Here is a 72,089-nt window from a genome sequence, read left to right as displayed (position 1 = left end):
CATCAACATATACTTTAATCTCTTTATGCATCATGTCATGAAACAAGATCACCATGGCTCTTTGGTATGTTTCCCCGGTATTCTTTAGTCTGAAAGGCATCACCTTGTAACAAACTTTTCCCTACATTATGATGAATATGGTCTTTTCCATGTCATCAGGATGCATTTTTATCTGATTATATCCAGAGAAACCGTCCATGAACGAGAACAAAAAAATTATGGTCATATCATCCACTAAAGCGTCTATGTGTGGTTGCGGGAAGTTATCTTTGGGGCTTGCTCTATTGAGGTCTCTGTAATCCACACACATGTACACCTTCCCATGTTTGTTTGGTACTGTTACTATGTTTGCCACCCATTCTGAATATTTGGCTACTTGGAGAAAATTGACATCAAACTGCTTCTTAACTTATTCTTTTATCTTCAAAAGCATTTCAGGCCTAATTCTTCTCAATTTTTACTGCACAGGTTTGCATTAGGGTATGATTGGAAGTTTTTGGACTACCATATATATGTGTCTAATCCGGGAATATCTTGGTATGACCATGCGAACACATCTTTATACTCATAAAGTAACCTTATCAAGTTTTGTTTTGCCTCAGTTGAAAGTGTTGTGCTAATCTTAACCTTCTTCTTGTCTTTCTTAGTCCACAAATTCAAACTTTGATCTTTTCTCTTCGTGTGGAACAATTTATTTTTCTTCCTTTTCCACCATTCTTAATAATTCAAAAGGCATTTCGCATTATTCCTCATTGTCACACTCATTAATTTCCCTGAGACACATGGGCTACTCGAAATCAATCCCTGGATTAGAGTTATTGTCATCTACATCGTTGACATCTAAAACATGAAAGAAAAAAGGGAGGAAATGCATATACACATATGAATTTGAGACAAATTATCCCACATAGGAAGTAGAACCATATATATATATATATATATATATATATATATATATATATATATATATATATACACACACACACACACAAAATGCGTGGAAAAGATGATTGCCAGAAATATAAAAGAAAAAAAGGATAGCCTCTTTTATTGAAAAAATAATAAAAATGGTTTATTCACCCTTATAAAAATATCACCTATTGCCCTGGGTATGAGCGAATTGGGAAAGTTTGAGCATTACTCTGAAAGAGATTTGAAAATCACAAGTAGTTCTTTGGGAGTCCAGTTGTTAAGCGCAAAACTCGGTGGTGATGGATGAATTTGAGATCTATCAACCTCTTTGGCATCATCCTTCACTATGCCATTAATGTCCAAATATTTCAAAGATTTCTCCAAATCAGGTAGTGTCCTCACTGTCTTTCCTTCAAACACATAACCCCCAGTCCCGAATGTATCATAAAGAGGATAAAAGACCATTGGTTCCCATTGAATCTCTTTTCCAGTCAATCTTGACCTTCTTCTTTCTTGACTCTTCTGGATCTCCTTTCTTCTTTGTTGGGGGCTAGGTTGATAACATAGCCCGAAATTAACCAACTTGGCAATAGGGTAAATGGGGTCGACTCTTCCTTGCAAAGATCTTTCAAACCCTCTTCCTATCATTATACCTCTTCGCAAAGTTTTTTTTGATTCCCATCTTGGAGCATCCTGAAAATCTGGGTTTGGAGATCTTACCCCTTTTAGCAAAAAATGTGGCATTGACAAATTCCAACGAGCGAAACGAACATTCCAGAGTTTCCTTATCTTGGCAATGTATAAGAGTTTTGTCGATAACAAATTTTACTTTTTGATGGAACTGTCCCAACTTGTTGATTCCAAGTTCTTCCCAAAAGGCAGTTATATGAAGGCATTATATTGTAAGTGGCAGGTCCAATGGTTAATGATATATCTATTTTGCCAAGCTTCCCTTTTTGTCCAATCAAATGCTCGAACCACATTTTTTAATAAAATATAAGAATTATTATTTTGCATGAACAATTTTTGAAATACCTTCATTGTCAGTTAAGGGGCATTTCAATGGATTCCCCATACAAAATAATATTGCCCAATTTTTTAGATAAAATACATGTATTAACTATATTAAAACAAAAATTCATTGAAAAATAAAATATATTATTTTGTTCGAACAATTCTTGGAAACACACTCCTTGTCAATTAAGGCGCGTTTCTATAAATTTCTCATGTAAAATAATATTTAAAATATTATAACTAGCGAGTAATTAACAAAATTGAAAATGATGGATCAAAATAATAAATATTGTGACTTTAGGGATTAAATCATAAAACCAACAAGAAATCAAGGAAACTATTGCAAATATTTTACAAACTAGACACTACATTCGTAAATAGACCAACTTATATCATTCAAGACTAAAATGTACATATTTAAAGTAAGACATTCAAATTAAAAAATACCTAAAAATAAGATAACAAGAAAAATGGGACTAAATAATAAAACTGGAAAGTTAATTTCTCAAAAATGAATTAAATAAATAAAGCAGCACCTACTGTAAAAATAACATATTACAAACACTGAAAATGTAATAAACCCATATATTTAGGACTGAAATACAAATATTCAAAATTACATGATTGAAATCAAAATAATAAAAAATACATAACTTACAGTGACCAAAATAAACACACGTAAATAAAAGAGACCAAAATCAAAATCTTTATAAACCTTCAAACAGGGACTAAAAATAAACCTAACAAAGACAGAGACCCTCCTTATACAATTTATCCCTACGCAAAATACAGAAACCCTAAGAGTTCAAAACGACGCCATTTTGAATCACGTATATATATCCCCTTAAGGGATTTCAAGGAACCCTAACTAATTTTAATTTTCTCTTCAGTTACATCTGTCCTCCAAATCCTCTCTCCCTTTTTTCTTTTTCTTTGGCTGAGAGCCCTAAAGGCTCTCTCCCAACGCCACAAGCCACCTATTGGCCACCTTCCATCGTGGCCACTGATCATAAACCCGACTTCGAACTAAGCCATCCTCATCCTTTTTCCTAAACCATAAAAACCAAAGCTTAAAAAAAGAAAATCCCCCCTCTAAACTGCTAAATTACCATCGACCCACCGGTGACTCAAGCTCCGATGAAACTCTCTCTACCCTCTACGGGTAATCTTCGAACCTCTAGTTTTACATTTTTGTTTTTTTATATATTTATTTCAAAACTTGCTAGAAAAACTTTAATTCTGAAATTTTCTTTTGTATTGCTTCCAAAAATACAGTGGGGGAAAGGTTCCTCCTCTATATTTCTTTTTTTGGGGGTTTTATACCCTAACATTTACAAAATAATGATAAAACCTAATCTAACTTGCTCCTCTTACAACACTATTTTTTATATTTAGCTCATTAAATGCTCCATATTTTTTGGGGTTTTTGTTATATTTGCTCTGACTTTTCCTTGTGTTATGTTGCTGAGGTCATGATGATGGAACAGTCACGATGATGGAAAAGAGCAGTCAAAACAGTGTCAATGGATTCGACGACGGCAGACGAAGCTCATGGCCAACGGCGGGGGCTAGAACCCTAGGGTTCAAAAACCCTAAAATAATAGAATAAGGTTTGGGATAAGTTTAGACCCGGTTCTGGGTTTATGTTTGGGCTGAGATTTTGGGTTTGTAGTTTGGGTTTGGGTTGTAATTTGGAGCCCGGTTGGGCCTGTTGTAAAGGCCTGCAAAAAGGAAATAAAATATAAATATAAATAATTATAATAGTAATAATAATAATATTAATAATAACCCAGACAAAAAACGGGTATCTACAGCTTGCAATGGGTAGTGATGTGTAAGGCCTTGGCTTTGCCTTTACCGCCATGCGGAATCTCATCATTAAAAAATGAAATACGATGCTTGAATGTTGTTAACAATCAATCCAACTTATTGACTGATATGTATTTTGGCGCAAATGTTTGATTCAAGACCTTCAATAGTGCCTCCTTATATTCTTCTGAACTCAGGAATAATGCCAACATTGAAATATGAGCTGACAGTTTATGTAACTGTTCCACAATGCTATACTCATTTTGTTTTAAAAATCTCAGGAACTTTACTACTTTGTCTTCTTTTATGGGCTCATTAATAGATGGCTCATCACCTTTGAATGGCTCAAGTGTTCTTTGGGGCATGTTAGATTTTTGGCAGTAGCATCTCCCACTTCTAGTAAAGTCCCCTACTTCATCAACGTCCTCTTTTATAGACCCCCACGTGGCATTCATATTTCAACAGAACTTGTTTGTTGCCTTTATAACGGAAAGGTCTTGGTCCAGTTATCATCATTTTTCCCGGTGTCTTCTCCGTCATCTTTACCTTGGGGGTAATTACCAATGGGCGGCTCGCACCATACTCCTTTTCAAATTAATCTCCAATCGCATAGACATCTACTTATGAAGTTTCCTCGCCCTCCTCATAAAATTCCCTCTCTTTCCTATCCATCATTAGGTGGATTAAGGCCTTAAACTCATAACATTCTTGCACATCATGTCCCTCTTCGTTGTGATAGCAACAATGGTTGTCACCCATTCTTTCTATAGCATTAGGATGTGGTACAAGAAACCTTGCAGTCACCATTTATTTTTGTACCCATGCCAGAGGAGATTTTACTTTAGAAAAACTAATTATGACCTTTTTTCTTTCTCCTCGGCAACTGCATAAACCTCAGTTTCTGGTTGGTTAGGTAAAGGATTATGCGTAACATTAGGTGATTCTAAATTGTTGTAATGAATCTAGTTCTCGTTTCACATCCTCTGAACAACCCTTTTAAAAGTGAGGTAATTTTCAATAGTGTGCCCCGAGACATCACCATGGTACTCACAATAAGCATTTTCATCATACTACTTGGGGTACGGTGGCTTTAAAGGTTCCACTAGATATGGCGACACCATGTGTATGTCAAAATATTACTAGAAAAGTTCTTTGTATGTCATGGGAATAGGATTGAAATATTATTTTTTCTCTTTCTCTCATTGGTTCCCTTGAATCTTGTCTAGAAGTACATGACGTACAACTGCAGTTGGTTTAGAGACCATAACACTTTTTCTGGTGTTATAAGTGTTTACATTGTTATCTCTCATTCTATTTTCTTCTTGGGGGTCTTCTATTGGTCTCACCCCATCTATGTTCCCTTGATTGATGATTGTTTCAACCATTTCTCTGGCCATAACTATGTCATAAAAATTCCCATACGTGATTGCGACCAAATGTCCAAAGAAGGGAGCCTTCAAAGTATGTACAAAGAGTTTCCTTGTTTCCTTTTCATCCAAAGAATGATGAACCTGCACAACCATATGCCTCCACCTCTGCACATATTGACTGAAACTCTCATTATGATTTTTCTCCATTCTTTGTAACATAACTCGATCGAGTCTCATTTCATTCACTTGCTTGTATTGTTCCATGAATAATTTAGCCAGATCCTTCCATGTCCTGATGTAAAATTGGTTCAACTAGTTGTACCACCAAAAGGCTGAACCTACCAGACTCTCCTAAAAGCAGTGAATCATGTGTTGGTCATTCCCAATATATCATGTCATCTTTCAACAGAACATGGTGATGTGAGCTAAAGAGAAGTTATGCCCATCAAACTTCTCAAAATATGGTATTTTAAACTTAGGGGGAGAACCAAGTCAGGGACCATACTTAGTTCCAGAGCATCGATCCTGTAAGAGTTGTCTTCTCCTTTAACTAATTTCATTTGGTCTTCAAAATGCTTAATATTTTCCTCCATCTTTTTTGTTTTGCCTTCCTCATCAAAAATATGGGATACGATAATCATCTGGATTATTCTGAGAGTTTGCTACAGAAGCTTGAGATTTTGCAACATATTAGTCCTCTTGATATCCCATAGAATCCTAAGTGTGATTACTAGCTTCGGAGTAGGTGGTACTACCACCCCTTCAGATGCTCCAGCTCCAGGAATGTTCATCAAATTCAGTCCTGTCAACCTTGCCACAATTTGATCAACCAAGAAATCTTAGTTTTTGGTAATAGTGCTCAGATTATTTTGGTGGTTCTGACTTATTTTGTCTTCAAGTTCCTTTTGTAATTTCATCATGTTTTCCCCGAGTTGAGTGATTTTAGCTTCCATCTTCTTGGTCTTTGAGTGAGTATTATAAGGATTCAATGGGGCCAATTCTTGTTTCGTTTTCAAAAAAAACATTATTTATTAGTTGATTTTATGTACATTAATGCAAAATGTAAAAATGAAAAATTTTAAAATGAAAAATGTGAAATGCATGAAAATTCTAAGACATTGATTCAAAAGTGTCTGTCATAATAAATAGCCTTCATTGGGGCAAAAGTTTTATTACAAAGAGACCAACAACAATTTAAAGGTACACTCTAGCTAGATCTTCTAAATCATAAGCAACTTCTAATAAGTTGATAAGCCTTCTTGCTTCATCAGTTACCTAATGAATACCCTGCTTGACTACCCCAGTTTCTCTCGCCAAACCATACAAGTGATGGGCTGCTTTCTGTATTTTCTCTAAGAAATCTTGAATGACTACATCCCTTGCCTTCACCCTTTGCTGAGCTTGTTTCCAACGGAAACTTCACTGGTCTCCTCCATCAAAGGGGACTATCTAAAGCTCATTTTCTTGTTTCTTGTACTTGTCCACAATTCCCTCTAGTTCAGCCATACTTTTCTTCATAGCTATATTGTCCTACTCTTGATGCTTTTCAAGGGACCTCTCCAGGTTAGTCAACTTGGTCTTCAGTCGCTTGTTCTGGTACTGACTTTCAGATAATTGTCTTTGAGAAGCCCTTAATTGATCTCTTAGTGCTTCATTGTTACCTTGCTCTTTAAAATTCTTCTTCAATATGCTCCTCAATGGTCTGAGTGTCTTCATGATCATGTATGAGGATGTTATCGTTTTTCCTTAACTTCTTCAATTCCAAATAATCTGGAGTAAGAATGTCTTTGGAATCAACAATGTCAGTTCGATATATTTTTTCCATGACAACTACGTCTTTGACTTTGTTCTTGTAGTTTTCCTCATGATATGCAAACTCGGACCCAAATATTTCATGTGTGATTGGAACGAACTATCGTGCACCATACTTTCGGAGGGCTAAAAGCGGAGTGTAGCCAATTCCTCCCCATAAACCAAGTAACATTACCACTCCCGAGCCTCCGCATCGGTAAACAATGTCACTATATGTTAGCCAAGGAGCTCTCAACACAATCTCCTTATCCTGAAGGTGCATAAATACATTCGTCCACTTTTCTCTTGGAGTGCCTTCTTGCCATTTTTGTGTGAGGAATTCCTCTAAAGGGAATATGTCGTACTGAACAAATGGTAGGAGATCCCATCAGTCTTCCAGAAATGTCTATAAATCCAGACTTGTAGTAGTTGTGTGCACCCTATAAAATGTCCTCCTCCTATCCTCCTACAGTGGCTTAGTGATCGGAAAATCTCAGCTAGAATTAATAGTATAGGATTCACCATTTTGGGTAACTGTTCAAACAATTCTACCAAGACTGCTTCAATATATCCCAAAGTTCTTGGGAAAATAACAGGCCATAAATACCTAGTACAAAAAGATCAATCTCCTTCCACTCATCGGGATGATTCTTCATCAGTTGTCTAATATGGGTCTAAGCAATTCCTTCCCCTTTTCCTTTGTGTTGAATTTGATCAGTCACTCATTTTCCATCGACCCCTGTAATATTCTCCAATCCATTTTTGAAATGCCCGGTCCATTCTTTAATTGTGGGCACCGTGTCTTATTAGTTGAAGGTAAAATATCTATATCTCGGATTCCAAAACTGAACTAGGGCTCGAAATACAGGTTCATCTACCTTGACATAGAGCAGATGTGCGATATCACCATATCACTGCTAAAACTTCTATTTCTTGTCATTTTTCTAACTGTCCCAGATGCTCTACAATTCCTGAAGGTCATTCTGCTTGAGACTGATTGAAGCGTGGCCAGCCATATATGACATATAACTATCTTACAAACTGTCTCCTTTTTCCTTCCAAGTATTTTCTAACCATAATTGTACCTCTGCATTCTTAACTTCTTACATTACAATCCGTTTCTCCATTAATGAAAATTATTCGAAATTAACGAACACTTTTACCGATCAACAACTCTTTAAATGATGCAAATGATAAAAAAAAGAAAACAAAAAAGGAAACAAGTTAGTAAGATAGAAACAATAATTAAAATAAGAATTCCTACCCCACATGCTTTTTTTCCTACCCATACATGATTTTTATCCCACATGCTTATTTTATTGAACAAAACTAACCGCATTTATTTCTAGTTCTCATGCTTTATAAAGCAAGAAATTAAATCAAACATTCTAGGTTTTGAATGTGGCTTTGGGGTGGGTTCTAATTCCTTGCGTTAACATGGTTTAGTTCTAAAAAGGGACTCGGGTTCTCCTTGCTAGTGTCCCCTTGGGCCTACAAGACCCTAAGTCCTAAACCCATCACAGGCTCCTGTGAATCGAGTTAAAATCGAGAGGATACATTCCCTTATGTCTGTAACATGAATACATAAGGTATATGAACCTCGAAGGTTACTTTCTAGGAATATACAGAGAATAAATCCTCACTTTCACCCCACTTAAATATGGTTTGGAGCTCGGGTATAGAGCTTGAGATGAGTAGTATTTCTTTTTTATGAAAATTGAAATCATTAGAAAACCATTAGTCCAACTATTTACTTTTCAAAAAATAATCAAAAGGGTAAATAAAAAGGATCTAAAAATTAAGTAAAGGCTCCGACTTACAATTTCATCTTAAAAAGACAACAAATAACTAATTATGGCTTGACTCTCTTTATGTCCCCAGCGGAGTCGCCAAGTTGTCGTAACGGTCCTTCGTGCGGTATTGGGATCATATTTGACTTAAAGTGAATTTTACCTTTTTGGAGTCGCCACCAACCTTTTTGGATTAGGTAAGGTCGGATACCTAAATTTTACCTTTAATCAGTTCTACATATTACTAGAGATTCACTTAGAAGGGTTCGAGAGTCGATTACATGTGGGGAAGGATGAACACTCCCACATTGCCCTTTCAGTACCAACACGGTTACAGGTTGTCTTAATAGTGAAAATTGAAGTTAGAGCTAAAATTTAAAGAAAATATCCAAATTATTCACCTTTGAGATTTGGTACCATGAAACATAATAAATTAGGGTTTAAAAAATAAAAAATAAAAAAATGGATTTAATCTGCAAACACGAATTAAAAGGGTCACGAATAACAATATAAAAGAAACATACATTAAAAAATAAATGGAATTAGTATTATTGCACAAAACTTAAAAGGAACATATAATAAATATAAACAATAAAAATAAATACAATAATTTGAAAAGTACATTAATAAAATAAAATTAATTTAAAATAAAAAGGAATTCTTATTATATTAAATAAAAAATCAAAGAAATAAAATGTTTAAATTGTGTCATTGGGTTATTTAACTAGGTTAAATAGGGATTTAAATTGGGTCATTTAATTAAATATAAAACTCAAAAAAAATTAAAATTAAATCACGATAAATAAATAATAAACTTTTTATTCAAAATCCACCACCAATTTTTATTTAGAAACCTCAAGGAAAGCTTGATTTATGAAGATCTAATTGAAAGTCTTTTCCTTATTTATTAGTTCTCTCATTCGATGGAATTTTAAAAAAAAATCAATATCGAAGCAATATCGTCGGTTTTCTCTGAGAAATCTCAAGGAATGTTAGATTTAGGAAAATATATTCTTAAGAAGACAACTGTCAATAGAATTTTTTTCTATAATTTGTTACTCTACACACTTCTCTAAAGTGGAAGGCTAAAACTGTCAACCCCCAACTGAACTTACTCATTTCTTTAAAATCAATGAAGAGACACAATCACATGACATCCACTTAGTTGTGAGATTTGTTAAGAATCAAGATCCCTTTTATGATCTGTAAAAAATAAGCACGTTATGCCTCCTCTTAAGAACAATGTTCATCCAAATCCTTAAAGTTATTTTGAAGACTCTATAATGATATTCGATCACCACTGAACTCATCTATGACCTTTTTAAGACAGTTGTAGCACAAATCACCTCAATTATCAACACACACACAAGTGAGAGTGCACTAATCTACCGAGAGCCTTAATTACATTGAAACATCCTCCAAAGTAATGGTGCATTCCTCACACAGAAGATGAAATGTGTATGTCTTTGGTCTTCATCTCTTGATTAGTGCAAAAATGAAGGTGCGTTGAAGTTTACAGCCTCCAATTATCTGAGATACATACCCAATTTTTCCTTGTCTTAAGTAATCTCAAATACGATGGGGTATGTGTATCTTAGTATTACGAATAAATACTTCTAAAATACAATCATTAAGCTAATTGATAAAAAATTATATATTAAAAATTGAAATATTAAATAAAAATATTACAAAATTTAAATAATAATTAAATATGTATTAAATAAAATTTATAATATATTCTTACAAAATTCGGTTGATTAGTCGAAATATAATTTGCATCCAATTGTAACATATTATCTATTTTTAACTGCACACAGTTAAAAAATAGTATCTAAAATTAATTAATAAAAATTTAAATAAATAAAATTTATTAAATGTAATAAATAAATACTTACACCTCGAATCACAACTCAAACGTTTTTTAATGTTTATAGTAGAATATAAGAAAGAATATACGTATAATAAGTTTTTATTGTTTGATTTGTAAGGAGAGGGAGGGGTTTATATAGATATTAAGGGAGGGAAAGAGGCAAGAAAAAGGGGAGAGAATGAGAAAGAAATGGGGGGAGTGGGGGCGGGAAGAAGGTTAGGCGGGTAAAATACCATGAAAGCACGTTATGCATAATGAACCTTCTAGGTGGAATGCCACATAAGCAGAAAAAAGCTTTCTACATAACACATCTTTGTTGAGTGGAATGCCACCTAGGCAAGACGTGTTCTACATAACACACCTTCTTACCATGTTAAAGAAATGAGTACTAAATCGATAAATAATGACCAATGGATGTTATTTTGGTAATTAACTATTTTTTAGTGATATATGGGTAAATTTTCCATTTTCCGATTGTGGTAAAAATCATAGAGAAGAGAAAATTTAAAGTCTAAAAAATTGGAAATGGAAATAATAATGAAAACCCTGAACAATTAGTTCTTATTGTCATGGGCTATGACCTTTAGTTCGAGACATTGGTGCTAGTGTCCGACAAAGAGGTTCAAGAATAGAGAATCGAGCATGCCAAGATCACCAGACTTGACCCATCACTTGGAGAATGTTATGCCCCCGTTCACATTGGCCATGCAGAAAAGAAAAGTGGCATCAACTCCGAAGATGGTCACAAGAGCTCGGTAAATATGGCAAAAGACAACAAATCAGGAAGATATTATGGGGGAATCTTACCATATCCGATGTGAACACCTATACAAGGAAATATCCCTCATAATTGAAGTAATTGGGTTGGGTTTCCTTGATTTAGGGATTTTGTAATTAATTGGGCAAATCCTAGTCGTTGATGTAAATCGATCTGGGCCATTGATTGAGAGGGAGCTCAACTATAAATATAGAGCCTTTCCTCCTCATTTGTATTCATCCATTCCATTCATTCTCTTTGGAGAGTAATAAAGCTCTGAGGCATTTACTCTACTTTCAGTGTTCTTTGTTCTTTATTCTCTTTGTATTGTTACCTATTTTGGTAGTCAGGAGTAGCCACACTTGTGTTTGCACTTCCACACAATAGTCTAATCTTGGTGAGTTTGCATGCTTACTAGGCTTGGGGTAAGGCTGACTTAGTCGTAGAGAAGACCAAGAAGTGTCTAAGGCTGTACGACCCTTCAGACCTTAATTCTGATATTTCGACAGTTTAGTCTTGAAGGTTCTGAGGGCGTGACAAGTTGTATCAGAGTGAGTCGTTGTGGGCAAACAATAATCGTTTCATTCGTGTTTGGTGAAAGGTGCAAAACTGGGTAAGCTTGATTTTCTTACTATTCAGTCAATTTACTTTGGTAATTGAGTTAGCAAGGATTCGCGCTCGAGCTAGTCAAGGGTAAATTGAGCTACTTCGTGGAAAAGTTAATTGAGATGGGGCACAAGAGAAAAGAAGTTTCCGCACGAAAAGGCAAAGAGTGCCATGGTAGGAGACGAGAAAAAAGTCTGATGAGCTTGAAAGCATCGTCGGTGTCCAATCATGGGGAAGCCATGACAAGTTCGCAAGAAATTCTTAGGCCGTTGAAAACACACCAGGAGGAACTATATCTCGAGGTAGAGAAGCACAAGGGTGAAGCTCAAGGCATGTTCGAGCGAGACAATACATTCACTCATGAAGACGATAAGAGTCTTGATGAAGAACAAGAAGAGAAACTGCCAATCTATGATAAATGGGCTTATTTGTTGGAAGGTTTGGCTTTCCATGTAGAGAGGCTCATTAAATTGAAGCAGATCTCAAATTCGTAGAAAAAAATGTCATGAGACTTGAAAAAGCCGAGGAAGAAACCAAGGAGACCCAGGGTGGTATAGAGTCCCGCCTTGACAAATTGAAGCCCATGGAGGACAGGAACAAGGATGAGACACACCGAGTTCTCAACGAGTTGGAGATGGTTCGAGGGAGTAATGCCCAGGAAGTAGAGGTGATGACTTTAAGAAATGAGGTGAATGAGCTCAAGAAGGAGATGCTCATATGCATGGGATCAATGAGTGAATGGGGTTCGCTCAAGACCTTCTTGGAAGAACTTAGACCAGGAGTAATGCTCGGGGGAGAGCAAGGAGATGCCCAGAGACTTTCGGAGGCCATAATTATAGCTGAAAAGTTGATCAAGCTTGTGGGACACAAGACAAGTAGTATTGTGTCATCGAGGCCCATGCCCAGGGATGATGGCAATAGTGGAGGAGACCGAGAAAAGGTGCAGCTAGGAGATGGTAGAGAAAGCTCTTCGAATGGCCAAGATGAGCCATCGACTGTTCGTAGGTAAGGAAAGCCATCGAGAAATAATGTCAAGGCTAAGTCCAGTGTAATAAGAAGGTGAGCAAGGAAAAGATGAAGTGTTACTTCTATGATGGTCCTCATTTGATTAGATGATGTCCTGAGAAGCGTCGCCTTTCAATCATCTTGAAGAGGGTGGGAGAAGGAGAATTAGTGGGAATTGGAGTGGTTGCAAGTGCTAAAGCTACCAAGCCAGGGAAAAGACTTGGTCTGATTGAGGGGTCAATACGGTCAAGAAAAAAATAATACAAGTTGCGACTGTTGATGTTGAGGCAGTCAAACCTAGAGGAAAGATCGATGCAATTTCGAGCGTCCAAGTAAATAAGTCAGGAGAAAGACTTGGTTAGACTACATGTTCCAAAGTAGTCGAATCCAAGAGCAAGCATGGTGCGAATACAAGTTCTCAAGTAGTCAACCCAGGATCGAGATGTGACGAGACTACAAGTGTCAAAGCAGTCAAGCACAGAAAGAGACCGATGCGATAGCGACACATAAAGCCGTCAAGCTGAGGGTGCAAAGTGAACAAGTTCATTCACAATATGCCAGGATGGAGGCGTGGTCCAAGTTGAGGCGTCTCTGGCATAAAGGGACACTTAAGGAGTACGTGAGCCGATTCATAAAACTCATGCTCAAAGTCTCGAGTTTGACTGAAGAAGATGGGTTCTTCACCTTCATGTTCGGATTGAAGCCATGGGCGAAGAAAGTGTTGGAGTGAAGGGAAGTCAATGAGTTGTATAAAGCCTTGACAACCGCCGAGTCTATCAGAGAATTTGGAGTCAAGAAGAGCAAGACTTCCAAAGCAAAGCCAAAAGTTGAGGGTAACAAAAAGAGAATATGTGATGAAGGTAAGTTAAAGGTTGAGGAATGTTGTTCCTCGAGTAGCAGAAAAAGTCCACTCAATGATGAACAAGATGGTGAGTCTAAGGAAAATGTGTGCAGACTTGGCATAATTTCAAGTCTCAATGATGCTAAGGTGAGGGTAAGAGTCGAGCAAACGAAGGGTCACAAACTTAAGATGCTAGAAGTATTGCAAGATTACCTAAGGGGAGCTAAGTCATCCAAGGTGATGGATAAGCCCAGGATCGAGTTGTCTAGAGAAGATGATGAACCTAGGATAGAAGATGTGTTGAGACTTGGCTCAATAAAGTTTGTTTCTGCCAAGGCGAGTGAGAGACAAGTGCAGAAAAAGTTACCCATGTCCAAGGAGTTTGACGAGCATGTTCGTGTAGATAACATGGCGTCAGAGACCATCATAAGAAAAGGGTCAAAGAAGGGGCTTACCGAGGATGTTCAAGTAAAGAATAGTCCTTTAGAGACTATTAGACAAAGTTGAAGGGGGCCAAGACATTAAGGGACAAGGCAACCATGGAGAAACTAGCTATTTACAAGGTGGGAGGTGAGCTCCAACCTTTGTGTTAGAAGGGAAGAGGCAAGAAGGGGCATCGAACTTTTCCATGAGAGAGTGTTGATGCATGGTGGCGCAAAGAAATCCAATGACAAGGGTTCGATGCAAGGAGTGCCAGACTTCATTGAGTAAGAAGGGCTAACGCATTTTTAAGTAAATGCCAACAAAATCAAAGGGGAAGGTACATCTCAACACAATTCTAGTGTTCTTTTTAGTTTGATTTGTTGTCTTTAGTGAGCATAGGTCAAGTAAGACCTAACTTTTAGCGTAGAGGAAACAAAGTTTGGAGGGGATCCAAGACTTTTCCACAGGGCCAGGAAGGTCTAATACGAGACAAATCAAGATTTGTAGGAAAGGGTTCCTACGACGGAGGGTTACTTGTGGGTGTGTTAGCCCATTTTATCACTTGGCGGCAATAGCTGAAGCAAGCACAACCTTTATGGGAGGCCGAGCCCTTATGGGGGACGTGAGCAAGTGGAGGCGTTGAAAGGCAACCAAGTTGATGTAAAGTATGGGGTGAGGGATCGTGAAGTTACATGCGGAAGAAGCCAAGGCAAGCAGTTCGTATGGGAGGATCGCAACAAGCCAAGGAGTTGAAAAGTATACAAGGTGATGTCGCCCATGATCGTCGAGTGTAAGAACGAGGGCGTCGCTAGTTTTGGTGGGGGAGAATATCACAGGCTATGAACTTTGGTCCGAGACATTGGTGTAAGTGTCTGACAAAGAGTTTCAAGAATAGAGTATCGGGCTTTCCAATATCACCAGACTTGGCCCATCACTTGGAGAATGCTATAGAACCCGTTCACATTGGTCGTGCAGAAAAGGAAAGTGGCATCAAATCCGAAGATAAACACAAGAGCTCGGTAAATATGGCAAGAGATAACAAATCAGGAAGATATTGTGGGGGAATCTTACCATATCCAGTGTGAACACCTATCCAAGGAAAGAATCCTCATAATTGATGTAATTGGGTTAGGTTTCCTTGAATTAAGGGATTTGTAATTAATTGGGCAAATCTTAGCCGTTGATGTAAATCGATCTAGGCCATTGACTGAGAGGGGGCTCACCTGTAAATAGAGAGCCTCCCCTCCTCATTTGTATTCATTCATTCCATTCATTATCTTTGGAGAGTAATAAAGCTCTGAGGCATTTACTCTACTTTCAGTGTTATTTGTTCTTTATTCTCTTTGTGTTGTTGCCTATCTTGGTGGCCAGGAGTACCCACACTTATGTTTGCACTTCCACACAATAATACAACCTTGGTGGCTTGGAGTAACCACGTTGGTGTTAAAGCTTTCGTAATCCTAGAAGCTTTGAGGGCTTGGTTCCAACCTTTGTGAGTTTGCATGCTCTTAGGCTTGGGTAAGGTTTAATTAGTCGCAGAGAAGACCAAGAAGTGTCAAGAAGCGTCTAAGGTCAGACGACCCGTCAGACCTTAACTCTGATATTCCGACAGTTTGGGCTTGAAGGTTCTGAGGCGTGACATTATACACTCCCCTTATGTAGTGTCATGTAGGGGATAACTTTTAGTACCTCTAAAACAATATTGTTTTTTACACACTCACGTAGATTGATCGGACCCATTAATATATACATGCCCTAACTTGAGAAATAGGAAAATTGTCTTTTTAGCCACGTATCTTTTTAGGTTTCCAAATTAGGTAATAAAATTTGAATTCGATCTTAGATTTAAGCATGGACATTTCAGACATATTTTAATTAGGCCCCTCAATCAAAACAATTTAATAAAAATTGGCTTGTAGATTCTTAATTTGTGTTGATTAGGTTCTGTTTTTATTATTTTGATAAATCCTTGATTCCCAAACTTTATACCCTTCCAATTAGATCCTTAAGTTAGAATTGGTTAAAAATTGTTGGCCTTAATTTATCAAATAACTTCAAATTGGTCTTCAATTCAAGATGTTTAATAAAATTATGGCCTTGGGTTTGTATTTGACTTTGATTTACTCCTAATTTAACTCTAATAAGAAATTTAACACAAATTTCTTATTATTTTCAATTTATTTCACAAACAAGTTTATCGAGTTATCTATTCATATCTATTATTTTATTCTTTTGGTATATTACTTTGGGATTATTACTAAACCTTTTCTTTGTAGACCTTTTTTAATATGACAACATGAACATTTTTTTTGGGGATGGTGTTCTTTAACATTTCCCTTACATAATTTGACTTTGATTCGGGTTTTATTTACTGTATACCTAGCTCAAACAATACATTATGATTTTCTCTTATCAAACATACACATTTTTATTAGGAAAATACCTTTTAAACTTAAAAACAATTTTGACAACTTGATCACTTTGTTAGATATAATATTTTGATAAATGGTCAATAAACTTAGAGTAAATTTTCATTTTTCCTATTGAACTTTCAAAAGTTATGAATTAGTTACTAATGTTATCGATTTGTAACAAATTTATCACTCAACATTAACTATCGTAATTGGGTGATGAAAGCTGACCTGGACCGTTGAAAGCTTACCTGGCCGTTGACCGATCACTAATGATGGAGAATTGATGGAAGTTGAACTTTTTTTTCAAAGTTGAAAACTGTTTCTTCTTCCCTTTCCCTTTCCCACATCGGTAATAGAGTTGTTCAATAATGAGAGTTTCACGATCTTCATGAGGTTCGAGAAAACACCCAAAGATCAACAGAGAGACCTAAGTTTTCAAGGATAACAAGAAATATGACCTATCAAATCCCAAGTTACTTCAAAACAAGAAATACTCCCTAATGCACATAGATTTTCATACAACAACCTTAATTTCAGACAAGAAATGACCGTTAAACACAAAATACGACCTCAAAAGGACAATCCTTTTTTATAAACTAACAAGGTGATTTCATCAAATATACATGGACTCCTCAAAATGTGATGAATAACGCAACAAATTTACTAATAAAAGAGCACATTTTGACAAAGGCCAAGACTTAAAAGTAATGATTCTCGTTGCAGAAGGAATGATTGATGGATGATACCTCATTGTCCGACGGAACTAGAGACAGACGAATACGAGTCCACCAACTTCACAGCCTTTTCTTGACCCTTGCTTTTGTTCTCAACTGTTTCCTTGGACGATTTCTTCTTGTTGTTCCCTTGTTTTCGGTCTTGTTCAAAGCTTTCACAAATGGATTCAAGCTTAGCATCAATAGAGGACTGCAAAGACTTATACTCATTAAAAATGCCACAAATGTGAGAACCGTGGTGGCAAAGGTTAGGGAAGTTGAGTCTCGCCAAGTAACCTCTTAGTTTATAGGCCGTTTTTTCGTAACCCAAGCCTGCCTTCTTAGCCGTTTCGAAAGTTTCTAACCAGAGACGGGTCTGGTTCTTTAGTAGTCAGATCTAGGCGACCCATTTCTCCCAGTTACACTGCCTAACACCTCGGTAAAGCTTGGTCGGTTTTGTTGGTGAACCCATCTGTTTCATCGGAGTCAGTTTGGGGCTAATAAACCTAGCCATATGGTTGGTGGGTTGAGGATTTTGGTTAAGGTAGCTGTGTTGGTTGGTTTGGAATTGGAATTGAGCCGAGATCTGGGAAATTGTTGGAGTGGGTTGAGTACACTCTTGGAGAAGTGAAAATGGCGGGTAAAATAAAGAAGATGAAGAAGGGAAGGGGAAGAAGAAGCAGTTTTCAACTTTCATAGAAGGTTCAACGAATTCCATCAATTCTCCACTATTTATGATCGAGATTTATGACTATTTTTAAAATTTTAATATAAAATGTAATATTTTCTTATAATTGTAATTCGATAAAGAAAACCCTTATTAGAAAATAAGAAAATTCATAGTAATTAATATCAAATCATAATATCAACTTTTCTCTTATTAAAGAAAAAAATAAAAAATAAAAAATAAAAACAATCCAATATATGTGTAGGAAGATAGTTCATTTGCAATTATAATGTAAGCTACTTTGGCAAGCCTTGTTCCAATAATCCTTGTGAGATGCTGTTGTTTGATGGCCTTGCATTGTTATAAATGGCATAAAGAATTAGTTGTGCTGTTCCAAGCACAAAACCTATTCCATTTGGTACCTATAATCAACCAAACACCCAAAGTAAAATAAAAATAAATTAATTTTAAATATTCTATGCTCTTTACCTAAATAAAAATAAATTTGAGATAATGATGATTTTTATAAATAAAACTAAAATTTGAGATAAAATTTTAAAATAATTATAAATATTATATGGATAAAGTACACAAATGGTCCCCTGACTATAGAGTGTTACTTTGTTGAGTTCCATTACTATTAAAAGTTACAAAATAATCATCTGACTATTCATATGTTCCAAACTTGTCATTTTTTGTTAAAAATTGACGACAGTCTGAGTTGGATGTTGACTTGTTGATTAAAATATGATAAAAAATGATATCAGAATCTCAAACGACTATCTTATATCAGTCAACATGTTAAAGTCCAGCTCAGATTACCAACATTTTTTTAACGAAAAGGGACAAGTATGAAACATATGAATAGCTAGGTGACCATTTTGTATCTTTTAATAGTCGAGGGACTCAACAAAGCAACACCCTACAGTCGAAGGATCATTTTATAGCTTTTAGTAGTAAAGGGACTCAATAAAGTGATACTCTATAGTATGGGGACCATTTGTGTACTTTACCCATATTATATTTGTATGTGTTTTATTATACAGGTTGCATCATTTTCCCTTTAAAAGAATAAATCCGAATTTAAGAATTTGAATTCTCAAAATGAAATTAATCACGTTTTTTGATTAATTAAACAGAAAAGGAAGAGATAAATTACCCCCAGGAAAATATCTTGCTCCAGGAATGCATAGAATGCCCATATTCCTCCATTTAGGAACAGAAAAAAACGACAGGAAAAATGGCATGTACTCTACACTCTTGCTTGTGACCACTGTTTTCTGAAACAATTGTACACTGATTGATATATAGTAGAAATTTTATAAATTAATAATCGATAAATTAATAATTTTTTAAAATATTTTTTATCCTGACTTGGGTCTAAGGTTTAAATTAATAATTTCGATAAATTAATAAGATAATAACTTTTTGAAAGACAATTATATAAATTTATGGTTCTTTCAATATTATAAATTAAAAATTCTATAAAATTAAAAATATAACTAGGAAAACTTAGTAAAATATGATTTTATTGTTGTTTGATTCTTCTTAAAATTTAAATCTAATTGTATTTCATCTCTAACTTTCCTTACCATACATGAAATTGCATTAAAAGTATGTATTACAATGAACTTTTTCAGGAGTATGTATTATATTTAATTAGTCTCGTTGTACATCAACATCATTCAATTAGTCAATATAATATATATGTTTTATTCATGTAGAATAATGTAGGTTCGTTGAATTGGAAAAAAAATCTTTAAATTAATAAATTATTAATTCATCGATTAATTAATACCTCTTCAAATTAATAAAATTGTGTGGTCCTGACATTATTAATTTATAGAGATTTTACGATATATTAGATTTTTTCAAAATTTTATAATGTGGGGAAAATTATTCTATGTAAAATATATTTTTTTTAAAAATGTATTTAACAATAATCACAAATAAAATGATAAAGATAATGAATTTTAAATAATTATGATTAAATATGAATTTGATCGTCGATTCACTAATGTTTTCCTCGAAATATTTTCTATGAACACTAGTATATGAAAACAATATTTTATTGTTATAATGAAAAATTATTTACTAGTATGGAAAATTATCTTAGATTTTTATGAGTTAGATTAAGCTTTGGACAGATGATTTTTTTTATTATTCAAGCTTGGATTTATCAAAAGGTACCAAATTTGAGTATTAAATTTGTTAAATTTAAATATTAGGTTTCATATAATATCACAAATACTATTAGGTTACTATTTCATAAAATGACCATATATCACGCTTTGATCTTTTATCATTTTTAAACAAAAATTAAAACTAATTTTATTTTAAAAAGCCATTGACATGGTTTTCTGATCATTAATTTTTTTTAATCACCAAAATAGCTTTTATTTCTCATATTTTTATGGTATTTTTAATTAATTTTTGTTTTCTCATATTTTTAATTTTTTAATTATTTTTCCCACAAAGTGAAAGTACAACTCAAAAATAAAAACGGAAAAGGAAAGGATAGATGAACTACCAGTATTATTGCAAATGGTCCCCGTGACCCTAAAACATGAGGGCCAAATGCAAGCAACGTCGCACATATTTATACCATAATTTAATTTTCTAAAAACTTGGTATATAAGATTGTTAAAAGTTAGACCTATAGTTTGAATTTCTTTACAAAAAGAGAAAAACAAATAAAGAATTTATGTTTCCAATACCATATTTCATTTTTGTGTAAAGTATACAAATGGTCCCCAATTATAGGGTGTTATTTTGTTGAGTTCCTCAACTATTAAAAGTTGCAAAATGATCTTCTAATTATAAGGCGTTGCTTTGTTGAATCTCCGACTATTAAAAGTTACAAAATGGCCACATGACTATTCATGTTCCAAACTCATCATTTTTTGTTAAAACATTGTCGACAATCTGAGCTGGATGTTAACATGCTCATTGAGATATGATAAAATTCGATCCTAAAATCTCAAACGACTATCATATCTCAGTCAGCATGTTAATGTACTGATCAGACGATCGTCAATTTTTAATGAAAAAAGACGAGCTTGAAATATATGAATAGTCAGGTGACATTTGATAGCATTTAATAGTCGAGGGACGCAACAAAGCAATGCCCTATAGTCGAAAGACCATTTTATAACTTTTAATAATCGAGGGACTCAACAAAACAATACCATTTGTATACTTTACCATAGATATCTTAAAAGATGAGAATTAAAATATGGGATGAATGAAAGAAATTGGATATATTATAGATGAAATAAAAAGGTCTTACCATGGCAGCTAAAGGGGAGCCATACATTATGATGTTAAGGCCGGCGCACACAAACCCTATTGCATCGATTCGAGATTCTCCTTCCAATGCTAAACGAGTAACCAAAACAGCTGCTGCTAGGAATCCCACATCCAATATCCCTACCAAAATCCCAGTCTTCACCTGCAAATTCACTCATAAAAATAAAAACCTTTTGATTTATTTGATTTGCAATTTATTTCGGGGTTAGTATCCATTTACACAATGTAAAATTAAGGAGTTTTGCAAGAATTAGAACCGTTGGATGAGTGAAAATAAATAGTTGAGATTGATTCTTTTCTTTTTTCCAGTGAATAACTTCTCATTTTCAACCGGTAATCTTAGTCATCTATTTTTACTCATCCAACGATCTTAAATCTGTGTAAAATTCTTTTAGTTTTACACATATTTATCTACCCTCATCTTTCTTGGTGCATATACGAGGAACAAAACAACATAGACAGCTTCAGCCAGGATGCCAAAGCCATTAACAGTGGCAACAAGATAAGCTCCGGGCTTAGTGATTCCATAGTAAGTCCATAAGCTCGAATTCAACAATGTACAAACGTATGGAAGAGACTCGAAATCCTCAGTTGATCCATGCTTTACTATCCTCCAAAATGTCCCTCTTCAAAAAGGAAAAAAATACATTAAATGAAAGCAAAAAGGGTTTAGATTTGTTAGATTTTTGTGGATCTTACACTGGAGAAAGAAAAACCAGAACTGAGATAACATTGCCTGCAAGAAGAAGAACATATGTACAAGTTGTTAGAGAAACTGTATATTATGGGATACAAAAAGATTTTTGATGTTTTTGTAGAAGTTTACCTATAAGACCCACAAAGAAACTCAACTGTTCCATTCTAGGGAAAGAAGATTCAGTTTTTGGGAAAGATGATGAGAGATGAGGAAGCTTGGAAGGGAGATAGGTGTACTTGACTTTTAAAAACTGTTTTTCTTTTATTTTTTTCCTAAAAGAAATGGAATAATTTTATTCATATTATATAAAGACCTTATATAATTTAAGATAGGAATAATTTCAAAAATAGCCCCAACGTTTATTAAAATGGTCATTTTAGCTCCTATTATTTTTTTAGAGCACTTTGGGAGAAAAACTTCTTTATAAATGAAAAATATTAGTTAATACCAGTGGCAGACGTATGTGTATTCCAGGGCGACCTTGGAATCTAAATTTCTTTATGCTAGTTGTTCATTTTACTATTTGTACCTATCTTGAAATTTTATTTATGCCTACCCCATACGAAAAATTTCTATTAGTAATACATATGTGCCCATTCTAAAAAATATATTTATGGATTCGCCACCAGTTAACACATGATTAACGCTCTAAAATATAGGTCTTTTAAACCTAAAATCAAACGTTGAGGGTTAAAGTGCCACGAAGAAAAATATAAAGGATAAAGTGGTTATTATGTCAAATGTTATGGTCATTTTTACCTTAAATGAAACGTTAGAAGTTAAAATGTTCAAAATATAGAATAAGGGACAAAATTATTATTTTGATTAATGTTGGGGGCTAATTTTAGCATTATACCTTTTAGATATGTGATGTATTTTACATTTTTTACGAGGGAGAGGAGAGGAGTTGTTTATAGTGTGGATTGCAGGGAGGTTCTGTTGTGCGGCGGTTAAAAAAGGGCTAAAAAATGATGTAACTGGTTAAAATTTAGACCGGTTATGTTATATCATTTAACCATAAATATTATCAAGTACAATAACATATTAGGTATCGCTTATATAATATAATAGGTAGCACTTATATAATAAAATAGGTTAATTATTGGAAACATTATCAAGCACAATAACATATTAGGTAGTGCTTATATAACGTAAAATATAACGTAATAGGTACCGCTTATATAATAAAATAGGTTAATTACTTAATTTGTTATCACAACCTATTAGGTAAACGCCTAAAATGTAACCAAGGATAACATAAACGGTATTCATTCTGGACAAAAAGTATCGACACAAATTTAAAAAGCGTCAATACATTATGTAGACCTATTTTCTCATAAAATCGGTATATTTATACCGGTTACTTTGTAAATTTACCTTTACATTATAATTATCGGTTTCAATGTTTTTGGGATCGATACAATTTTAAATGTATCAACATTTTATGCGTGCACCTAGTATGTCATTCATTCTGGAAAAAAAGTATCGACACAAATATAAAAAGTGTTGATACATTATATTGACCTATTCTATTATAAAACCGGTATATTTCTACCGGTTACATTTTAAATTTACCTATTACATTGTAATTATCGGTTATGATGTTTTTGGGATCGATACAATTTTAAATATATCGATACTTTATGCGTACACCTAGTTTGTCATTCATTATGGACAAAAAGTATAGACAAAAATTTAAAAAGTGTCGATACATTATGTAGACCTATTTTCTCATAAAACTGGTATATTTCTACCAGTTACATTGTAAATTTATCTATTACATTAAAATTATCGGTTTCGATGTTTTTGGGATCGATACTTTTAATAAATATATCGACACATTTTTTTACCTATTCTCTCATTAAACGGTATATTTTACCTATTACTTTATAATAATCGGTTTCGATATTTTGAGGATCGATACTTTTAATAATGTATCGACACTTTTTTGGAAACTTTATGTTTGGAAACTTTATGTGTTGATACATGTTTGTAAGTTACCGATACTTTATAGGCGAAATTAGAGAAACCGGTTGTGTCAATTTTCAATCTGTTATATTTAATCGATTGTTTAAATTTTTACCGTTTTCTCAAATTTTAACCGATTTAGAAATTCTAACTATGGAAACTTTGTTGTGGAGATTGTAGAAAACGATTCTTTAATAATGTGTTTCGATACATTTGCAAGCAGTTATAAAATACATTAATAACTAGTATTTATAGGATAACAATCCTCAAATGTATCTGTTTACAGAGAAGCAAATATGGATATAAAAGCCCGACCAATCAACCAATAACGATTCAGAGATCAAATGTCGTTATAAATTCGGAGCAATCAACTTAAATGAAACGCGAGGGAAATCCCGACCATCATAATTTTGAGTAACAAGCAGGAAGACTGGATATGCGAAGAATGCCTTCTGAATATTATCCATTTAATCTAGCTCATGAAGATATGATAACCGTAAACCGAAACAATCTGAGAGAAACATAGCTAATGTAGAAGCAGCTGCATATTTAAAATCTCGAAGGCGATCCATTTGGTTCTCAAACATTTAAAGCATCAGAAGCATTTCAGACTTATGATTTGGGTGGTACACGGATAATGCAACAAAATGCAACACAAAATTCTCGAGAATTAAACACTAGATCTTTTAATAATAATGTTAAATAATGGAAGATACACACGTAATGCACAAGTACCGGTACAATTAACAATGTAAACGGATAAAAGTTCTCCGATATAATGAAAATAGTCGTAAATGACAAGTTGAGACACTTGTCACGTAAGCTTATTATCATTGCACGTGTAGAATTTTACCGTTTACATTGTTAATTTAGCAAAGTATCGATAGTTTATACACGTGTACCCTTCAATTATTTTTATTATTATTACAAGTTGTAGCCCTCAATTATTGGGATTTTTAGTTTCCATTTGTTTCATTTCCCATATACCACCCATATCATACGTCCGAAACGTTTCTGACGCTTTCATATTTTGAGAACCAAATGCATCATCATTGAGATTTTAAATCTACAGCTGCTTCTACATCAAATATGTTTGGCTAAGATGGTTTTGATTTAGGGTTAACCTATCTCAATGAGCTGGCTAAAATGGATAGTATCCGAAAGGCATTCTTCATATATTCAATCTTCCTTCTTGTTAACGAAAAATTACGATGGTTGGGATTTCCTTCCCGTTTAAAGTTAGAAAAAATAACAATGGAAATTAGGAATAATCAATGATAACATGCATATTGTCTAAGTTAATAAGTTTTGAAAAAGGTAAGTTGTTACCTTAGAAATAGAATTTGATGTTACCTCCCGATGTTTCCATTGAGTAAGTTGTTGTTTGGATGGAACAAAGTCTCGGGCTAATATTTATAATGAAGCTGAAATTTATATTGAAATTTAAATTCAAACTCCAATTAAATATGAAATGAACATAAAATGCAATGTTTAATTGAACATTGAAATTGCATAATTGATTCATACTATTCAAGTAACATGCATTATGAACCAAGCGGGTTGTGAGTTGATGGGGTTGTCACACTTGTCACATGAGAATAAAGTACTCACATGGAGAGATAGATAGATTGTTTTGTTATGCACAACCCATCCAAATGGAATATTTACTGTATAAGACATAGTTACTGTTATATGTTTTAGTATTTTTTAAATCGAATAAAAATATAAACACAATATAATCAAACCAAAACATACAAACACAAAAAATTTATACATAACAATGTTCAAATAATGTACCCAAAATGAAATTAATCCGATGAAAAAGGGTTATTTCTAACTAAGTCTGGAACATTAGGCGCCTTCAACAAATTTTCCAAATACTCTCGTATGTTACCACCTTTTTCTAAGGACATATATAAATAATTTCAATTATCAAACTAATCAGGTGCAATTTTACTAACAAGAAACTAAATTCACATAAGCAGGAATAAATTTGTGTCATACCTAGAGCATTGTTGTTCCGAATAAGAAGCAGCGTCGAAGGGATGTGGACATATGTAATTGTATTTCTATATAAAAACATAAATTGTTAATAAATCAATGTATGAACACCTGTTTAACTGGAAAAACATATGGCATAAATATAACTTACCTGATTATAAATCATTTTTCATGTTGAATCATCGACCAACAATTATTTAGGTCGTTAAAATCAGGATACACGTTCCAAACATCATTGAGATCTTTACAGTAGGTAATATTATCGTATTTTTTGCACTTTGTTTGATTTTGTTCACAAACAGTTGAACATAAATATGTAGGAATCATAGACAAATAAAAGTTAGCAAAGTGTAATGACATTCATCTTACCCAAATGAATAGAAAATGGTCAGACAAAAAAGGTAGTTTCTGAAGTACACGGTCGATGTTATGCCTGAGATTGTAATCAAGTTTGAATGTTAACATTTAATTGTATATTAACGATTTTGGCTATAGTAATTCAATTGCTCAACAGTTCTAACCTTATCTTAGAAAACCAAATGGAAAAAACAAAATTGTTGACTAAAAATGTATAAATTCATATACTCCTATTATGAGGATAACATCTACAATATGAAGAAAATGAGATTAAAGTTGTACGCTTATATGTTAAAATAATGGATACAAATGAATAGAATTAAAACCTTTGAATGTCTTGGTAAGTAGGCAAGTACACCATTGACATAAAAAATTACAAGTTTTCTTTTAGGCGGCGTTGTAGACACAATATACTTGTTTGGATCATCATAATCATCGTCATCTTCATTGAGCGCTTGGTTGTCCACATCTGTTAAAAGAAAAGAAAATACATTATATAACGTGTAATGTTTAGAAACATAAATAATTAATTACCTAACTCGTTTGATTTCGTTGACGTAATTCGTCACGCAGGATAGAGACTTTATCATGCAATGATGTAATATCAGCTCGCATTCCGCTCATAAGGGAATCAATATGCTCCCAAAAATTGACCATGTATTCAATCACTGTCTTAATTGTGACATCATCTCCACCTGGAGCTTCTTCCATCATTGCGTCTCCCATTGGTTGGTCTTCTTCATGGCCAATGGGGTCCATTTCATCCATCTCTTGATCTAATCCGACATCCTTGACACACTTTCAACTGACATTTTCAAAAAAATCATATCCCGCTCTGGTAATAAATAACATGCCAATCTTGCGGGTTAATCGAACAGGGGTGTCAAGCGAAAATCAACTTCTTTCTTATTCAACAGATGGGTGATGACACATCCATATGGTAGTGAAGTTGAAATTTATGCTCCCTTTGTGACCATATATACAATTGTATTAAATATCAGTTTAGCAATGTTTGGAGCCGTTTTGGATCTATACTTTGCTATCTACCAATAATCGTTGTCTCGAATCGTTGAATATTTTCCCCCAATAGGCCGAATAAACCAAGTGAGCATTTTGTGAAACACTCTCGACTTTATATCTAGGTGAATTGGGCTATTTCTAGCAACCCGTTGTATTGTAGTATCTAAATCATTTTCATCTGAATCCCCTTTATTCTCTACACCTATACCCTCTGCAATAGTATCCGAAGATATATATATATATATATCTTTCCCCATGTCTTGGGTATTAATTTCTATTATATTAGTCTTATTAGGCTCACGCTGGAAGGAAGTATTGTTGTAGAATACTCTAACTAGGTTGGGGTAATATTTTGGTTCTATGCCAAGGAATTCAAGCCAACCCTAAGATGTAAATATGGATTTAAAACTAAAATCATATTTATCATCGAACAAGAAACCCAGGTTAATGACACGTTCGGGACGAATCTTCCTTACTTTGAAACTCCTCTGCCATATTTTTTTCTCCTCATCGAATCTAAAGTTCAGAGTTTCGAATGACCTGATTTGCTCAGAAGAAGTTATTGGTTGAGAATGAGGTTGTCGTTGAGAAGAGCTTGATTGAGAAGAGCTTTAAGAAAGACCTCGCCTCTGACGCTGACATTTTGGAGCCATTTTGGGTGTGGATGCTGTTACATTAGAACACAAATACATTAAGGAAAAAAAGAGTCCAATCTGGAAATCAATGAAACCCTAATTTATGGCAAAATATCGATAAATTTACCTGAATATCTTACGTAATTGTAATGAGAACGCTGGTGTTCTTCGGAGTCGAAGAGTTCTCTTCTGTCTTTAGGTTTAGGGTTTTTTGATTTGGAGTATGTATCGATTATAATTTTAACGTATAAATAATGAAGGAAAAAAACACGCATAATTTAAAAAAGTATCGACACAAATTTTAAAAGTGTCGATACATTATGTAGACCTATTCTCTCTTAAAACTAATATATTTATATCAGTTACATTGTAAATTTACCTATTTTGTGTCGATACAATTTTAAAAGTATCGACACTTTATGCGTGCACCTAGTTTGTCATTTATTTCTGGATAAAAAGTATCGAAACAAATTTAAAAAGTGTCGATACATTATGTAGACCTATTTTCTCATAAAATCGGTATTTTCTACCGGTTACATTGTAAATTTACCTATTACATTGTAATTATCGGTTTTGATGTTTTTGGGATCGATACAATTTTAAATGTATCGACACTTTATGCATGCACCTCGTTTGGGCATTCATTGTTGACAAAATGTATCGACACAAATTTAAAAAGTGTCGATACATTATGTTGACCTATTTTCTCATAAAACTTGTATTTTCTAACGGTTACATTGCAAAATTACATATTACATTCTAATTATCGGTTTTGGTGTATTTGGGATCGATACTTTTTATAAATATTTTGACACTTTATGCGTGGACCTCGTTTGGGCATTCATTCTGGACAAAAAGTATCGGCACAAATTTAAAAAGTGTCGATATATTATATTGACCTATTTTCTCATAAAATTGGTATTTTATACTGGTTACATTGCGAAATTACCTATTACATTGTAATTATCAGTTTCGATGTTTTTCGGATCGATACTTTCTATAACTGTATCGACACTTTATTCGTGCACCTCGTTTGTCATTCATTTCTAGAAAAAAAGTATTGACATAAATTTAAAAAGTATCGATACATTATGTAGACCTATTTTCTCATAAAATCGGTATTTTCTACCAGTTACATTGTAAATTTACCTATTACATTGTAATTATCGATTTCGATGTTTTTTGGATCGATACTTTTTATAGATATATCGACACTTTATACGTGCTGCTCGTTTGGGCATTCATTCTGGATAAAAAGTAGCGACATAAATTTTAAAAGTGTTGATACATTATGTTGACATATTTTCTCATAAAACCGGTATTTTCTACTGGTTACATTTCAAAATTACCTATTATATTCTAATTATCGGTTTCGATGTTTTTGGGATTGATACTTTTTATAAATGTATCAACACTTTATGCGTGCACCTCGTTTGGGCATTCTTTCTGGGAAAAAAGTATCGACACAAATTTTAAAAGTGTTGATACATTATGTTGACCTGTTACTTTAAAGTAATAAAAGTTGAATTTTGTAGTTATTGTACATACCTAAATATGTCCTGCGAAATTAATGTTGTACCCACCCTTCAACTACCACTACCACTACCACATCCTATTGAAAGAAACCACTAAAACATGTTGTTCAATGAACCTTTAATTAAATCTCCTTCAACTCCTGTTGGGACCACTAAACTTGCACAACAAATTTTTTGCCATGGATCATACTGATGCAGACAATGTTAAGCCAACCAAGGAATGCCATGAAGTACATAATGTTGATGAATCTGACAGATTGGTTGGTCAGCTATTTTCTTCACATGATCAAGCTTGGTACTTTTATAAGGGATTCGTATGGGAACATGGTTTTAGTACACGTCAGGGAACAACACGGCTTGACACGGAAGGGAATATGAAGACACAAGAATTTTGTTGTTCTAAAGAAGGGTTTCGAGTATCCAAAGTCAATATTGTTGATCGTCAATGTGCTTATACTCAAGTCACAAGACCGGGATGCAAGGCTAGAGTCGTAGTTACAACAATAAATACAAAAGATCAGTGGGTTATAAGTAAGTCCTATCAGAAACATAATCATGCATTTTTCATACCTACTATGACACTATTTATGCGTTCTAATAGAGCTGTAAGTAAGGATAATATCGATGAGGTAACAACATTGAAAGAGGTCGGTGTTGGCACGTCACAAGTAATGAACTATTTAACGCAACAGGCATGAGGATATCATAATGTTGGATTTACAAATAAATACCTCTACAATGCACTTCAAAGAGGTAAAGCGAATGAAATCGTCGATGGGGATGTGAATGTGCTTATTGCTTACTTTGATTATAAGAAACATGATGATCCCGGGTTTTTTATGACACACTCGGTAGTCGAATCAGGGGCATTGCATAATCTTATTTAGCTGGATTCTACATCGAGATCAGATTACACATGCTTCAGTGATGTAATTACGTTTGACACAACGTACAAAGATAATTTGTATGGTCGACCAATTATGCCTATTGTCGGTGTCAATCATCACCATAACACAATTGTGTTTGCTACTGCCATAATAGCTGACGAGACATCCCAATCTTTTGAGTGGGTGCTAAATAATTTTTTAGAAGCCATGATGAATAAATCACCTATTTCAGTTGTCACCGATGAGGATAGGGCAATGCAGAGGGCTATCAAATCTGTTATCCCTTATGTTAAGCAAATATTATGTTCTTGGCATCTTTCTCGCAATGCACAAGCTAACATTGGTGACCCAAAATTTACAGCAACATTCTCAAAATGCATGGCTTCTTAGTGAATAATCGACAAATTTGATATTCATTGGCGTTCAGTTATTTCAAAATTCAACGTCGAAAATCATGGGTGATTGAGAAGGGAAATACTCAGCACTTATGGGCACAAGCATATCTAACTGGTTGACCTTGAAAGCCATGCTGTTGAGATTTATACGCGTGAATCTTTTCATTTGTTCCAAGAAAAACTTCAACGAGAGACATTGTATCGGATTCAGGAAGAGATTCAGACCTTATCAGATGAATATCAAAATTATATTTTGACAAAGTACGAAGAAAAAACAGGACATTTGAAATCAATTTTGATTCTCGTACAGAAACCCTAAATTATACGTGTAGAAAATTTGAGACCGTCGGACTTCCATGTCGCCATCAACTTCATGTTTTGAAGCACTTGGATTACACATATTTTCTTGGGTCTTTGATTGAAAGTAGGTGGAATAAGGATGAGAAGGCTTGTGCACCCAGTTTTGTTGACTTGAATGTGCCTCCATAAGTCATTTAAATGGCAAGGTTCAATGCTCTACGTGCAACGTCAAGTCGGTTATGCTACATTGCATCAAAGACAGATGCGTCTTTCAAAACCGCAATAGATGAGATGAAAAGACTAACAACATAATTTGAAAACTCGTTTGGTTTGAATGATTCAGTCAACCGAAGCAGTGTAGTAAACAACTTTCGCAACCTTCAACGAAAACAACGCAAGGGAAAAGAAGTACCAAAGAACAAGGTCGAGAAGAAAATTAGGAAATGTGGGTTCTGCAACGGTGAGGGACATAACAAACTAACATATCCTCAAGTAAAGATCAGTTTGGGAACAAGCACACAACCTACATCAACTGATTTTTTCAAAGACGGAATGGAATGGCCATTCAGTCCCGCACATGATGACAATTATGTTAGTGACATTTGGAATAATGCAGACTATCTTCATATATCATAAGTATAAACATGTATAAGAAACATGTAAAACAACCAATTGCTAACTTTTGTCATCTCATACATAATTATATTCAGATACAACAACCTATTACTAACTTTTCTCATCTCATACATAATTACTCCTACTATGTATAAGAAACATGTACAACAACCTAGTGATAACTTTTCTTATCTCATACATAATTACATTCAGATACAAAATTATAAATCGAATACAAAATTTCCCTTACATTGACATCATCACTTCCTTTTGTTATTCATGTGTCTGATGGCAGCTCTTGTCACATTCTCTCTTTGTTTATTTTGAACTTGCCTTACGAGATCATTTAATATTCGTGTACGATCTCATTCTCCAACAACCTATATTGAAATTGTCAGTACGTTAACTATTGTAAACCACAACATTGAATCTACAACTTTTAACAATTTAACCGCAAGCTAATTTTTCATTCCACCTATAAAATCACCAGTTGCCCCTATAGAACCGATCGATTCCATCCGCATAATCACATATATGCCCGCAATCATATTTTTTACAAAATTTGAATACCACACATGTCAATTATGAAAGCTGCATAAATTGCACTTTCTATTTATGATAACATCTCATACCCATTCAATTGCTCATTCATCTTATACTCCACAAATTTGAATTGTTTCAATGAGACCTTTCCTATAGAGCCACATGTTTCTACCCAAATGCGTTCCTTATTATATCTATCTAACATTGTCATCTGCATTAAAAGATATCAAGTTATTATCCAAACAAATTATGCATTATAATTTACATAATTTCCTTTCATACATACCAATCTCTTAGCAACCTTCACTCTCTGTTTGGCCGTTGGAGATGAAAATAAACTATCATATACGTTGCAACATGTTCTACCATATCCAACACTAACAAATCCCAATGAGAACCCTCGTAGTTTATTGTGATCAGGATCTGCAATAAATTTCACACCCAATTTGACAAAATTAAACATTATATATCCGAAAACATCATTTGCAATTCGTATGGTGTCTTACCTTGTCACACTCGGTGAATTTCACATAGTTATCCAATATGGAACCCCAAAAGCTCACAATACCAGCAATAATTATGTTTTCGTTGGCATCCAACGCCTGTTACTGCATTTATGTGACAATCATTATTAATTTACCGTCTATAACACTACTTTTCAACATTTATTAATTTAACTCACCGCTAAGTAGTATGGAAGGTAGCCAATCTTACCGAGTAACTTTTTTGACTCGTAAACTAATATCCACCTGACCAAATCAATAACCTAAGAAAACAATTAAACAATTAGAACATATTCACTCACTTGGTTTTAACATTTGTTTACTTTCTACTTACCGTACCGCCAACTCATTCCATAGGCTTCAACGTTGCAATGTCGGATGCACTAGAGAATTAATTTCCCATTGAGATTACAATATGTCTGTATGAATCATTAGGATTAATATTTTGTAATGAAATATTTAAATATCACTCATAAAGTAATATATTTCACTTACGACGATTCAAACCCACTATTCCATAAATAATCACACATTGCATCCTCGTAACCACCAATTCCGCTTGGAATTTCCGCTTTTTCAACCTACAACTTTGTATATAATATTTTGTCACAACAACATAATAACAATCAAATTAATTTTTCTTTTATTCAGCTTAGCTTTGCTTCTTCTTCTTTGGTGTAGGACATTCTGAATCCAAATCTGCATCAATAACACTCTCCGGTGTATAAATCACATCCACCTCATTCCTCCTCACTTCCTCCATCTTTTCTTCTCCTCTATCTTTTCTTCTTCATATTTTTCAATTTATCATATTTCTCCTCTACATAACTCTTCATCTCTTTTATTTCACCTTTATCCAAGTTTTTCTCAACCACTCCCTTCACCCCCGTAAGTTCACCCCTCAAATCCACAACTTTCTTCACCACTCCATCAATTTCCCACCCATCACCATCTTAACTTCACCCCTCTACTCCAAAACTTCTTTCACCACTCCATCTATTTTTCCACCCACTTCCCCCTTAAGCCTCTCCATTGCCTCTTCGACTCTTGATTGTCTTTGCAAAATATCAAAAAGGAATTTTTTTACAACCGCCAATTCAGACATCAAAATATTGAATTTACTCTCTTTTCCCTTACCGTCATCCCCCTCACCGTCATCCCCCTACTACCATCTCTTCTTCCTCATCCTCTTCCTTCACTGCCTCCACTGCCTTCACTTCCTCCACTGCCTCCTTACTAATAACCTTCAAAATTAAATTACAATATTAATACATTAATTATATTCTTAATATTATTTAATTACATTTATTACCCTTTCTCGCTTCCTCGATCTATCCAACTTCAACTTTGCCATCACTCTAACCACCTCTTCCTTCGTCCATGCACGGATATGTGCCACTATGTTTCTTTCATATGCAGGCACACTATTACAGCCCGACCAAAACTCGAACAGTGCAACCTGCAATTATAATAAAATTTATCATTTTATATAATAACTATACTAGCATTTTATTTAAAAAAAACAAAAACGTTATTCAACTCATTTACCTCTAAGATTGCTATGCACCCTTTGAGGTATCTCTGGCTGCCCTTTTGAAAGCTGATTATTGATTCAATCAATCTCGAATGGACATATTCGGCCCAAAAGAATTCACCATTCAAGCCTTCATCACAAATCATCTTCATATTGTCCTTGTTCATTGAAGTATCACCCGTTGAACAAAGAAAGATACCGACAAGGTACAATAGAACTCGGGCCTTCAAGTCATCCCCCCATAAGATCCACTTTTGATTTTCTCTTCAAGTTCAACATATGTCACCTTGTGCTTCAAATCATATTTAGAGGCAAGTGCTTTCCAGTTCTTACTCTTAGTGACTTCTACAACACTTTTGCCTTCATTTTCAACCCCAAGACGGATGCAGCATATGGGACACCCAGAGGAAATGAATAATTACCATATTTAGCAATACATTGTTGGACATCGATTTGCTCCATCAAGGATCGACACAAATTCCCTCCGAATAGGTCGATCCCTTACTCCTATCAATGATCTAAACCCCATTTCTTCCAGCATATTCAACTGATCCTTCTCTTAAGGTGTTCAATTAATGAATTCACCCTTTTTATGATGCACCTTGTCGACACGTCCTACATTTTTTAACAATATATAATGTTATTTTTCTTATATATATTGGTATCAACGTATTTACAAGTTTAATGAATACATTTTTTTCATGTTCTTTCTTCCATGCTTTGTATTCTTCACTATCCATCTTTGACTGTGTGATGTAAGGTTCCTTCTCATCATCACTCATCGGCTTCCATTTCACCAACACATCATTTTTCACCTAATATTAAGCATAAATGTTTCTTAATAAATATATTAACTCTAAATAATACTCAATGTCAATTTTATTTTATATACTGAACTGATGTGTTTGCCAGCTCCCTTCATCCTTTGGCATTCGGTCATACTGTCAACATTTAACATTTGCAATCTATTTAAAGTTCTTAAATACTTTAATCCAATTACCATTTCAACAATAATAACAAAAAGACATTGGTACTTACTAGAAGTACATATATCCACCCTTTGGATGCTTTCGACTCTCGGCTTCAATTTAGAAGTCATCTTCGCCACCAACAATTGCAAGATCCTTTGAATTCATTTTTCCTTCATATATCAGTTTAAGCAAATCAAATCAAATACTCGTTACATACACTTTATTCAATATACAAATATCGATAACTACTCTTATAGTAAAACTGTTTCCTTCAAAAGAATTTGAATAGCCATACAACAAGTGTCGGCACATTTATACAACCTACAATATCATTTTCTACCTATAATATTATATACAGGTATCCATATTTATTTTCTACCTATAATATTACATAATCGGTCCCAAATCCTTCTTGGCTTCTATTCAAAATCCCTAAATTAAACCCAAAAACCCTAATCCCTATTTCCTTCAAACGAATATGAATACTCAATACTCCAAGTATCAGCATATTTATACAATCTATAATATCATTTTCTACCTATAATATTTAATAAAAGTATGGATATTTATATTTTACCAAGAATATCACTTTCTACCTGTAATCGGTCTCAAATGCTTCTTTACTTCGAAAACCCTAAACAACACATAAAAACCCTATTTTTGATTACTGTAATAATAAAAAACTAGGGTTTCGACAACATACTTTTCGATTCGACTGCAGCAACAAACAAACAAACTTCGCTTTAGAAACGCCTTCTGAAATGCAGCAATAATTACGCTTCGATTTCAAAAACTCGTCAGTGTTCTATCTATCTATTTTCAGAGGAAATTTAGCTATGCCCTTTATATTTTCACCGGATATGTTATTTATATTTAATCGATACAATTACCCAAGTGTCATACTTTTATGTCAGGTGTCGATACTTTCGATAAGATATTTACCTATTTCTTTAAAAGTATCGATAATTTATTACGCGTACTTATTAAAGTATCGACACTTTCAACATATCTGGTAGCGCTTAACCGATTTTGTCATTTCGAGACCGGTTTTGTCATATTTTACATGTTATATTGTTATGGATCGATACATTTTTATAAAGTATCGACACTTTATAGGCAGTATTACTGCTTCTCTTTTAAATTTCAAAATTGTCGATACTTATATTAAAGTATCGACACTTTCAACATATCTGGTAGCATTTTACCCGTTTTGTCATTTCGAGACCGATTTGTCATATTTTTACCTGTTATATTGTTATGGAGCGATACATTTTTATAAAGTATCGACACTTTATAGGCGCTATAACTGTTTCTCTTTTAAATTCCAAAAGTTTCGATACTTATATTAAAGTATCCACACGTTCAACATATATGGTAGCTCTTTACCGGTTTTGTCATTTCGAGACCGATTTTGTCATATTTTTACCAGTTATATTGTTATGGATCGATACATTTTTTAAAGTATCGACACTTTATAGACGCTATTACTTCTTCTCTTTTAAATTCCAAAAGTGTCGATATTTATTTCAATCTAATCGATATTTTCAACATATCCGGTACCGCTTTACCGGTTTTGTCATAATGAAGCCGGTTTTGTCATATTTTAACATGTTATATTGCTATGGATCTATACATTTTTTATTTGTATCGACACAAACCGACAAGTTAAGTTTGCTGGTTGTCAAATTTTTTAATATTTCTTCATGATTTACACCTACAACATTATTATTACTCAACATTTCCGGTAGCGCTAAACCGAATTTATTAAATATCTTTTAATGTATCCAGTAACACCGTATATTAACCGTATATTAGCCCGCCTTTCCTGAGACAACCCCGTGGAATTGCATCGTATCTTTTCCTATTATTTCGACCTCACAATGATGATAAACCTTTTTGTATTATTTTGAGAATTATGAAGTTGTATATATAATTGATAATATTATTTGCATTTTGAATTTATCGAATAACCTTGATAGTAAAAGAGTATGATCTTTTTAGAAATATCATGTTTAAACAATTGTATTATTTGGTGTATATTGTCAATAATTAAAAAAGGTTGTGAACAAATATTAACTTGTAAACACATTAAACTATTTAAAATATTATTAATATATTAAATATTAAATAATTTAATTTAAGAAAATCTGAGGGTTTTTATTCAAAAATTTGATCATGTGATTTAAATAATTGTGTGGTCACAATATTCCTCCTATTTTAGCTTAAAAATGTTTCATCAGTTGTTGGGTACCGTCATAATTACCGAAATAGTGAAATTTAGTGGTTTGTGTCCGAATTCGGAGATGAGTCACATGCTATAATCTGGATTGATTCGATTCACCTGCCTACCCGTCTACACAAGTTATCTATACATATTTTAACTCGGATCATGAAGTTCGAATCAGATTAAATTTTAAACAATTTTATAGTAAAAATAAATAATAAAAATGTTAAAGATTCTCAATTATTCGGTAGGAATTCTTATAAAAAATACAATGTTTTTTAGAGTACTTATATATGATTCTAATTTTAAAATTTTATTTTTGAACTTTTAAGAAAATTTCCAAAGCATCTTATCGATATAGAACATAATTTTTGGATCAATTGGAGAATTTTTCAGAGTATTCATTCATGATTTTAATTTTAAAGATCATTTTTTAATAGTGAATGGTACATCAAGTTAAGTCACCTTTTATTATTGAAAGATCTTTCGATTATTTGATGGAATTCTCAACATATGATCAATAATTCTCCAAAATATGAGACCACAAATGATTGAGATAAACAGATTTACAGTTAGGTCATTATAAAACTATATTTGTTCTATAAAAAATTTAATTTAATCTCTTTAAATATATATAATTATAAATTAAATTAAAGTGAAATAAAATTATATTTTTAACTTTTTGATAAACTACATGTTTAGCATTTAAATTATCAATTTTGTTTCGTTTTAGTACCTAAACTTTCATTTGTGTTAAAATCACATCTAACGTTTAGTTTTTGTTTCGTTTTTGTTTCGTTTTGGTACCTCGCTGTTAAAAACTTAGCATAATAGTTACAACATGACATTTTTATGGGTAAATTACATCATTCATCATTCAACTATATTCTCACTCCTATTTTGATCACTGAAGTTTAATTTTTTAATATAATTACTTAACTTTCAAATTACTCCTAATTTAATCACTCTAACCTTCAAATTTAATTTTTTATTTTAATTATATATTAATAAAATAATAATAATAAAATTTTATGTCACAAAAATTATTAATAAAATAAATTAGAGTGATTAAAACATGAGAAATTTGAAAGTTGAGTAGTTAAATTGAAAATTTTAAAATTTAGTGACCAAAATAGGAGTGAGAAGATAGTTAACTGATGAATGATGTGATTTACCCATTAAAAATTTCACGTGTTTTGTTAAATTTTTAACGGCATGATACTAAAACAAAAAGTAAACGTTAACTATAATTTTAAAACAAATGAAATTTTAGATATTAAAATGAAACAAAACTAATAGTTTAATTACTGAATGTGTAGTTTACCCTTAACTTTTTAAAAGTTAATAATTTAATTTCGAACCTAATTATGACATGATATAAAACAGGTTCGGACTTAATCATAGATTTACATTGTGGTTATAGTTTCGTTTAGCAGAATTGTGAGTGTCACGATCATACAATAACAATTTCAGATGATATATCTATCGTTATATAGCGGACATTATTGCGTACCAGACCACTATTTAAATCTATGGTTTTAACTATGCAAACAATCAAGCTTTTATGAGGTTAGGTTAGAAGTAGGAACGGTGAAAAAGAGAAGCAGATTTAAGCGCGTAAATTGGCTGATAAATGGACATATTGTCTTTTATTTCATTTGCAAAAAGCAGAGCCCACTAACACTGCTTCCATGAAAACAACATTTGAGCAACACATTTGAAAACATAACCAATTTGGACCGCTGTTGCAATAATGTTTAGGCCCCCATCCTACAAGACAAACTTTTAAGGGTCCTTTGCTTTCAGATTTTTTTTTCATTATTGCCTCAAATTTGAGTTTTTTTGTCACGTTTGATTTGTAATTATTCATCAATTTTTGAAATACTGAATATTGTATGAGATGCTTGTTATGATGACTTTTTTTATTAATTACAATTTTAGAAGTGGAAATTAAGGAAATTTAGAAATGTTTAAGAAATTTAAAAATGTTCGGAGTCGTCAACGACTTTTGGGATTAGGTAGGTCAAAAACTCGAAAAACGTGTTAAAATAATTTTAAATAAAAAAACTTTAAAAATACATAATGTTCAAATACAAATTGTCCATAAAACATGCAAAACTCCCATTTAAAAAATAAAAAATAAAAAGCTCAAAATCGGTATGTTCAAATACAAATTGTCCATAATATTGAAAATCTAAGAATTTAAATATAAATTTAATTAATGATTTTTTATTCGCTAACTAAAATATTTTAATCTAATTAAAAGATTTTAGGAGAAATGTACATTATTATTTATTCCAATTAAAGACGAAACTAACTCTTTAATTTGCATTAAGACAATTATTTCTTATTTTTTAATTGAAATAATGAAACATTGTCATTTCCTAAAAATTTAGAAAAATTAAAAAAAATATTAAAACCTAATAAAAAAGGTCGAGGATTAATCAACTATTCAATTTATTACTGAAAAAGATAAAGGATGTTTATTTATTTAAAATATTTTTGAATTATTGCAGTGCTACCTTTGTACGAATAATCATATTGAATGGCACATCCATATGTTAGAGAGCTCTTCATGATATATTCTTACGGTAAAATACCTTTCAACATATGAATATACTATGTATATATATATATATATATATAACAAAAGAAAATATATATTTATTCCCTACAATAACATACATGAAGTATAAAAGATATTTAAAGGTATATATATAATACAACAGTTAAGTAACATATGTACAAAATTAGGTAAAGAACATATATAAAACTAACCACGCACGAACAATGTATATTATAATATAAGTACATACAACAAATATCATGGGATAGTATAAAATGAATATAAAAATCGTTGACTATAATGTAAGTTGATATACAAGGATTAAAATAAAATAATAAAAAAAAAACTTGGGATATTAAACAAAAAATAAGCAGGGATCAAAATAAAAGGAAATCAAATTATATGCTTCGAATCAAAATAAAATGGAAACTAAATAATAGAGAGTTTTCGGACTAAATTGAATATAACACATAAACTAACATCCAAAAGAAAAATATTAATATAAATATAATGACAAACAAACAAGTGCAAAAGTAAATCGTAAAGTTAATGTAAGACTTGATTCAAGAGAATAAAACTTCCATTCGATGATTTAAATAGAGAATTACAAAAGATTAAGGCCACAACATGTAAATAACCTCCACGGTTGAAGGAAGCCAAAATGGCACTGGAAGGGAACACATATATTGGCCTAAATTAAGTTTAAGAAACCCTAATGCATATTATATTTTTCCTTCCCTATTGTCGTTCTTTCCTAAGCCTAAAGAGTACAAAGCTCTTCGCCCCCTTTTTTGCAAAAGAATGATCAAAACTGTCACACCCGGGCTAAGTTTTAGAAATTATAAATTATTGGGTTAATGTGATTTTTAGTAAAAATATTGAAGGATCTTATTTATATTATGTCCTTTAGTTTTGGGATATTCTAGAGTTCACGTGAAAGTGAAAGTGCATTAATTGAATGATTTGTTTTAATTGATTTATTTGAATTATTTTATAATAATTATTATTATACTCATAATAAAGAATAACCACTGTAAAAATAGCGAAAAATTTAAAACTTTTATTAAAACATGTAACTTATAAAATGATTTATCAGTATACAAAAGAAAAACAGATTTTCAGAATCAAATATTAAAACAAAATACAATTACATGCCCCCTAATCACAAGTATCATACTCTGCAACCAACGCTGGAGGGATTCCTTTACTGAAGTCGATAACCGCACTGATACGATTCTTTTAACCTGAAATGGTGAGTAACAGAGTGAGCTTCGGAAAGCTCAGTAATACAGAACTACCAGATGATGCTGAAGAACGTGCAAATACAGATAAACGTATTTTTTCTTATTAGTTCAGATATTTACATATTTCTTTGGCTGAGCTGAGGTCCCATTGATATTTCAGGTAGTAACAAATAATATTAAATTCATATGGAAATATTTCGGATGTCTAGGTTCAGGAGATCATAATAGTTATCTAGTGTGTTCCCGTAAAACTAGTGAAAAGATACAGATAAAATATTTCAGTAAAAATCGATTTATGTAACATGTTTAAAAGAACATGAACACTACCCCCATCCGTCAAGTCCAAAATGTGTAGGTTCCCCAGAACCATACACCCACTGTCAAGTCCAGTAAGGCCCTGAGCACACAGCCGAGGAGCCGGAAAGTAAGGCCTTGAGCACACAACCGAGGAGCCTCCAGGTATACTTCCTCCAACATTACCCTCCCAAATAAAACATGTTCCGTCCGTAAACAAATATATCAAAAATCAAAACATAATCCAGGTCAAGTATCAGATCAAAAATCCAGGTTAAGTATTCGATCAGAATCCAAGTCAAGTATCCGATCAGAATCCAGGTCAGATATTATAATAGAAATCAAATCAAAAATCAGGTAAAATATCCAAGTGATTAGGGAACACACCAGAGTTTACAAAAATTATTCAGAGGTACTGGATAATCTTAGCAGGTAGAAAAACATGAATCTTCAGTATACCGATAGGATATCGAAATTTAGAATCACTATTGGAACAGTTCAATAACTGACAGAATCATCAATTATTCAGAATAAGACTTGAGCTGATAGGGAAGAAATGAAGGTTCATGACCTTTACAATCTATGTCGATTAATTAGTTTATCGAACAACTCCAGATGAATAGCTCCCAGAAACAATACTTATCAACTTGTTAATTCATTAACTTTCCAGGGTATTTACTCTTTAATACCAAATATTATTATCCATAGATCATCTTCTGAGTCATCACTGAACAGATCTTAAGGAGACTAACATATATTCCAATGCTCTTAATTTCATGTTCATGCTTTCACTATATCATGAACTGCTGACATTCTTGATTTGTAGTTCATGATCCATAAGAACATTACATCATGTATGCTCATTAACGTTTCCAGACTCATCCAAATCACTTACTTAACCATTATTCCTTGAGGTTACTTAATTCATTTAGCAGTCAAGTCCATTACAGTTACTTTGGGGGTTTTTTCAAGGTAATCCAGACGTTTCTGAATTTCATATACATATTGTACTTCCGTTCAGTTTAATTTGGTCCTCGTGGTTGATTTGTCCAACGAATATCCATTTCTTATTACCGAATACGATCTAAAGTTGAGCTGAGCTGAGTACTTTCAAAATTATCATCGAACCACACTTGAGAAGAAGAACACGCATTCAAGTAACATCTATGCCGTTGATGTACTGACATACCCTTAAGATTAATCAACTCACTTAAGCTGTATTCCATAACTTCTAAAGGTAGTCCAACACCTATGCTTATTTGGATTCCTTAATTAATCCAAGAAATTTACTTAGTATAGTCCATAAGGGTATTTTGGTAATTTTAGTGTTCAATTTTATTCCATTCATTTCAGAGCTCGAGGATATCCAATCAATCTTGAGTTTGGTGATATTCTTGGGTCATTTCCATTACAGGGGTATTCTGGTCATTCTACAAATCCAATGTATTTCAATCATTTCCTTCCATCATCTCTTATTATTTAATACCAATTTATCATCTATTTCAGTCCCTTCGAACCATTCTGATAAAAGAGCACCCTGATAAATTGTTCTTCAGGTATTTACTCGTAAATTAGATATTTTTGGGTCAAATGCCTTCTCAGATTGTTACCAACGGAATATCAAGAATTTTTATGCACTAAGTCAGGATCTTAACAATCAAATTAGTACTTAATCAAGTTAAGTACAAATCCTCAAAGTACTTTCTCATTCAGGGTCAGCTCTGACTATTTTAACTCTTAACGAAAATAATTATAATTTAAAGATCCTATGGTCAAATGCTTTCCTAAACATTCTCTGATCTTGAAATTATTCCTTAACAAACTTTTAGCATCTTGCGCAAACCCTTTTTATCATTAAAAACTAGTTATCCAAATTTTCTAAACAAAACGATTATTTCTTATCCACGTCTGTAATTATATTGGATCAATATATCTTTTCAGAGTTATTAACCAACTTCCAGGGACAATTCTTGTCATCCTACAACATAAGTGTATTTTCGAAATTTTACCCTACCAGAGTATTCTCATAATTTCCCATCCAAGTACCTTTAAAATTTAACTTTTGATGATATAAAATATAAGTTACAAATCCAGGGTTGATTTCTTTATCAGCAATCACAAACTTATAATTTAATTTTAATAATTCATCAATCTTTTGTATTAGTCATTCGATCCGTATTCAGTTACAGAATTTCTACCACATTCATATCGAGTGTATAAATTATTCAACTCCACAAAAGTGATCAACATTATCTTATTCATGCATTTACCAATATCAACATATTCCATAAAGCATAAAGAGGTAGTAAAGTATTACCTCATTTTCCCTGCCATACTAGTTTACCATTTAAATTCCATTCGAACACCCTCGATCTTTAATTCAACTTCCAATATTTTCCTCACGGTCCAGGCCATCAAAATTACTAACTCGTATCTAAATAATTTCCCTCGCCATAAAGATAGCTTATTAGAAATTAAATAATAATTTAGAAACCCAATTTTTATAATAGAATACTTGTGGGCTACTTTAATAATTAATCACTAACCGAATTAATTTGCACTATTGGGCCATAAACAAAAACTAATGGAAACTAGGAAACAAGGCCAAGTTCTTACCAAATCTGGAGGACTCATGATGCGATTTTACACTTTATTTTCCTAGACACCACCCACGTGATTTTTCATGTTGAAATCATAACCCCATTTTCCTTTGTCTTCAGATCATATTCTTTTTTTTTCCTTTATTTTTTTTAATGTTTGATTGTTGATGAAACACTAATTCCAAGTTTCTTGGTCTGATGTATCCACTATTAGTTCATCCATTTCGGTCGGGACGACACTCGTTTCTGCTATCAAACAAGTTTTCTGTTTCAGCTCCTTCACATGTTGAATTACTTCTTCAAGTAGTGAAGCTTTGTCCGTTTTGGTGGTGCTTGGGAGTAAGCTGCGTAGCTTTGCGAGATGGTTGTTGATTCATTCTCTTCTTCTCCTATCAACTTCACTGTGATTTTTTAGAAGCAGAGAGAGCCTTAGCATCCATGATTTCTTGAGCGGTCATCTTACCCAATTCAACTTGTAGCCCCAAAGGTGCTGAGCCAACAACTCCAAAGCTATCGGTTAAGATCCTAGCTCTTGTGTTGAATAAACCCTCGTATGATGATGGCGGAGGAGGGAGTAGAAAAGGGTCGAGGTCATTATCCAGAACAGAGTTTTCATGGAAGTGGACTGGTATTAGATTGAGAGCCTGAATAGGTAGGAGTGACCATGGTAGGCCCTCCCCCGTACTTACTCCCAATGGATGTCCATTGTTGAGTAGTTGAGAAGCTTGTATGCCTTGGATAGGTTGATATTCCTCTTTCTTTGCACACATAATGATAATCTCAGCTTGCCCTTGCTTAACTCTTTTGCTTCTCTGATGGAGTCTAAAGGAAAAAATAATGAAGACGTAGACTAAGAGAGAGACCTTTCTCTGATAGATGGAGTTTTCAAACTTCTCCATGATTTCTGAGTGGTGGTGGTTTCGTAGGTGGGGTATTTAATTAATAGAAAAAGATTGAATGATTTGATTCAAGCCTTCAACTCTCATTGTTCAAATTATCAATTTTAAAACACGGTTTCCCATAAGATATCTCAGGTTTGTGTTTCTTCTTTATTATGAGTATAATAATAATTATTATAAAATAATTCAAATAAATCAATTAATGCACTTTCACTTTCACGTGAATTCTAGAATATCCCAAAACTAAAGGACAAATTATAAATAAGACCCTTCAATTTTTTTACAAAAAATCACATTAACCCAATAATTTATAATTTCTAAAACTTAGCCCCTAAATTGGGGTGTGACAATTCTCCCCTCCTTAAAAGAATTTCATCCTCGAAATTTATTCAAGTCACCAAAATACAGAAATGATGCTTTTATAAGTTCTTTCATTCTTCAAGTAGCTTTTACAGAAGTAAAGATCCTCTACTAATCCTTAATCAGCTGAGTAAACATTTTCGTTAGAACTCTCCCTTATTCCAGTAAAATAATTAGAATAGATTTATCCTTTACGAAAATAGGTTCATATAGCGATAACATATCTCATTTCCACTTCTGGAGTCGAATCAGAATTTCTCAGATGAGTAATTCTCACATGGCTCGTAAGGTACTTTACAGAGTTTAGACAGACGTTACTGATATTTCTTTTTGCAAAGGTAGAGCCTTAATGGATAGAAACTTCGTTTTCTCATTACAGATAGGGACTCAACCTTGGAGTTTCGGTTCAGAGAAGTACAATTGTAGTCTAGGGGCATGTATTGATCATACATCTTTTGAAATTCGACTGGCCAATCTATCGTGAAAATTTTGACTCAAACCAAAGCTCTGATACTAATTAAATGTAACCCCCTAGACCCAACCTATGTGATTCGACTAAGTCTAATGGATCACATTCATGATTCTTAAAGACATTTTATAAAAACATTGTTCGATATATTAAAATAATGTTACAAATGACATTTATGAAATTATAATAAATTATACTATAAAAATTCAAAGCGTAAAATTTGGATCACCATAAACCAAATATCAGTAGCGAAAGCAATAGTCTTTACTAAAACAAATACTTCAAAATAAAGGCCCATGTTACCAAAATAAAGTCAACTTGAAATATAAATACATTACAATAAGATGTACTTCAAGTGATATGTTGATCCTCCAAGTGCTCGAGCAAGGGTATCTAACCAACAGTATCTGAAAGGAAAGAAACATTTTCGAAAAGTGAGCTAGGCTCAGTGTGTCCCAACATTACTATAAAATTTTGATAAGTACACTAAACAAGTCATAGTCTAGTAAATCTCATAAAATCATACTGCAGTAAAATCCCATAAAAGAATTACCCTAAGGGAACATCTTAGGGCCTGAGAGCCTACCCAAGATAGATTTTGGGTCCGTGGGGCCTACCTAAGAACACATCTTAGGGCCTCAGGGCCTACCCAAGAATGATCTCAGGGCCGCAGAGCCTACCTAAAGTCACATTAGGTTCGTAACATTTTCCATCTTGATCAGAGTTGTACTTTATAAATTCGTATTCCAAAAATTCAATTGCACCGTGACATAAATTCCATAAATCCATAAACATGGTAATCATATACCATTTCAAACCAAAAAAATCAGATAGTAGTCATAATCCATAAACCATCACATTAAATCGGTGCATCAATAAAACAGTAACCATAGAATTCAGTGTACCACAAATTAAAACAAATAAAATAGTTCACTAATAAACAGGGAACACACCTCGATAATACGTTCAAATAGTAGATCTAGTGATTGCTGGCCTTACCACGCTCTGCTACAGTTTTCGAACCTAATTCATAATAACACTATATTACTAATGGATAACATAATTAATTTCTAAAATCATAAAATTTACGAGTCATACGGGTGAATACTGGCCCACGTGGTTTAACTGATCTATAAGAGCTGGGTCGAGCTGTCGAACGATCAGGAGAGTCTCTTGTCCCTTTAAACAATAATAATTTACCAGTCCCAAGTCTTACTTAATCATTCAAAGCTAAAACTCTTAAGTACATAAGCATTTTTCGGGTTTGACTATCTTTATGGAGAGAAGTGTTATATTTTCACTGATCATAAAAGCTTAAAGTATCTTCTGACCCAAAAGGAGCTTAATTTGAGACAACGGCACTGGCTAGAGCTTCTAAAGGATTATAATTGTGTGATTGATTATCATCCTGGTAAAGCTAACATTGTGGCGGATGCTTTGAGTCGAAAGGCGGTATCGGAGTTGAGGTCTTTAATGGCCAAAATGAATTTATATCATGATGGAACTTTGTTAGCAGAATTACTAGTTAAGCCGACTTTGGTTGAAGAAATTAAAGTTAAGCAACCCCTTGATAGCTCCTTGCTATCCATCTTTCAGCAAGTAGAGCAGGGGACAAGATCAGATTACGCCCTTGATCAGGATGAAGTTTTATGCTTTAAGGGTCGTTATTGTGTGCCTGATGATGTTGAGATGATGCAGATTATTCTTAATGAGGCTCACAGTAGTCCATATGCTATGCACCCTGGTGGAGATAAGATGTACCGAAATTTGAGAGAGAGGTATCATTGGGTCGGCATGAAGAAGGACATCTCGGATTTTGTGGCTAGGTATTTGACTTGCCAGCAAGTTAAGGCAGAACATCAACATCCATCAGGTTTGTTACAAGTTATTAAGATTCCTGAATGGAAATGGAAGCGAATTACTATGGATTTTGTTACCGGCTTACCTATGACTTCTTCGAAAAAGGATTCAGTTTGGGTGATTGTTGAAAGACTTACAAAGTCAGCTCACTTCATTCCTGTGCGGGTAAATTATACTTTGGACAAGCTGGCAAGATTGTATATTTCGGAGATTGTCAGATTGCATGGTGTTCCATTGTCTATTATTTTTGATCGAGATCCAAGATTTACTTCGAGATTTTGGAAGGCGCTACATACGGCTTTGGGAACAAGATTAGATTATAGTACATCATTCCACCCACAAACTGATGGTCAATCTGAGAGAGTGATTCAAATTTTGGAGGATATCTTGCGGGGCTACGTAAATGATTTTCGTGGTAGCTGGGAAAACTTTTTGCCGTTGGCTGAATTTTCTTACAATAACAGTTATCAGACTAGTATTCATATGGCATCCTACGAAGCACTCTATAGGCGAAGATGTCGCACCCCAATTTATTGGACTGAGTTGCGTGAAAGGAAGACGTTGGGACCTGAGTTAGTACGCGAGACGGAGGACACGGTCAGATTAATTCGTGACCGTCTGAAAGAGGCATTTGATAGACAGAAGTCTTATGCAGATCAGAGGAGGAAAGATATTCAGTTTGAAGTTGGAGATCAGGTCTTTTTAAAAGTATCACCCTGGAAGAAAGTATTGAGATTTGGGCGTAAGGGTAAATTAAGTCCAAGATTTATTGGACCTTTTCGTATTTTGATAAGGGTAGGACCTGTTGCATATCAGCTTGAGTTGCCTTCCCAGCTCAATCGTATTCATGATGTCGTTCATGTATCAATGTTGAGGAGATACCGTCCAGATCCAGGTCACATCATTCAGGTTGAAGAGGTAGAATTGAGACCTGATTTGTCATATGAGGAGGAGCCCGTTCAGATCTTAGAAAGAGATGAGAGAGTTCTTCGTAAGAGGCATATCCCAATGGTAAAAGTTCAATGGAGTAACCGAGACCCCTCTGAAGCTACTTGGGAGACATTCGAGTTAATGGAGGCTCAGTTTCCTCAACTATTCTTATAAGATAAATTTCGAGGATGAAATTTCTTATAGAGGGGGGGGGGATTGTAACAACCCGAAAATAATACATATTTAAATCGGTGTAATTTGGTGACTAAATTAAAATTTATGAAAACTTGTAGGTTATTTAAAAAGTAAAAGAAATTCAAGGACCAATTCCTGAATTTAGCCAAAGAGTGTCGGCAACTTTGGTGATTTAAGCGTGTTTTCTGCTTTTAAACCAGAAAACACAAATGTTAAATTGCTTAAACTTTGCTCTCCCGTACCCCTCCTTTCAAGCCCGATTCCGACGCCGTCTGACTTCCAATTGTAAAATTGAAACCACCATCGTGTTCATCTTCGACCCGTGAACAAAACCCAATAAACCAATTATAGCAAAACTCTGCCAAACGACGTGAATTTCAAGTCAAAGTCTCGACGTTTTTTAGCGCCACCGCAGAGAAAATCTTAAATTCATATCCGATCGTTGATCGGTTTTCGTCACCTCCCGCACCATCGTGTTCCTTGTGTCGTTCCGAGTCCGATGGTGTCCTCCTTGTCTCCGTAGGCGGCGGCGCATGTGGGAGGTGGAGCGGTCAAAGATTTGACCGAGTTGAAATTAAGCTCTCCACCGTTCAAAAATTTGAACCGAGGTTGCTAAGTGACACAAAATCGTTTAAGAGAATTTTTAGAATTTTTTTCAGGAATTTTTGGAGACCGGAAGAGCCTTCACGCACACCACACGTCGCCCCTGCGCGTGGGGAAGATTCGAACTGGTGGGTGTTATATGTTTACCGGCTTAACCGGTTTAAACCGGTATGACCCGACCCGACCCGACCCGTTGACCCGACCCGACCCAATGATTTTTTGGTAATTATTTTTAAAAAGGTGATATTTTGATAATTATTTTGAAAACGGTGATATTTTGGTAATTATTTAAAAAAGTGATATTTTGGTAATTATTTTGAAAAATGTGCTATTTTGGTAATTATTTTGAAAAATGTGCTATTTTGGTAATTATTTTTTTAAAAATGTAATATTTTGGTAATTATTTTGAAAAAGGTTATATTTTGGTAATTATTTTCAAAAAGGTGATATTTTGGTAATTATTTAAAAAAATGTGTTATTTTCGTTATAGTTGAATGTGGACTTTTGAGCACCTTTGACAATAACTTTGACCGGATTTAACCGGCCATTAAACGACCTTTGATTTTGTTTGAGTATACATATTCTGACATTTTTCGACGTGCCGAATCCGTTTCTCAAAATTCGAACCCAAAGGCCTCCAAATCATCAATCAAACCCGTTGACTTTGACTTTGACCAAGAATTTGATTTTTCGAAAAGTCATACTTTATGTTTTTCGATGTCCTGATTCCGATTCAGCAATCCGTTTGGTCAAATTCAGACACGAAAGCTTCCAAATTGATAGTCAAACCCGAAAAATGCTTATGTACTTAAGAGTTTTAGCTTTGAATGATTAAGTAAGACTTGGGACTGATAAATTATTATTGTTTGAAGGTACAAGAGACTCTCCTGATCGTTCGACAGCTCGACCCAGCTCTTCTAGATCAGTTAAACCACGTGGGCCAGTATTCACCCGTATGACCCGTAAATTTTATGATTTTAGAAATTAATTATGTTATCCATTAGTAATATAGTGTTATTATGAATTAGGTTCGAAATCTGTGGCAGAGCGTGGCGAGGCCAACAATCACTAGATCTACTATTTGAACCTATTATCGAGGTGTGTTCCCTGTTTATTACTGAACTATTTTATTTGTTTTAATTTATGGTACACTGAATTCTATGGTTACTGTTTTATTTATGCACCGATTTAATGTGATGGTTTATGAATTATGAGTACTATCTGATTTTTTTTGTTTGAAATGGTATATGATTACCATGTTTATGGATTTATGAAATTTATGTCACGGTGCAATTGAATTTTTGGAATACGAATTTATAAAGTACAGCTCTGATCAAGGTGGAAAATTTTACGGACCTAATGTGACTCTTAGGTAGGCTCTGCGGCCCTGAGATCATTATCGAGTAGGCCCTGCGACCCTAAGATGTGTTCTTAGGTAGGCCCCACAGCCCCGAAATCTATCTTGGGTAGGCTCTCAGGCTTTAAGATGTTCCCTTAGGGTAATTCTTTTATGGGATTTACTGCAGTATGATTTTATGAGATTTACTGGACTATGACTTGTTTAGTGTACCTATCAAAATTTTATAGTAATGTTGGGACACACTGAGCCTAGCTCACTTTTCGAAAATGTTTCTTCCCTTTCAGATATTGTTGGTTAGATACCCTTGATCGAGCACTTGGAGGATCAACAGATCTCTTGAAGTACATCTTATTGTAATGTATTTATATTTCAAGTTGACTTTATTTTGGTAACATGAGCCTTTATTTTTGAAGCATCTGTTTTAGTAAAGACATGCTTTCACTACTGATATTTGGTTTATGGTGATCCAAATTTTACGGTTTGAATTTTTATAGGATAATTTATTATAATTTCATAAATGTCATTTGTAACATGATTTTAATTTATCGAACAATGTTTTTATAAAATGTCTTTAAGAATCATGAATGTGATCCATTAGACTTAGTCGAATCGCATAGGCTGGGTCTAGGGGGTTACAAAAACAATCCCTTCAAAACTCCATACAACCGACTCCAAGCCTACATCTAAGAGGTGAGGGTTTACCTTCGAATGATTTAGAGAGATCATGTCCACTTGGACGATGGAACTATGACCGTTCTTAAGAGAATGTGAGATTTTTCTCTTTGGGTTTTTGGTTTTTTTTTCTCTCCTCTTCGCCAAACCCTCGGGGGAAATCTCTTATTTTTAATTAGGATTTTGAGAAAAAAATTGGTGCTTTTGTAGGCGATAATTAAATAAAGGGTAAACTACACATTTAATACCTAAACTATTAGTTTTGATCTATTTTAGTACCTAAACTTTCAATTTTTTTAAAACTATTCCTAAAGTTTAGTTTTTGTTTCATTTTAATACATCACCTCTAAGTTTTTAAAAAAGAGAGTCTAGGTACCAAAACACTTTAGTACCTAAATCATACTTAAGTTTTGAAAAAAAAAATATATATATGAAAATTTAGGTATTAAAACGGATCAAAACTGATAGTTTAGGTACTAAACACGTTACTTAACGATTGGGGTATTAAAATGAATCAAAAAGTAAACTTTAGGTATGATTTTGAAAAAATTAAAAGTTTATGTATTAAAACGGATCAAAACTGATAATTTAAATACTAAATTCATAATTTACTCTAACATAAATTGTACAAGAATGAGATTGTAATTGTCGAAAGGTTATTTTGTAACATCCAAACACCGGGTTAATGACCAAATTGTAAGATTTTAAAATTTCGTGATCAAATTAGATAAATTGAAAAGTTTAGAGACTTAATTGGAATTTTCTTGTATAGGATTGGTAAATAAAGATCGAAATATGGAAGGGAATAATGGTCATTAGACAAGGAAATGAATTAAAAATTCATTTTTGGATATTATATATCCACGTGTAAAAGAAATGATAAGTTAAAAGAAATCCATAATTTTCTTCTTTCTTCCTCCTCTCCACCGTGACTCCATAGCTAAGGTAAAGAATCTTTTAGTTAGTTATTTCTTGTAATTTATGATTGGTTTTGGTTATTGAAGTGTTAAGAAAGATTGAGAAAGCTTAAAGAGAAGTAGAAACTAAAAGATGAAGAAGTTACGAGTGATTGAATAAAAAGGGTTTTTGAGTGAATTTATGAGAAAGAGTTATTAAATGGATTTTGAAATCATATTTGACTTGTCATTAGCTGGAATAAGAAATCTAAAGTGTTATATATGGATTTGGGACATATTGATTAATTGGTATAATTTTGGATTCCAAGTGTTTTAGTAAGATATTGGATGTTTAGATGTGTTAAAGTAATATAAGTTGATTTGAATAAGTGTAGCTGAGTTTAAAGGCTTAAAAGGAGAGTAAAGTAAGGGTTTTAACTGAGTTTTGGTAGATTTTTGAAATGAAAAAAGTGATTTCTAAGCAAGGGTATCAGTACTGGATGAACAGTACCGATACTCCAAAGCAAAAATAGGTGATATCTGGGTTTGGGTATCGATATTGGATGAACAGTATCGATACCATAAGGTAAAAGTTGATGAATCCTTAAAAGAGTATCGATAGTGAAGGAGTAGCATCGATACCACTGTACAAGTATCGGTACCATTTTTAGAGATGAATTCCAGAATGTAGAAAGATTATCGATACTGAAGTATAGTATCGATACCACAATAAAGGAAGTATCGGTATTGGGGTTAGGGTACCGATACTATTCATATTGAAATTTTGAATTAAGTGTTTTGTTTAATTTAAGTTATTAAGGATTGATTTATAGTAATATGAACTTCGACATTCATATAGATCGTATCTTTGTGTAGATATGAACGAAGACAAGTTCCGAACGATTCGAAGTTATAAGAGCGTTCAAGAGTTATAAGTGTTTTGCTTTGACTAAGTGAGGCCAAGGTGAGTGCATATTATTATGAAATATGATTATATGGAAAGAAGACTTGCGATGAGTCTATTTACAATGTTTTGATTGCATGATTCCATGAATACAAGTATATTGTTGATATGGTTTCTATGTGTACATGAATACAAACATATGTCTATGTGTTACATGCACTGTTCTCCATGACCTATTTGTTATATGATCTATGTGATTATATGAGAATATGACATAATCTATGTGGCAATGGTCTATGTGGATATATGTCTATGTGATATAAGCTATGGGAAATGGTACAAATAATAAAGCTCAGAAGTATGTGATATGAGAGCTAAAGGTATATTTGGCATGCTAAGAGTCGAGGGTTCTACGTGGTCCATCGGGACATATCTATGTGGTCCTTTGGAACATTTCTACATGGCACTTCGGAAATGTCTCTTCGGTGTAATTTATACGAGTTGTGGTGACAACATTTGTGCACAACCTCAATGCACTCACATACCTTAAGTTCTTAGTAATGTACTATGGGCTATTAAAAGAAATAACATGAATAAATATTGTATGATGTTATATGTTATTGTTTGGTGAAATGTATTATAGTTTCTGTTCTTTATAATGTTTATAAAAGTTAAGTAAATGATTGTATGTTTTAAATGTGTTATTCATGCATTATATGCCTCACAAAGTCAAAGACTTAGCGTGTGAGTGTTTCACACGTAGGTTTGAAGAAAACAGAAGAGCAAGGATAAGATAGGTCAAGACAACATATCTCTACCAAGGATCAAATCAGAAGCAATTTAAATAGTAGGTTCTTTTGTTGTATCGAATATTATTGGCATGTAATTAAATGTTTGAATCGTATAAGCTCTTATCAGTTTTGTAAACAAACTTTATGGCATTTAAGTAAATTATTAAGTTTTATTTAAATTTTAAGTTTTAATTTTCTTATTTATTTTTGATCAAGGGTTCCATCATTTCTATATGAATAAAACTAAAAATTTTCCACTATCTTTTAAATGTAAATGTTTTAAAAAGTTAATGTGACACCTCTGATTCATATCCGGGTCGGTATGGGTTGGGGGTGTTACATTTAATGATATCAGAGCTATGATTTAGCCGATTCTAGGCATAAATCAAAGTCAAATGTGTTCATGATCTGATAAGTAATGAGTATGATGTCTTGCTAATATAATTAATTGGTTATATCTTATTATATGTTTGACCACTAGAGCTCCCGAAGTGAAGCGAGAGATGAAAGGCATGAGGGAAGTAGCAATTCACTTGCCCTGGTCAGGCAAGGTGAAGAACATGCACCTCAGGGAGTACATGTACAAGATCAAGAGGTGTTTTTCAGGATGTTGTGCTTTATTCTGACGCGTTTCCAACATCTTGCTCTCTCAACTCTTAGAATGAATATAGCGAACAAGTTGAAAGGATTAGGAGCTCCTGAATTTATAGGTGAAACTGATGAATGTCCTGTTGCTACGAACCTTTGGTTAAATGATGTCAAGATCATGTTGGAGGGTCTCCACTGTTCCAAAGTAGAGAAGTTAGATTGAATGGTCTCATTCCCACGACGTCAAGCTCGGGTATGGTGGACAAATGTCACCATGAGAATGTCAAGTGACCAAGTGACATGATCTTTGTTCCCAGAAGAGTTTAAGTACAAGTATATCGGGGATCAATTTATTAAGCAAATGAATCAAGAATTTATGATCCTAAAGCAAGGAAATCGCACCGCGTATGAATACGAGTGGGAGTTCAATAAGTTGAGTAGATTTGCTACCGAGCTGGTTCCGACAGAAAAAGATTCTTGTGATTGGTTCATTGAGGGCTTGTGCCCTAGACTGAAAGAGATGTTAATAGTCTTGAATCTGTCATTGTTTCAAGAAGTGGTTAATCGTGCTAAAGCTCTAGAGAGAGCTTTGAATGAGAGGTATAAAGAAAAAAAAGCTTAGATGACTAAGAGAACTATTATTTCATCAAGTTCAGCACCATCAAAGAGAGGTAGAGATTCTGGTTTTCGATCTTAGACTAGGTTAGAGTCAGTTGCATCATTTTCCAGAGGATCAAATTCGACGAGAGCTAGACAAACTCAATCAGTAGGATTTGGAGCTGGAAGATCAAATCAAGGTCAATCGAGACAATGTTAGCATTGTGGAAAGAATCATACTGGAGTATATCGAGTGGTCTTTAGAGCATGTTTCCAATGTGGGGACACCGAATATTTTATCTGGGATTGTCCAATGATGACTGGAGAGACTGCCTAATCTGAGCGATCTGCTTTAGTATCTCAGAGAAGTAGAGGAAGAAGTAAATGAAGAAATAAGTCTGAGTCATCCACTCAACATGAGATGCGTTCAACTTCCCAGGTTTACAATATTAAGACCAATTAAGATCGCAATGATCCAGAGATCATTGCATATACTTTTCAATTATTTAAAAATTTTGTTATCATTTTGATTGATCCGGTATCGACTTATTCTTATATTAGTAGTAAATTGGTGGGAGAATAGAAAATCCAATTAGAAGCAACAAGTAATGATGTAATAGTGACTAACCCATTAACGCATAGTACTCTGGTAAATCAAGCGTGTCCCATAAGGATTCAGGGAATTGAATTCCCTTCTAATATGATGGAATTACCCTTTGATGAATTTGAAGTAATTCTGGGAATGGACTGTTTATATCATTATCATACAAATGTCAATTGTAGATTGAAGAGAGAAACTTTGATAAGTCCTGATAGATTAGAAGTGATTATAATCAGTGAAAGATTTAATCCATTAGCAAATGTTATATCGGTGATGCCGGCAAAGAAGTTATTGTTACAAGGATGCCAAGCATTCATTGCCAATGTGATTGACACTCGAGTCAAGGAGAAATGAATAGAGGATATTTCGACAGTCCAAGAGTTTCCAGATGTTTTTATGGCTTAGTTACCAGGATTACCTCCAGACAGGGAGGTTGAGTTTCAAATTGAGGTAATGCATGGAACAACACCAATTGCAATGGCACCTTATCGAATGGCTCCTAAGGAATTGAGTGAGTTAAAGACTCAGTTACAAGAGTTGTTGGATAAAGGATTTATCAGGTCTAGTGTGTCACCTTGAGGAGGTCCAGTGTTATTTGTAAAGAAGAAAGATGGATCTATGCGTCTCTGCATTGATTATAGATAGCTCAACAATGTGACAATCAAGAACAAGTATCCTCTTACCAGGATCGATGATTTGTTTGACCAGTTTAAAGGAGCTTTAGTATTTTCAAGATTGATTTAATTATGTGGTGTGCATGTGTGATGGTTTCTAAAGCTCTAAGAGAATAATTGGAGGTTGAAACTTATAGAGACGAGAAGAAAGTTAAAAATTAAGTCACTTCTAGCCTTATTCTAGGTAACGGATAAGCAAGTGCAAAGATTTTTGCATAGTTGCTTTAATGCATAAATTGTGAAATACGAAGGCTTGTGATGAGCCTTCCTGCATGTGGAGTGATCATTGCGTTAAGGTGTGATAATTCATGTTTAATGCATCATGTATGAATCCTTGTGTAAATTTTCCGAAGCATGTGAAACTTGAATCCATAATCATAAAGAGTATGCTTTTGAGATATTTTGATTTATGTGGACTAATATATGTTAATGATCTAAATTTCTCAAATAAACTTATTAGAGGATAGGGTATAGTTGGTATTGTAACACCCATTTATCGTATATGTTATCGTATATGAGTCAAGCATGTAACATAATTCTTTTAATACAGTCCTTATTCGAAAATCAGTAAAATTTTGACTCTTTCTAAAATAATTCAATTATTATCAAATATCTTAAAATATTTCATTCCGGTAGCATTAAAAAGTCATTTAACTAAATCATCAATAAGCCAATATTTTTCTATAAACAGTAATAATAAATACTATCCATCAAAACCAAATTCAAACGTACTTATTTTTAAGTATCACAATAATTTAATTTACATGCCAACTAGTACTTCCAACATTAAAAAAGATATCATATTGATTTTGAAGCGGATCTAATATTCAAAATTTTATGATGGGCCTAACTTCTTATTCTGAATGCTCTTTTATTCCTACGTGTGAAAATCATCACACGCTAAATATACACTTAGTGAGGCAATAATAATAATAAGTGCAATACAATCCATATATACAGAAATAACAATACTCAATGCATCATGATCACTTTACTTGCATCACCTTCATGTTACACATATTAACACAAAATAAACAATATATATAATTTTCTTACCAATATACTTGCCATTTATTCTGTAAGCTCATAAGCTTAATCATCTGCTTATAATTTATTAACCAATAAACCATAGCCCAAATATAAGCCTTAAGAACCCTGGGTACATGAAGCAAATATGCACAAAAGTGCTAATACAAATAAGGTCGTGCCCATCATAATACACATAAGGTCATGCCTACCATATGCACTAAGCGTCCTTTATATACACTATAATGCTAAATCAAATATGCAACCTCCTGTTGGACTCTATGACATGTCAACTATACCACTGTCCCTCAATGACCTACTTGGACATATAGTCTATATTTATTTCATCCATGGCATTGTATATCAACATAATTCAACATTGGGCAGTTCATACCCGAAATAACATTCATGATATAACATCATAAATATACTAATATCAATGCATTTTGTATTAACTTTTGATATATTTAGAACATGTCAAATATATGATTTCCAATTTGATTCAAGCATGAATTCAACTTCTAAACATCATTTCCAATCCTTTAAAATCAAGTCCATATCAATTTCAATTCAAACAAATCATAAACCCTAGCATGGCCGAATATGATATAAGCCTTTCTAGGTGATTTTAATCATCATACAAGCATGAAAATGATTCTTCAACATCAGCTACATCATAATCCATCATTATTTCATCAAAACCTAACATCCCCTTCAACCATCCAAATCATAAAATTCACCAACCAAGCATTATTCCTATGAACTAATTATACCAAATGATAGAGAATTTCAAGTAGATCGATTTTATATTTCATGCTTTCATCAAATTTCCTAATAAATTGGCTTGAAAAAAATCAAAAAGAAAATTTCTTACCTTCAATATGAATTTCACGTCCATGAAGAGAAATATGAATACCCAATTCCTGAATTCTCTTCATCTTTCTTTAACTAAATAAATGAATTAAAAATTCATTTAATGCAAAATTAACAATTTACCCTTAAAATTAAATATTTTTACCAATTTACCCTTGAATTTCATGTTAATTACTAAATTACCATGATTTCATCATCCCTTACAACAGCATGAACAAACAATTTCTCGTCTTTCAATTTTACCATTATAATTTTCCAAAAATTACAATTTAGTCATTTAAATCCAACAATTCATATTCAACAAGGAAAAATTATCTTAAATAATCCACATTAAATCCTTCCAAATTAAGATATGGAAATGACATTCTAAACCTTGCATAATCATCCTTCAAAATATATCCAAAATTTGATTCGATCCAATTATCCAGATTTTTCTCGAACTTCATCACTTTATAGCTTTTTATTCAAAATCCCTATGAAAAATATGATTCCTATGGAATTTTATTATTGGGGGTAAACTATTCATTTACAGGACCATATTACATAACTTTTTAAAATTATACTTTGCTCCCAAAACTTTTCCCAAGTTTATACTTTGACCACTAAACTTTCAAAATTATCATTGTGGTCACTAGATGAAATATTGAGGTATTACAATTCTTCCCCCTTAATAAAATTTATCCTCGAATTTTCAATATGTACTTGATACAAAAAGATCAGGATATTACTTTTTCATATCTCATTTACTTTTCCACATAACTTCCCCAACCTCAAAATTCATCCAAAGAACCTTAACACAACAAATGGAATCATTTAATTCCTTAGTTATTTAGCTCTATGTTATAGTATCTTAACTACAGTCTTTAACCAATCAAATCCAGTTGAATCTCAATTTCTTTTGGAGAAATAACATGTGAAGAATTTTGAATAATACTTTCAAAGTATTAATACATGAAACACACTATGAATCTTATTTATTTATGGGTGTAACAATAACTGATAGGTCACCATACCATCTCTTTCACTATCTCATATAATCCAATGAATCCCGAACATCGCTTTCCTTTTCGTCTAAATCGTAGAATATTTTTCTAAAGTGATACTTTGAGAAACACTTTCTTACTGACCTGATATTCAATTCATTTCTCTTTGAATATGGACAGGATTTTTATCACTCAGTTGCTATCTTAAGATTGTCTTTTATAATCTTTACTTATTCTTCTACTTTCTTAATCATATCAGAGCCAACTACTTTTCGATCCTCAAATTCATATCATTTTAAAAGTATTCAACATTTTTTTTCATATGAGGCTTCATAAGGGGCCGTTTGATACTTGACTGATAACTATTATTATAAACAACCTCAGCAAAACATAAGTACTTTTTCCATGTTCCTTTAGTTTCAATTATGCACACTCTTAACATACGATTCGACATACCTATCCATAAAGTAATTAACTCGAATTGGAATAAAATGTGTTGACTAAATCAATCTCCTCTCAATCACCCATATTGAATTCTTTTTACTGGGTGTCAAAGGTAGGCATGTTACGAAATCCATAGTAACTCTTCCCGTTTCCACTGAGGAATAGAAATAGGTTACAACAATCCAAGTGACACATGATGTTCTACTTTTACTTGTTAACATATCAAACATTTAGAAACAAATCTTAGCTATAGCTCTTTTCATGTCTGACAATTACTATCGACTCTTCAAGTCATGATACATCTTTGTTTCCTCCAGGATGCATTTTTAAAGTACTATAATGTACCTCAAAGAGAAGTTCCTTCTTAAATTCCACATCGATTGGAATACAAAAGTTTCCTCGATAGTACAAACATCCATTGGACTTAACTTTGAATTCTTTGATTTCACCTTTTTCTACTTGTTTGATACTTGGCCTATACCTTTTATCCATTCTTTGAAGATCCTTTATTTGCTCCAAGTTCAGTTCCTTTTGAGTTAACAAATACTTCAAACTTTTATGAACGATATACATATAACATCTTTCATCATATAAGTAATGACACCATATCTTCAAGGAAAATACCACTATCGCCAATTCTAAGTCATGTGTATGATAATTCCTTTCGTGTGTCTGAAAGCATCTCCTAGCACTTATCAATCCAATAGATGTAATACTTCATACTTTAGAGACATTCTTAAGATTTTTCCATTCCTAAATAACTTATACTCTTTTGGAATCCACTCTAATTCCCCTTTACTGAAACTACATAGCCAAAAAATAGCAACTTTGGACAATTAAAAATCCACACTACAATAGCTTAGAATATAGATTTTTCTATCAAAGAATCTGAAAAAAGATGTGAAGATATGCATTATAATCATATTCTTCTTTTGTATTAGAATATACCAAAATATTATTGATCATTGGGGAAAGATACTTATTCTTCATTGTCATCTTATTCAATTGACGATAATCTATGCATAATCGCATAGACGTGTTCTTCAATTTCACAAACCAAACAAAATTGGTAGATGCCGAGGATACATACTTGATAACTTTGATCTAACAATTCTCAAAATTTTTCTTTTAACTCCGTCAGTTTAATATAAGTCATTCTTCAAAGTTTGATAATCTATCACATTAACTAGGAAGTCTTGACAACCTTGCCATAAAAATTTTTAACAGTTACTACTTAAATCACACTAATTGACATATTTACATTTACCCTTTTTACCAATCACTTATGCTTTTGAAACCTTTCAAATTCTTCAAGATCAATTGCTTTTATCGACAATTCACAATGGTATGGTGGGGAAAATAATCAATAAATTCCCAAGATTATATTAAATTCCTCAAAAGATAATTTTATTATATTTGTCGGAAACTCAATTCCTTAAATCACTAACATACATACTCTACAAATACGACTCACCCTAACACTCTAGCCCAAAGGGTTAGTCGCCACTATATCACTAGAGATAGGCTCTAACTGAATCCCTTTTTTCTTTAACTAACTTAGTACTTATATTATAGTGTGTAAAACCAAGATCAATTAAAACAAATGAATGTTTTTCAAATAGATAAAAGGAACATGCGATGATCTTTGAATCATCTTCATATTCTACAATCTTTGGATCATCTTTATCTTATTGATACATAAAAAGAAACTTCTCTATAATTATTTCCTTATTTATCTCATTGGTAAGCTGTGACCACATCATATCTTCTTCTTCATTATAGGGTGGGGAATTTCTCCAACAAAATGGAGGAAAATCTCTCACAACCTTAACCTTTCTAGGGAAAATAACTAAAGTCTTCTCTGGTTGGTTTGGATCAACTAAAATCTCGATCTTCTTATCAAAATTTTCAACTTCCTTGTCTTTTCTCTTAGCTTCATATATCTAAGTAAACACATAATCAATTCACATTATCAAGGAGCAACATCAATCAAATGACAATCACCAAAGTAATAATGTTGACATTCTAGTGGCATGTATACAGTTTTCAATTCAAAACAACATCAGTTTAGGCCTAGAATCGACTAAAACCTGTAGCTCTGATACCAATAAATATAACACATATTTCTCGTTTACATTACCATATACGAGTCCAGGATGTAACATAATTCTTTTAATATAGTCCTTATATTTGACTCTTTCTAAAATAATTCAATTATTATCAAATATCTTAAAATATTTCATTTTGATAGCATTAAAAATTCATTGAACTAAAATATCAATCAACTAATATTTTTATAAACAATAACAATAAATACTATCCATCAAAACCAAATTCAAATGTAATTATTTTTAAGTATCACAACCATTTAGTATACATACCAACTAGTACTTTCAACATTCAAAAATATATTATACTGATTTTGAAGTGGATCTGATCTTTAAAAGTTGATGATGGGCCTAGCTCCTTACTCTGAACGCTCTTTTATTCCTACGTGTGAAAATCATCACACACTAAGTATACACTTAGTGAGACAATACTAATAATCAGTGCAATACAATGCATATATATATATATAAAGAAATAACAATACTCAATGCATCATGATCACTTTACCTGTATCACCTTCATGTTACACATATTAACACGAAATAAACAATGTATATAATTTCTTACCGATATACTTGTCATTTATTACATAAGCTCGTAAGCTTAATTATCTACTTATAATTTATTAATCAATAAAACATAGCCCAAATATAAGCCCATGAGAACCCTGGGTATACGAGTCAAATATGCACCGATGTGCTAGTACACATAAGGTCGTGCCCACCATATGCACAAAGTGTCCTTTATATACACTATAGTGATAAATCAAATATGCTGCATGTTGTTGGACTCTATGGCATACCAACTATACCACTGTCCCTTAATGACCTACTTGGGCATATAGTCTATGTTTATTTAATGGCATTGTATATCAATATAATACAACAATGGGCAGTTCTAAAAGCTCCCCCTTTTTTCATTGAGAAATTGAATTTTTCAAACCATACTTCTCCCCCCTTTTTGTTATATCAAAAATAATTCAACTTTAAAGTTTAAAAATAACAATAGAGAGTAAGTGGTAAATTTAACATTAAAATCTTTTGAAAAATCAAAGCTCCCCTTTAATAAAAACATTCCAAAAAAAGATTTGACTTTGAAATCATGACGCTTAAAAGACATTGAATTTCAAAAAAAGATGAACAAACATGTTAGCAACACATGAAATTCTATACTTTATGTAATACCAATTGTTGAATTTAAGTGCATATGCATAAAGTTATCCAAAAACGTTATGCATTTAAAAAAATTGATATCAATTGTTAGAGAGATGTCATTTGAAATAAGTCACATGCATAAACATTTAAAATTAAGGTCAAAAAATTAAAATTTGAAAAAACAAAGCATTTGAAAAATAAATATCAATTGTTAGAGAGATATCTTTTGCATTACAAATAAAGTTTGACCAAGATTCATTATGATGAACTAAAAATTATGAAAAGTCATTAAAGCTTGAAAATGTTCATCATAATACACTTTTCAACATACATGAGAAAAAAAACATAAAATGATTTTAAAATAAAAAACTCATGCATCCTTAGATCAAATGAGCAACCAATTAATCAAAGCAGAAACAATAAGCTTAGAGGTTACCCATTCCTTTTTCAAGTGTGGCTAGAGCATTTGAATATCTTCATTTTCACCACCATTGCTCCCACACACCTACAAGAGACATTTAAGTAGATTTTGGTATCCAAATTTCTTTGGATCCATGAACGTTAGTTTCAATGCCCCTTGTTCCCTTAGGAACTCATACTTGTCTAATTTTAAAGGATTTTATTTTCTTTATGGGACAAGTATGTTTCATGTGACCATGAAATTAGCAACGTGAGCATTTTGCCATTTTTAAACATAATGAGTTGTTTTTAGAAATTAATTATTTTCTTTTGTTAAGCTCTCAAGCTTAACTTTATAATCAAAATTTTCTTTTCCTAAATTATTGTTTTTGACTTTTGAAAGCTCTAAATTATTTATCAAAGATTCATTTTGCTTTTCAAAATCAACTTTTTCTTTCAAAACCAAATCATTTTCAATTTTAAATTTTGAAATTAATTTCTTATATTTGGAATTCATGGTCTCAAATTCCAAATACAACTCATCATAGGCAACTTGTAACTCATCAAACGAATAAAAATTTAATACAATAGAGTTCGAAGTTACCATTGAAACTTCTCCGATGGCCATGAGGCATGGTTGGCTACTTCATCTTCATCATTGGGTCATCTTCATCACTCTAAGCTACCACAAATGCCTTCTTTTTACTTGACTCCTTCTTCTTTATGAGGTGACAATCATACTTGACATGCCTTATTCTTTGACAATTGAAGCACATCGGTGGGGCTCTTCTTTTTTACCGATTCATGCTACACTTCCTTAGAAGTCATGAATCTCTTGAATCTTTTGAAGAGCTTGGCCATCTCTTCTTATTCATCATCGTCTTCATCCACCTCTTCATTTGTATCTTGATTGCTCTCATTGGTGGATTTTAAGGAAATATCTACATCATTCTTCTTGTTATTCTTTTCTTCATCATATTCTTCTTCCTTTACCAATAACTCATGAGTGAGAAGAGAATCGATAAGCTCATCAAGAGTGAGTAACTTGAGGTTTTCAACTTTGATAATCGCCTTCTTCTATGATTGCCAAGACTTTGGAAGAGGGTAAATCATCTTCCTCACAATCTTCTCATTAGGTATTACTTCTCCAAATCCCTTGAGACTGTTGACAATCACGGAAAAAGTTTTCTTCATAGTTTTGATGTCTTTATCAGGTTTCATCTTAAAATTCTGATAGCTATGGTTGAGAAGACTGATTTTGGTTTCCCTCACTTCATTAATTCCTTCATGAGTGGCTTGATTGTGTCCCAAATCTCCTTGGCATTAGAACAAGAGGAGACTCTTTTATATTCATCTGGGCCTAGTGCACAAAAGATGATGTTAATAGCCTTAGCATTCAGTTGGAACTTCTTATTCTCTCCATCACTCCAATCATCCATCTTATCAGTTGGAATGGAGTATCCTTTAACGATTGAGTTTTAAGCTTTTAGATCGTTGGATTGAATGAAGAGCACCATCATATTCTTTCAATAGACATAATTTGATCCATTAAAATAAGATGGCTTTTTGATCGGTTGAGAGACTTCAATGTAGTAAGAGTCGGAGGTCGAAGCTATTTTTTTATCGGTTGTGTTGAAAATCGGTTGAGCTTCTTCAAGGATCGTTTCAAGGTGATTAAACCTTCTAATGTGTAAAGCTCTGATGTCAATTTTTAGGATTTGTGAAGCTCAACTGACAACCGAAAAAAGTTCCAAGAGGGGTGAAATCGGAAATTGTGTTTAGGGAGTAAAGAGAAAGAAAGTATAGATAATTTTGCACGTCGATTTATAGTCATTCGACTTGTCAACTAAGTCTACATCCACTACCAAAGCTCCTCACTTAGGATTTTCCAACAAGTCCTTTAATTTGTTCTTTCTTTTTCAAGGACAAAGAGATAACCTTTACAAACTCCCTAGCTTTTCAAAGGCTTAGCTAAAACTAAAACCCCTTTATAAAAGGAAAAAGATGTAAACAAAGGAACCTCTAAAAAGGAAGGTGTTTATAAATTAAAGCTCACAAAGAAACAATATTGACAAGAAAAAGAAAATAATGAGTGAAAAATGTTTCTCTTGTGTTTGATTACTTGGATAGGTGTTCTAACCCTTCTTCAAGTGTCTTGAACTTGTATTTATATGTTGGAATGAGTTTGTGGTCGTTTCTAGCCTTTGGGAGTGATTTGGAGCCATTGGGGATGTTTTCATTAATAAATAAAACTGCCCAGGACAGAAGGTATTGATACTCCTATAGGGAGTATCGGTACTACCTTTGTAATATTTAAATAAAACTAGCCGTTACTAGCCATTGGGCCTGACAGTATCGATACTACCCTTCATGGTATCGATACTACTATGTAAAGTAGTATCGGTACCCCTTTGGGTATCGGTACCTATTTTGCATTTTTGAATTTGAGCAAACTGTTAATATCGATACTACCTAGAGAGTATCGATACTTCTCTTACCTTTGGTATCGATACCATATGAACAGTATCGATAATGTTCATATAGTATTGTTACTGTAAGAACAATATCAGTACTACGTACGTTAAAAATTAGTTTTGTGCTCAAATTCACTTTTAATGGACTTTGAATTATTTTTGAAAACTTTGAATAGATTCAATTCAAGTCCAAAAACATTTTTGCCTTAACTTGTTATATCAAAATATTATAAAACATGGTTCAACGAAATCAGTTTCAAGATATTGCATAAAACTTGGAAATTCCCTAATATCCTGGAAATTAAAGAAGCACAATACAGTGGCAAGGTCTTCTGCAGAAATAAAATACAAAAGCATGGTTGTTGCTTCAGTTGAAGTTGTTTGGTTGAATGGTTTTGTTAATAAAATTAGGAATGTGGAAAGGAGAACCAATGACCCTCTTTTGTGATAGCAAAACAACAATCCAGATAGCAGCCAATCCTGTGTTTCATGATAGAACTAAACATGTGGAGATTGGGTGCCATTTTGTTAAAGACCAAATACAGAGAGGAGTGATCAGAACATTTCATGTTTCTTTAACCGAACAATTAGTTGATGTCTTCACCAAATCCTTGGGAGTTCAACAACATCAGTATCTAGTTTACAAGTTGGGGACTAAGGATATTTTTTGTCCTCTAACTTGAGGAGTGTTGTGAATAATAGTTAGTTAAGTTGTTAATTATTTGTTACTAGTCAATTACTAAGCATTCAGTTAGTTAGTTGTATGAAGTGCCTTATATAAATTTTGTACAAAGATTTATTTCCATTAATGAAGTAGTTTTTCCACACTTTATTTCATATCAGTTTGTTGTCAATCTGGGATAGAAACAAATTTTTAGTTACATAAGGTTATAGTGTTGGTAGTTTTTTTTTTTAAAGTGATTTAGACTTCTACAAATATAGATTTGGTTTGAGTAAATGTTTATGTGCCTTGTGACACTCGGGATCAATTGGCTCTTTGGAACAAAATGGCTTCGTTGAGAGGTTTAGGGCAGACGAGTTGGATTATAGGGAGAGATTTCAATGCTATAAAATGTAGGAGTTAATGAAGTTAATGCAAGAGATCTCTTTCAGTATCTTTAATAGGAACAAAAAAGTTTTTATGGCTTATCTCCATTTCGGATGTGCTTTGGAGCCCATGACTCGCTAGAAACAAAAATGTTTTAGTCAAAAAGGAATATCACTTCTCGGTTTAGTTTTTTACACTAAAATGAGAGATTTTATTTGGATTAAAGCAGCTAAAGAGGAAGTTTTACTCGAAGAGAAGGATTGGTGGGATAAATTAAGACTATGCAATTCGTTAGTTTAAAAGCCTAAAACATAATAGACTCCACCATAAGGAGGACATGTGAAATTTAATGTTGAGAGTACGACCAAGGAAGAGGATGTTGGGTGTGGAGGAGTTTTACGGTTTGCTAAAGGTTTTGTTTGTGCATTATTTTCTAGACCACTGAAGAATCGGGGAGCAAATTTTGCTAAATTAATGGCTATTAAAGTTGTTTTGGAAGTATTCATTGAAACAAAATGGAAAGGCAAAAAGGCTCTTATTCTTGAATTCGATTCTCAAGTTGTAATTAATTCAGTGAATGATATGTTCCTTTGACCTTTGTGCTGGTGGGAAGTTTTTTACGAGATTGATAAGTTATCTTGTGTGTAATCACCAAATTTTCCCAAATTTGAATCCAAACCCCAAGCATAGACCCTAAATCAAGCCTCAAGCCCAACCCAAACTAAACAGCCCAACTAAACCTCAAGATCCAATCAAAACCCAAACTTAAGCCCAAATCAAACTAACCCCCAGACCCAAAATAAGACCCAAAACCCAAAACCCGACCCAGGGACCCAAATTAGACCCAACCCAGTCTAACCTAAACCTACTGTAGCCGCCCAAATGCCACCATTTTCTACCCCAATCCCAGCGGGGCTATCCATGCACGTCGGCCACCACCATTCTCCACACAACTCTACAAAAACAAAACAAAAGAGACAAAGATGCAATCATTGTAATCTCTTTTTAAAACGGGTATAAAACCCAAACTCAAATAACTGAAAATCTCTTTGGAGGGGATTCAAAAAAACCATTGTAACAAAGTTTGTTTTTTCAAAGAAATAAACGACTCATTCAAGGTTATTTACATTCTATTTTTTACATATTAGAATAGCAGCCAAAACAATTAAAAGATTTCTTTATTTTCGAATAGAAAACGTAAAATAATATTTTTTGGTTCCAAGGCCGTTCGAAAGTGTGTTGATAAATAGGTCTCTTTCAGTTTCGAAAGGCAGTGAACATATAAAAAAGCTCGTTCCAAGTCTTTTTTAAAGTAAATACTGAAAAAAATAAAAACGAAAGAGATCAAAATCTTACCATTCATCGGAGGTCATCGGAAGGTGGGGGAGCTGAAAGGTCGTCGACCACTTTTGTGGCAATAGGTGACGGATCTCACAAAATCATGGCCCGATTCGTGATCCTGACGTCGAGACGGGCCACCTCGTGAAATTTGGTGGGTCGAACGAGGAGAGAGGGGAGAGCTCTCTGTTATTTTTTAATTTTTTTTCGTTTTCATTTTGTCTCAAATGAAAAAAGATAATCAAGTTGGTATATATAGAGTGGGTTAGGGGAAATTTCACTTTACTCCCCTAACCCACGCGCGTTTTTATAGAATTGTCACTGTAAGAGACCGATTGCGTAATTTTCCATTTTTTGTCTGTTCTTTATAATTTTTGGTATAATTTCCTTTTAGTCCCCCTAAATTTAGTGTGTTTTTACACTTTGGTCGTGTGTAATGACCTTTTAATTTTTTTAAAATTTTATGGATCGATTTTGTAATTTTTTCTTTTTATTTTAAAATATTTTTAGGCTTAAATAAATGGTTTAATTTCCTTTCAATCCCTTTCGTTTTCAGTGTGTTTTACATTTTAATCCCTATATTTGTTTTTTATTTTACTTCGAATTAGCCTTTAAATTTTAATTTATTTTAATTTAGCCAATGTTATTTATATTTATGCAATTAGGTCCTTATTTTATGTTTATTTTATTTTATATTTTAATTTTTTTATTATTTGTTGTTTTAATTATTTTAATTAAGTTTATTTTTAATTGTTTTGTTTCACAGTTAAATTATAGATTTAGTTTTAAATTAGATTAACATTCAAATCAAGCTTAGAAATTAGGATTTCACATTAGTTTTAATTAGGGAGTAATTCGAGTCGAGTTTTCACATAAGATGTCTGATTACTCAAATCGATTGCTTGACTTTTAAAATGTATTAATAATTAATATTTTCTAAAATAATTTAAGTTTAATAATTTAGATAGTAATTAGGTTTTATTTAGTCATCAACTTTAGAATTTATTAATTTAGGTCCTAAGATTTTAGATCTTTTAGGAATCAGTATTTTTAGATCTTGACCTTTTTGAGCCCGAATTTCGATTAGAGCCTTAATTTTAACATAATGAAATAATTTAAATAGAGCCTCCATTTTTACTTAGATTTTGATTTAGTCTCTTTAATTTAGGGAATAATACGAGTTGGTTCTCGCCTTAATGCCCAAGGGATCATCTCGGTTAATCGATTCAATAGTTTGTTTAAAATCAGATAAGGTTAATATTAGAACCTACATTTCTAGGTTTATGCATTTAGGTCCTTTAATTTTTCATAATTTGACACCTTAAGCTATAAAAAATGCCTTTAATTTACCTTAGCTTAATTAGGATTAAATAAAAATTTGTTTGATAGCATTATTTTTTTTAAACCTAAGGCAATGTTCACGTAATAGGGAATTACTGGTATATCTCCCGTAAGTATGCTCAGGGGGTGACTACTGGTGATTCCCGAAATAGGTCAACATCCTTTTCAAAGACCGCATCATGATTTTCTAAAAACGATGCAATATTCGGTTATTAGACATAATAGTTGATCTCTAACATTTACGCTTGGGAGTGAACGTTATCGGTCTCAATAAACAAATACCCTTTTCAAATTTGAATCCGTAATGATTTTAAAATTAAATAAAGACCAGACTCAAAATTTATGATTTTAAATATAGGGTAATAAAAAATATACCAAATTTTGGGCTCTTGTGGAGGTTTTAATCCTTCCCCACGTGTAACCGACTCCCAAACCTGATATATGAATTTTTACAGACCCTAGAACTCGATATTTTAATAAAAAATAAAATGTTTTATTAAAATCACTCATTTTCATGGTTTTCTAATCGCACATTAAATGATTGGTGGTGACTCCTCAGATTTCGAAAATTCTTTTCAAAGAGAAAACCCCCGAGTCGGTATCTGTAACATCCCAAAGATCGAGTTAGTGACTAAAATGATAATTTTTTAAATTTGGGGATCAATTTAGGAAAATTAAAAAGCTCAAGGACTTAAATAGGAGTATTTCATTAATGGATTAAATTGTAATTATGGAAGGATTGAAAGGGTATTATATTCTTTTTATTTTAAAGGATATTTTTCTCCCCTTAATAAGAGTTAAACACGTCGGTATGGGAGAGTTTTCTTCTTCTTCCTTCTTCACGTTGGCTTCCATTTTAAAAGGTGAGTTTGATTCTAGTTGTTAATTTCTTGAATTTTTAAGTTGATTTTGAGTCTTTGGGGGTTATATAAGCTTCAGGAAAGCTTATATAAGCTTAAAACATCAAGAAGAGAGAATTAGAAAGGAAATTCTATTAAGGGTTTAGAAATGAACTTTTGATATAAAGAGGTTTTTGAAGTTCTAATGATGAATTTGACTTGTCAAGGGTTTAATTAAGAAGTTAGAGGTAATATAAATGAATTTAGAACACATGGAAAATTTGATGAAATTCTTTGATTCAAGAATTTTGGTTAGTTATAAGAGATGATGAAGTGTTATAGTGTTCTAAGAGGGTTTATATATGTATAGATAAGTTTTAAGGCATAAGGAAAATTTAACAAGTAGAATTGGGGGCAAAGGGTTAATTTTTTTGGATTAAAAAATGGAAATCTGGGCAAAGGGTATCGGTACCTATTGAGTGGGTACCGATACTACAAGGCCATTTATGAGGACTTGATGCATGGGATATCGATACCTGTATGAATAGTATCGATACCATATAGAAGAGGTATTGATACCTGTGTAGAGGGTATCGATACCCTAGAAACTTTGAAGCTAATTTTGGTATCGGTACCCTAGAATAGAGGTATCAGTACCTTGAGGGTGGTGACGATACCACTTACATTGGAAAGTTGAAATTGGAGTTTTAATTAGTTTATATTGATATGAATCGTATTAAGTAGTTCAAATCTCATCATTCATTAAACCACATATTTTTGTAGACATCGATAGAAAGTAAAATTCAGATAAGCTGTTATAGTAAGATTCAATAGAAATGACAAGAGTTTGGTATTAGCAAGTAACCAAGGTGAGTACATGATATTAAGCATATGTTATGTAAGGAATTAAGACTTGCGATGAGTCTAATTCCAATATTAGATTTCATGAGTACAAGGATACAAGCATGGTGTGATATGATGTTATGAGTACATGAGAATATATATATCTAGAAGTTAAGTGCATATTTATATGTGATTCCTTTGAATGCATGTTTGTGTGATAAATTAGGTAAATAGGAGCTATGTGATAATAAGTTATATGATTTTATGATCATAATAGATAATACATATAACAAGAGATATGTGAAAGAAATACATGTGAATATATGTTTAAATGAATATAAGAAGTGTCATATGGAATATGACCATGTGATATGAATGTTTTATGTGATCATAAGTGATTAATTGACATAAGCTATTTGACCATTTGAAAGCAAGAACATGTGATATGAAACACATGATAAGGAGATATAAGACTTCATATGAGTATTACACGATATATGTGATAAGAAGTCATGAGCTTATATGTGTATATGTTATTAATAAGTGAAAGTGTGATAACATAAATAATAATTATGTGTTATGAGAGCTAGGGGTATAGTTGGCATGCCAAGAATCGAGGGTTCTACGTGGTTCTTCGGG

General features: G+C 33.1%; 1 protein-coding gene and 1 pseudogene across 1 annotated transcript; both read right to left on the bottom strand.

The window, feature by feature from the left end:
- Window positions 1–18,167: 18,167 nt before the first annotated feature.
- LOC120155712 (bidirectional sugar transporter SWEET17-like) lies at window positions 18,168–22,228 on the bottom strand. The gene is given in 7 exon segments (XM_039167198.1): window positions 18,168–18,404; window positions 19,142–19,210; window positions 19,212–19,262; window positions 21,272–21,433; window positions 21,707–21,917; window positions 21,991–22,027; window positions 22,118–22,228. Coding segments are annotated over 7 exon segments (690 nt in total). The 5' UTR covers window positions 22,152–22,228; the 3' UTR covers window positions 18,168–18,278.
- A 21,926-nt stretch (window positions 22,229–44,154) lies between these two features.
- LOC120155715 lies at window positions 44,155–44,995 on the bottom strand (annotated as a pseudogene).
- Between the last annotated feature and the right edge of the window lie 27,094 nt (window positions 44,996–72,089).

Source organism: Hibiscus syriacus, unplaced genomic scaffold (assembly GCF_006381635.1).
Source record: "Hibiscus syriacus cultivar Baekdansim isolate YM2019G1 unplaced genomic scaffold, ASM638163v2 tig00111206_pilon, whole genome shotgun sequence".
Classification (NCBI taxonomy): Eukaryota; Viridiplantae; Streptophyta; class Magnoliopsida; order Malvales; family Malvaceae; genus Hibiscus; species Hibiscus syriacus.
Note: the sequence above shows the minus strand (reverse complement) of the source record. Positions and strands in the feature narration are given on the sequence as shown.